Here is a 72,089-nt window from a genome sequence, read left to right as displayed (position 1 = left end):
CATGTGCTGATTGGCCATCTGTATGTCTTCTTTGGATAAATGTCTCTTTAGGTCTTCTGCCCATTTTTTTGGTTGGGTTATTTGTTTTTCCAATATTGAGTTGTATGGGCTGTTTGTATATTTTGGAAATTAAGCCTTTGTCAGCCGCATCATTTGCCAATATTTCCTCCCAGTCTGTAGGTTGTATTTTTGTTTTGTCTGTGGTGTCCTTTGCTGTGCAAAAGCTTATAAGTTTGATTAGGTCCCATTTGTTTATTTTTGCTTTTCTTTCTATTGCCTTGGAAGACTGACCTAAGGAAACATTGGCACGATTTGTGTCAGAGAATGTTTTGCCTATGATTTCTTCTAGGAATTTTATGGTGTCGTGTCTTATATTTGTCTCTAAGCCATTTTGAGTTTATTTTTGTGTATGGTGTGAGGGTGTGTTCTAATGTCATTGATTTACATGTAGCTTTCCAGCTTTCCCAATACCACTTGCCAAGGAGACTGTCTTTTCTCCATTGTATATTCTTGCCTGCTTCATTGAAGATTAATTGACCTTAGGTGTGTGGGTTTATTTCTGACCCATTAGTCCATATGTCTGTTTCTGTGCCAATACCATGCTATTTTGATTACTGTAGGCTTTTGGTATTGTCTGAAGTCTGGGAGGGTTTTTCCTCCAGCTTTGTTTTTTTGTTTCTTTGCTTTAATTTATTTATTGGCTGCGTTGGGTCTTCATTGCTGCACACGTTGCTTTATGTAGTTGCAGAGAGTGGGGGCTACTCTTCATTTCAGTGCACAGGCTTCTTATTGTGGAGGCTTCTCTTGTTGCGGAGCATGGGCTCTAGACTCGTGGGCTTCAGTAGTTGCAGCTCATAGGCTCAGTAGTTGTGGCACATGGGCTTACTTGCTCCATGGCCCATGGGATCTTCCCAGATCAGGGCTCGAACCCATGTCCCCTGCATTGGCAGGTGGATTCTTAACCACTAGGGAAGCCCTCCAGCTTTATTCTTTTTCCTCCAGCTTTATTCTTTTTCCTCAGGATTGCTTTGGCAATTCTGGGTCTTTTATGTTCCATATAAATTGTAAGATTTTTTCTTCTAGTTCTGTGAAAAATGTCACAGGTAATTTGATAGGGATCACATTAAATCTTTAGATTTCTTTGGATGGTGTGACCATTTCAACAATATTAATTCTTCCAATCCAAGAGCATTAGTTTTCTAAGGAACTTCTATACTGTTCTCCATAGTGGCTGCACCAATTTGCATTTCTTTGAATCAGCTTCAGTTTCCTTTCTCAGTGTTTTATAGTTCTCAGCATATAGGCCTTTCACCTCCGTGGTTAGGTTTATTCCTAAGTATTTTTTTTTTTTTTGGTTGCAATTTTAAAACATTGATTTTTTACTTTCCCTTTTTAATATTTCATTATTAGTGTAAAAAAATGCAACCAATTTCTATATCTTACTCTTGTTTCCTGCTACCTTGCTGAATTTTTTAAATCAGTTTTAGTAGTTTTTGTGTGGAATCCTGAGGGTTTTCTATATGTAGTATCATGTCATCTGTGTATAATGACACTTTTACTTCTTTTCTTCCAATTTGGATATATTTTATTTCTTTTTCTTGTCTGATTGCTATGGCTAGGATTGCCAATACTACATTGAATACAACTGGTGAGAGTGGGCAGTCTTATCTTGTTCCAGATTTTAGTGGGAAGGCTTTCAGCCTTACACCATTGAGTATTATGTTAGCTGTGGGTTTGGCATAAATAGCTTTTCTTATGTTGAGATATTTTCCCTTTACACCCACTTTGGTAAGAATTTTTGTCATGAATGGATGTTGAATTTTATCAAATGCTTTGTCCACATCTATTGAAATGATCGTGTGGTTTTTGTCTTTTCTTTTGTTGATGTGCTGTATCACATTGATTGATTTGTCTAAGTTGAACTATCATTGTGACCCTGGGATGAATCCAACTTGATTGTGGTGTATGATCTTTTTTATGTGTTGTTGGATTCTGATTGCTAATATTTTGTTGAGAACTTTTGCATCTATATTTATCAAAGATTTGGCTTGTAGTTTTCTTTTTTGGTATTGTCTTTGTCTGCTTTTAGTATCAGGGTGATGGTGGCTTTCTAGCATGACTTGGGGAATGTTCCCTCCTCTTCAATCTTTTGAAAGAGTTTGAGAAGGATCAGTATGGGTTCTTCTTCATATGTTTGGGAGAATTCTCCAGTAAAGCCTAGACTTTTGTTTGCAGGGAGTTTTTTGTTTATTTGTTTTTTGTTATTTTTTGTTTTTAGTTTTTTTTTTTAACATTCTATTTCACTTCTAGTCATTGGTCTGTTTAAGTTTTCAATTTCTTCTTGATTCAGTTTTGGTGGGCTGTATGTTTCTAGAAACTTGCCTGTTTCTTCTAGGTTGTCCAATTTGTGGGCATATCATTGTTCATAGTATTGTCTTACAGTTTTTTGTATTTCTGTGGTATCAGTTGTTAGTTCTCCTCTTTCATTTCTTGTTATGTTTCTTTGGGTGCTCTGTCTTTTCTTCTTGGTGAGCCTGACCAGAGGTTTGCTGATTTTGTTTACCTTTTCAAAGAACCAGCTCTTGGTGTTATTGATTTGTTCTAATTTTTTTAAGTCTCTGTTTCATTTATTTTCTCTCTGATCTTTATTATCTCCTTCTTCTGCTGACTTTAGGTTTTGTTTGTTCTTCTTTTTCTAATTCTTTTAAGTGGGAGGTTTAGGTTGTTTATTTGAGATTTTTCTTGTTTCTTGAGGAAGGCCTGTATTGCTATGAACTTCCCTCTAAGAACTTCTTTTGCTGCATCACATAGATTTTGTATGGTTGTGTTTTAATTGTCATTTGTCTCAAGGTATTTTTTAATTTCCTCTTTGATCTCAATGTTGATCCATTGGTTGGTTTGTTTGTTTGTTTTTTGTAGCATGTTGTGTAGTCTCCATGTAATAGCTTTTTTCCCTCATTTCTCTCTCTGTGTTTGATTTCTAGTTTCATGCCATTGTGGTCAGAAAAGATGCTTTAAATAAATTCTATCTCCTTAAATTTGTTGAAGTTTTTTGTGTGTCCTACTGTGTGGTCAGTCCTAGAGACAATATCTTGCACTCTTGAAAAAAATGTGTATTCTGTTTTTTTGTGGGGTGTTTTTAGATGTAATGTTCTGAAAATATCAATGAAGTCTAACTGTTCCACTATATCATTTAGGATCTCTATTGCCTTATTGATTTTCTGTCTGGGAGATCTGTTCATTGATGTGAGGTGGTAAAGTCTACTATTATTGCATTCTTGTCAATTTCTCCCTTTACATCTGTTAATATTTGTTTTCTGTATTTAGGTGCTCCTATATTAGGTGCATATATGTTAACAAGTATAATATCTTCTTCTTCTATTGATCCTTTTATCATTATATAGTGTCCTTCTTTATCTTTCTTGATTTTAAAGTCTTCTTTGTTTTTAAAGTCTATTTTGTCTAATATGAGGATTGCTACCCCCACTTTCTTGTCATTCCCATTTGCATGAAGTATCTTTTCCATCCATCACTTTTGATCTATTTGTGTCCTTTGCCCTAAAGTGGGTCTCTTATAGGCAGTATATTGTAGGCTCTTATTTTCTTATCCAATCTGCCACTCTGTGCCTTTTGATTGGACCATTTAGTCCATTGCCATTTCAGGTAATTATTGATAAATACGTATTTATTGCCATTTTAAGCCTTGTTTTCCCATTGATTTTATATTTCTTCTTTGTCCCTTTCTTTTTCTTTTTGTTTTTCCTTTTGTGGTTTGATGATTTTCTTTTCTATTATACTTATGTTCTCTTCTTTTTGGTTTTTGTGAATTTATTGCATGTTTTTGTTTTGTGGTTACCCTGTTTTTCAAGTATGTTAACCCCTTCCTATCTCTACTTGCCTTAGACTTGTAGTCCTATAGGCTAAAATGCATTCTAGAGGAAAAAAATCTACATTTTCTTACTCTCCTCCCCTATATTTTATGATTTTGACGTCCTCTTTTACATCTTTTATGTTCATCCTTTTGCTGTTCATTGTGGTTGTCATCAGTTTCACAAAAAATTTTTGATTTTTTTTTAATCTGTGTACTGGCTTATTTAAGTGATTTACTTTCCAATTGTGATTTTCTCTTTCCTATAGATTCTTACTTCTTTTCTGTTAAGAGAGGACCTTTCACTGCTTCCTTTAGGATAAGTTTAGTATTGCTGTGTTCTTTTTAGGTTTTGCTTGTCTTAGAAAATTTTTTTATCTCTCCTTATATTCTAAATGATAATCTTGCTGCTAGAGCATCCTAGGTTGCAAGTTTTTTCCTTTCAGGACTTTGAATATATCTTGCCACTCCCTTCTGGCCTTCAACATTTCTGTAGAGAAATCAGCTTATAGCCTTATGGGGGTTCCCTTGTAATTATATTTCTCTTGCTGCCTTTAGAAGCCTCCTTATGTTTAATTTTTGCCACTTAAATTATAGTATGTCTTTGGTGAAGGTCAGTTTGGGTTCATCTTGTTTGGGACCCTCTGTGCTTCTTATACTTGGTTATCTGTTTACTCCTTTAGGTTTGGGAAGTTTTCAGCCATAATTTCTTAAAATACATTTTTTGATCCCCTTTTCTCTATCTTTCCTTCTGGGATCCCTGTTATGTATAGATTGTGGTGCTTTGTATTATCCCATAGGTCTTGTATATTGCTATCTTTTTTTTCACTTGTCTTTCTGTCTGCTGTTCTGATTAGATGATTTCCAATATTCTAGCTTCCAGATCACTTATTCGCTCTTCTGCATCATCCAGTTTTCTCCTGATTACTTTTAGCTCAGTAAATGAGTTTGTCTGAGCAAATGAGCTTTCTCATTTTAATTGGCTTAAGTTCCTTTTTACAGTAATCTGCATTTCTATCAATATCCTTTCTCAATTCCTTCAATATTTTCATTATGTCCTTTTTGAACTTGGGACCTGGTAGACTAGAGATGTTTGTTTCATTGTTTGTTCTTTCAGGGGAATTCTCTCTTTCTTTTAATTGGGAGTGGTTCCTCTGCATCTTCATTTTACTTATGTTACTCCGAATCTATGAGTTTAGGAGAAACAGTTACTACTGTGGTCTTGAAGGGCTATTTTTACGAAGGAGTATTGCCTTGTCTTTCCTCAGTGTGTGTTGGCCATTATCCCCTTGATAGGGGGTAGGATTGCTGTTGTGGTGACTAGAGCCTGCACTGGATATTGTGCAGAGCCTCATCTTTTCTCTGTGGCTGTCACAGCCCTGTTAAGGGCAGGTCTGCTCCCTGGTTGTTGGAGTAGACACTCCCAGATCTATTTCTGAACCGCAGAGTGGGATAAGCAGGACTGGAACACTCCTACTGGGACAGGCCTCACTGAGTATTCCTCTGCAGGAGCTGTCCACCAGAAAGTGTGCTCTGTGGTGCCACCTGTTACCCATTGTGCAGGCTCATAAAGTACACTGTAAATGGCACTGCCCTCAGCCCTGCATCAACTGTGGGAATTCAGTCCCCCAGGCACTGTGCTCACAAAGCAACTAGCACAGATCTTCTGGAACAGAACCACTGAGGTCCGGCACAAAGACTGCCATAGTGACACACTTAGACCTGCCTTGGGAGCTACTAAGTCTATCCAGATCCCAGCCCTGCCCCTGCATGCTTGCCTGCAGTAATCCACTTAGATGTCCACAGGCACTGAGTTTACAAAGCCGCCTGTGGTACATAAATCCACAGATCGCACAGCTGCTGAGACACTCGGATTTCAGCCCTGCTTATGAAGTCATGCAGCCCCTGAGAATTGGCTAGGATTTCAGCCTTGCCTCTGTGTGTGGGCAACCTGCTGGTACTTGGGTGCTCCCAGAACTTGTAGAGGTGGGGCTGCGCCCACTGTTGCACCCCAAGAACGAGGCTGCTGTGGCGGTCCCTGCCCCTCCCTTTGAGCGCACAGCTTAACAATGGGGCTTTAATGGCAGAGCCAGGCCCCTTCCTGCTCACATCCCCACTTGTGGCTTGGACCACACTCCAGCCCCTTCAGGCTGTCTCCATGCAGCCAGCTCCAGTCCTCTCCCCAGGTCTGTCCTTTGAAGCCTGAGTTTCAGCACCTAGGCCTTGCACCCACCAGCCAACATGAGTCCTCAGGCTGGGGACTGCAGCAAGATGGTCAGGACCTTCTGTGCAGGTTTCTCGCTGTTCTGCCTGCTACAACCCAGCTGTTGCACTCTCCTCTGAGCTTCTGAAGCTCCCTTTCTGTCCCAGCTGATCTCACAGCTGGTGAAGGGGCTTCTCAGAGTGAGGGAATCTTTCCTCTTTCACAGCTCCCTCCTAGGGGTGTAGGTCCTGTCCTGATTCCTTTTTTTCCCCCCTTTCTTTCATCCTACCTGGTTATGTGGTGATCTTTCTTGCAATTTTGCTTGTATGATATCTTGCGCCAGCATTCAGCAGGTATTCTGTGAGAACGCTTCCACATGTAGATGTATTTTTGATGTATTCGTGGAGGGAGGTGACCTCTGTGTCCTTGTATTCTGCCATCTTGATCTGGCTCTTACCCATTTTATATATAGGAAAACTGAGGCTTTATATGGCTCTCTAAGTTGACTAAGATCAGAGCCGGCATCCATTCTGCAAGATCAAGTCTTAGTCTTACAGAGTATTGGTACTAAAATTAGGATTCTAAAATCATTTCTAACAATAAGAATTTGACCAATGAAGCCAACAAAATGAGACCGAGGAACGTCAAATTCCTGACTTCTAAAGTTGTTGAAAGTAATATGATGATGTAAGACGTAGAATAGGACTTGGGGAACTCACTGAATTTATTATTTAGGGGTCAAGATTCCTTAGAGAAAGTGAATGCAGCTGGTACTGAGAGAAAAATTTTCTAAAAAGATGGTATTTGGTGGATCATTTAGTACAAAGCAAATTTGAAAAATCAGAGAAGAACATCTGTAACCATAAAACCATGTCATCCAAGCCCAGTGCTACATTCTACTCAAGTTTATGGACTGTGACCATGTGATTCATTGCACATTCAAATTGAAACAAATGATGCAGTACCAAAGAGAACTCTGGATACAGCCTTTCATTTATAGAGGTAACCGTAGGTCCCAGACTACACAGGTATACATGCTAATTACAGCAGTGACAGATCCCCTCATGATATAAACTGCATGATAAATGGAATATCTGCTGATGATCATATCTTTTAATTCCAGTTGCTAGAATACATAGCCTTGTCTATTCTTCTTTTTCATATATTTGAGGAAATAGAATATGCCTCGAATTTTTGGTTAGATAAGTATGATATCCTTGGGGGAGGAGGGAGAGAGAACAATTTTATATGGTTAATTATCAAAGCTCCCACTAGCTCAAATTAAATGTAATTTTGTTAAAGATGTAAACAGCAAAAGCAAGAAGGTTGACTGGTGAGAAAGATATACTTGAACTGGGGAAGTTGGATTCTTGCCAATATCAATCTGAACTTGAGAATCAACTAAGAATAGTAACCCTCTTAGGAAGAGTCAGTATAACAAAGAAATTGCAAGACACAAAATATGTACATAATTTGCTTTACTTTCTTTTTAAAACTCACTGCATATTGACACAGAAACATGAATGCTTATTAGTATAGACTTCTAGGACAAAACGAAATAATTGTGTGTAATTGGTAAGATGGGTTATATGGTGATTAACGTTTAGTTGTGCACATTTGCAAGGATGAAGGGACACTAAGCTGAATGTCCCAACATGCACTCACATGAGGGTAAAGTTGTAATATTTAAGCTAGGATATCTAAGGTAAGGTTGTATAGAATGTGTGGATTAGCCTCTGTACAACTGAATAAACGTATGATAGCTTGAAGGAAAGGTCAGGGAGGTCTTTGAGGACATAATGTTTTAATAATAATAATATTAATAATAAAAATCATAGGCACACCACTATGAATCCTGGGTGAATAAATTGTGAATGAATGAAACATTTAGTCAATGATTGAACTAAAAGCCTACAAACAAAACTGAGAAATGCTTAAATTGTATGAACACAGGATCATTGGATGAATATTTATATAAACATGGGAAAAAGAGAGCAATCACCTCAACAGAATATATTTGGACATGTCAACAGAAGTCTCTCAAAAGCCCTAACACTGTAGAAAATGGCTTGCAGCATTTGGCCCTATCTTATCAGCTTGGAAAATCCATCTGGGCAAATCATTGTCACCATTTTTTTGTGTAAACTAAAATAATCCTCTCCTCAGCTAGATATTAGAGTCCTGGCCACAATCACAGTCACCTCATTTGAAAGACTCAACCAAGGGAATGTGTGTGTAAAGGTACAAACAGCCACTCTAACAAATGTCACTTCACCCTACCACATGTTCAAATAAATCATCCAATTTCTAAAACCCACTGTCTATATTGAATACCATGTTAGGCAACAGAAAGGAATTTATAGTATGTTTATGAAAGTTTTCAAGTAATACTAAGACAGGTGGGTTCATTACAGACAAAAACAAGGTAATAGCTAGTAAATTACCAGGAAAGACTGATTAATGACTAATAAGGAAAAAAATCTAGAGTCACAAAGGACAACAAATTAAATGTGTTATCTCAATCCTTATCCCTACACTGTCATATAATGCTTACATATAGGATAAATAGGAAAATGAGAGATAGAAAGACTTTTCTCTCAAAGTTAATATATGTCAAATCTTAATTAAGAGCTTTGTATTTTGAGGCCTTATGTTGCCCCCAAGTTTAGGAAACAGGAGAGAGTCTTGGACAAATTTTAGGAATAATAAATAATTTAAAATATGCTAAGTGCTATGAAATGTTAAAGATGTTTAGATAAGGAAAAAGAATAGCTGTCTTCTGAGAATCTTACCTCACATTTGTTTCAGAGTAGTATAAAACAAAATATATGTTTATTGATTTTAGATAGAATGGAACTCTTTGTAACTCTTTTGCAGGAGGATGATATCAAACCCTTATAACCACAATGAGCTGCCACTTCATACCCACTAAGAAGGCTGTAATAAAAAAAGATGGACAACAGTACATATTAATGAGGATGTAGGGAAATTGGAACCCTCATGCATAGATCATGGGAATGTAAAACTGTGCAATCACTTTGGAAGACAATTTGTCAGTGCCTTAAAAAGTTAAACAGAAGAGAATTGAAAACATACGTCCACACAAAACATAGGTCCACACAAAACATACAATAATATTCACAGAAGCATTATTCACGATAGCTAAAAGTAGAAAAATCCAAAAGTCCATCTATCAAAGAAGGGGTAAACAAGACATGGTATATCCATACAGTGGAATTTATTCACTAATAAAAAGGAATGATTCATGCTACAACCTGGATGAACCTTGAAAACATTATGCTAATTGAAAGAACCCAGACAGAAAAGGCCATATTTTATATAATTCCACTTATATTGAATGGTCAGAGTAGGCACCTGTAGAGGTGGAAAATAGATTAGTTGGTCTGGAGAGGGGATGGGGTTGGGGAGTGACAGATTGCTTTGGGTAGTCATTTTGTAGTCATTTTGGGTAGTCATTTTGTAGTCATTTTGTAGCCATTTTGACAATATTGATTCTTATGTGAGGAGATGCTGTAAGCTATGAAAATATCCCATCCATCATCAGTCTCATTAATTAGTTTTAGCAACCATTAATATTAATATTTTTCTAATTACGTGATTCTTTTTATATTTATTTGTTGGTGTTCTACTGTAAGAAACATCCCTTTCTCTTCTGTTTATTTGGTTATCTAGTTATTATATCAGTATGGAATCACAGTTTCTTATGTTAGTCAATGGTTTAAAATTTGTTGCAATCAATATATATTTTGATATTCCAATTGCTTTAGATATGTACATTGGAAGCCCCTTTCAGATATGTCCTCTGTTCTGATATGTTGGCATCATTTTTATTTTCTTATTTTCTGTCAAAACAAGATTTTCCAGGCACATTTTGTACTTTTCCTGACACAAACCTGGAATCTTTTCTCCAAAGACTCCTGGTTTCTTTTAAAGTGAATAATGGTATTTAGAAACCAAATCTGGGACGAAGTGTACTCATTGCCACATGAATGTCATTGCTTCTAGTATCTCTCAGTGACGGTGAAGTATATACTGAGATAAGTTTAACAAAAGACATGCACTAAAAACTACAAGACATTGCTGGGAGAAATTGAAAAGATTGGAATAAATGAATAAATATACTATGTTACTAGATTCTAGGACCCAGTGTTATTAAGATGCCAATTATGAAGCTGTCTTCTGCTTAGCATCTCAGAAGGCTGCAACCAGTTTATTGGCTGGCATCGTGGTCTTATCTAGGCTTGACTGGGGAAATATCTGCTTCTGCACTCACTCCAGTTGTTGGTGGAATTCAGTTCCTTGCAGTTATAAGACTGAGGAATTCATTTTGTTGCTGGATGTAGCTCCTTGTAGGCTGTCACCTGGAGGCTGTCCACAGCTCTTAGAAACTGCCTGCATTTCCTTGTCATGTGGGATTTCCCCACATGACACATGCACACACACACACACACACACACACACACACACACACACACACACACATTTAATTTTTAACCTCCAATTCCATTTCAACACCACAATGTACCTTCTAGGCTTCCCCTTCAACAATGAGAAACCTAGATCGCATTATATGTGCAAATGTGTTTACTCAGTTTTCTCAAGCCTAGAGTATATAGGTTCGCTGCAAGGACACAGAAGCTGCTATGTGGTATTTGAACAAAACAAAACAAAAGGCAGGAAAGATGTCATGACTTTTATAATTTGTGTTCTCTTTTTTGGAAAAGGAATTTGATTATCCATGGTTTTGTTCGTTTTTTCTAGTTGTATGAATAAAACCTTTAGCAGCAGAGGTCGGTAAAAATCATGCAGAACCTTTTAAGCCATGGTAGAGAGTTTGGGTTTTATTCAATGGGAATGCACTGGAGGGCTTTCTGTTAAGTCGTTGCATGTTTGTTTGTTGTAAGTAGTATTAATATCGTTTTCCAAGTTATTTCCTAGTAATGTTTATCACTTACTCATTCTTCAACTTACTCTACAAGATAGACATGCTTAGAGCAATCCATACCAAAAAGTGAGAAAATACATAAAATAATGGAGCAAATAAATGGGATAAAGAATTAATGGAGCTGGAGAACAAAAGGCCAGGGTGAGGCCAGTTCAAAATATGCTTAACTTTAAGTACTTTAAAGTTACAAGACGTACTGTTTTCTCTGAGTTTTCTAGAGACTAGAACAGTTTGAAATGCCTCATCCCCCATCCCTTGAGATATACTCACTCAGGTAACAGGCCTTCACAGTAACCCTCAACCCAGCATCTATGCCACGCAGAATTGAGACTCACTGATGGGAGAGTCCATGGATTGTTTTTCTTGCACAAATTTTTCGGAAGCCTTCCTGGTTGCTGATAATTTAACCCTTTGAGGTTAGGAAAGAAAATGGACATTTGGATAATGCCTGTTTAGTTAATCATGGTAGCCAACCAAGGCAAGAAATTCAAGCCAAAAATTCACTCCATCTTTAGTAGGACATAGAATTTTAAATTATAATTGACCTCTTGAGAGGAGAAATGCATGGCTTTCCACAGGGAAAAACTGAGCACTGAGGAGAAAGTCTTTATTCCATGAGCACCATAATCACTATCATAGTAACAAATTAGAAGAGAACTTTCATTTTAAAATCAGATATAATTTATCATGCATTACTTCATGCTATACTCCTTTGCTTGTTATTGGTTTGTGGCTACTTGCATACAATAATGAAGTTTCAAAGAAACTGAAGTTACAAAAGGACAATTATTTAATGCAGGAAGTATAAACCATTGCATTGGGGGACTGGAAGACATTTTTTAAAGTTCTCATATTATCTGTTGAATTATGTGTTTCTACACAGTGAGTAATATCTTACATTCTTGCCAGCAGTGTTTTGAAAGAAGTTTGTTAAAAGTATGTCAGCTAAATCACTTTTAGGATATCACTGCTAATGGTGTCGTTCACACGTTGTGAAACACACAGCTCCAATTTAATTCTGCCCAAAAAATTAGGTCATTGCAAAATACCATATGAAAACTGCAGGGAGACAGGGATGAGGATAAAGCAAAGGAAGACACCAATTCTTTTTTGTAAAGCGTAATAGGGATAGGACAAAACCGGGTAGGAAGGCTGAGCCCTTTTAAACAGATACTTTTTTCCGTGGTGTGTGTGTGTGTGTGTGTGTGTGTATGTGTGTTAATTCCAGTTCAGTACAGATGATGAATTAATTTAAAATTGGGCTAACTGGCTGTTCTGCACTGTACCTGGGTAGTTCCTGTACCTTCAAGTTCACCTAATGGTACGGAGATGCCCTTGTTTTCTGACTTCATACAGAAACCATCGTGATTATTGTATCTCAATTTACTTTTTTCTTTTTCCAGTCAAGAAAGGGGGCTTAATGCAAATTAAGCCTTTGATGCGAAGGCACATAATTTATAATCATGATTGTTATTATTAACATTAAATCGCGGGAATGGCTTTGTTGGAAGTTACCCACCAGGACCCGCAAATCTATTTCGGTGACACACGCCCCAACTCTCCTCACCGAGGCGTGGTGCTTGGCTGGGGCGCTCTGAGCCACTGCGCTGGCTGAGCTCCGAAGGAGGTGGTCCCCGCTCCTCCGGAACCCAAGCGCTGGGCTGGGAGAAAGCGAGGCGGGACAGTCATTGTTCTCCCTGGCCCGGGCTACCAGCACCTCTCACTTTCGGGAGAAACTTCCCCCGGCTGCCGCTCTCTGGGCTTGGGATGGGTCTCCACGGCGCGCCCTTCCCTGTCCTGGAGTGGGACGCTCAGCGAACACACACACCCACAGTCACCTTTGCGCGCTCGTCCGGAGCCGGCCGGCACACAGCGCACCCCAGCGGCCGCGTGGCTGCCTTCTCGTCCTGGCCACTAGGCTTCCGCAGAGCTCGCCAGTCGCCGCCGCGCGCGCCTCGGAATCTGGGGACTCGAGAGCCTGCGAGAGCCAGTCTCAGCCAGACCCCAGGGAGAGCGCGGGGCTGCGGCTCCCCCGCAGCGTTCCACCCCAGCTGGGAGCCGAGGCCCTTGGAGGAGGCTGGGAGGCCGGTCGGCCTCGAGACCGCTCCCGCCTGCGCGCCAAAGCCGGCCGGACTGGAGCGGGGCGAAGGGGGAGGGTCTCGAGGCCGAGTCCAGCTCCTCCAAGGGAGGGACCCCAGCTGGGGTGGAAAACCTGCACGGGGGAGCCGCAGAGACGCGCCGCGCTGATCATGGAGTGGGCCGGCCCCGGCTCCGCGCGGCCGCAGCAGCAGTGGGACCAGGAATCGGTCGAAGCGTGGCTGGACGATCACTGGGACTTACCTTCTCTTACTTTGTTAGGAAAGGCACCAGGTAAGAAGAGGACCCGTGGAAGACCCGGCCGGGGCATGGAGCGTAACCTGGGGCTGATCTCTGTCCCTTATTGAATTTTCCCCTTCGTTAACCATTAAACAGTCTCCACTGTCAGGCCCTTTGCCTTTGAAGTAGGGCCGTGATCCTGTTACGGTGTAGAGACCTCGACTTTAAGGCGAGTACAGCCGAAAACCCCAAGCGTCGGATTCGATCCAACTTGCACAAAGTTCAAATCCAAAAATGAACGTGCCGGACCCCCCTCTCCCTCCCTCCCTCCCCCCAACACGCTGGCAGCCCTGGTATTCCCTGGGAGCAAGACTATTTTCCTATGCCTGCGCTCACGGGCCTTCCTCTAGCCCTTCTCTAGCCTCCTGGTTCCCCTAAATCTCCTTAGCGAAACCAAAAACAGTTTTTGAGCCCTTTCCCTGCCGCTCCGGAAGCACCCTTTCCAATGCGGTCCCTGTGGCTCCGCTCCTCCCCCGTCCCCCTTCGCCCCGGCCCTGGCGGGGCGGGGAAGCCCGGGTAGGGCACGAGACCACGAAGAAGCCCCAAGGGCAGCAACATGCCGGAACCTTCCCAGAGTGAGTGCTGTCGTTTTTTTGCCCCCTTCCAGTCCCCTGGTTGTCCCGCGCTCCTCCTCTCGGCCGCTTTTGCGCGCAAGGCGGCGCCGCCGAACGGGCTCCGTGGAGGGGTTCGCGGCGCGCACACAAAGGACGGCGCGGAGGCGCGGCGGGGAGCGGACCCTGGGGGGGGCGGGGGGTGACAGGTCCCGCGGCCCGGGACAACCCCAAAGGCCAGCTCTTCCTGGTCCGGAGCCAAGCGCCAGGGCGGCTGCTGCGGAGGGCGGGGAGGAGAGAGAGACTATGCTTCGGGAGGCGGCTGCTCAGCGGGCAGTCGGGGCGCGCGTGGGAAACGCTCGCGGGAGACTTGGAGAGGAATCGCGGCTGAAGCCGAGGGGCTAGGAGGGCGAAACGCAGAGTGCCCGGCGGCCGGGTGCCCCGAAGCCGGGGGAGTTGGTGCGAAGCCCGGCCGGCCGCTGCGCGCGGCGCGGGGCTGACTCCAGACGCACCCCTTTGAAGGAGGGGCCGGGATCTCGGCGTCGCCGGCTCCCGGCAGCGGCCCTCGGGCAGCTGGCGCTGGCCGCCTCTCCGGGAGGGAGACGCGAGCGGGGCGGTGATGCTGAAGGGGCCGGCCGGGGCTGGACGCTGGGCTCCCACCCGCCGGTGCACCGCCGCGACTCGGCCGGGCGCTCCCCGCCAGGGGGCGGCGCAGCGCGGGGCGAGCGGGCGGCGGCGGGCGGCGGCGCGACGGCGGGGGCGGTAGGGGAGCCGGCTTGGAGTCGCTGGCCTCCCCTGGGCACGTCGTCGGCCCCCAGCCCCCACCCCCACGGCGCCTCCTCGAGTCCAGGGTCCGCCGACGCCGCCTCATCTGCATCTCCAACTCCCCACGTTTGCTATGTTGCCTTTTGGAGACAAAACAAGGTACTTCCTTAAGCATCCTCCCCCTCTTTCCCCACTTTCCCCGGGGGCGCGGTGGGGGCCGGGTGCAGGGTGCTTGCACCCAGGTCACACCGGCGGGGCGATGCTTCGTTGAAAATGTGCTCTGTGACATTTCTGTCTTCCTCTACCTTCCTGCAGATGTAATACTTTGAGGTCTTAGATGGGGCGCTTTTTAACTCCGTTGCTCCTAACGAATGTTCAGTGGGTGTCGAGTTGATCACTTTTGGGGGGTTTTAACAGAGGCGATGGCTTCGGGACAGATCTTATCTCCTCTGTTTAATTACTCAGCCTGCCTTTTAAAATCCTCTTCCCGCTTTCGCCTTCTATCAAAATACTAAATCTGGAGCGAGCCAGGGGATAAATCCTGAATGGAAAGTGGTTCCCTTTCGAAGGGCACTTTTCTGCGGGGTTGGGGTGAGGCACTAAGACCATCTAGGTCTGGAATTATCGATTGCTGGGAGCCAGCAGTTTTGAGAGGTCTCCTCCTCCAAGGCCATCTGTCCCCGTTTTCCTTCACTCTTGCATACTTGCACCCTTCCGCCCTTAATGAATTATAGCGCATAGTATAATGCGGAGTGGGCAGGAGAACGGGGCTGATATTTTAAAGGTGTAGAGGGGTGTTCTTTAGGCAGATTATTAAGAAAGAACAAAATTATTTATTTTAAACTCAGCGTAAATGTCCTTTTTCTTTTTTTCTCCCCTCTCCCTTTAAAGACATAAACTTGGGATTGTTTGGTGGCAGCTTTTAACTCATACATAACAACACTTCACTATGAGAGCCCGCCAAAAGTTTGAGTAACGTTTTTTTGGTTTTTTTTGTTGGTTTTTTTCCGGAAAATAAATTGAACGAGTTGTTACATTTCTTTTCACATTACTTTTTTCTCCCAAATAGCATAGGATTAAAATCCCAGTTCTCAAAATTACACTGCTTAGCGTAAAATGTAGATCATTGAGACTTTGTTAAAGGTTTTCTCTTCAGTTAGGGTTTTTATATCATAGTTGATGTGGACAATACGCTGAAACGCTTTCTGTGGTATATATATGTGTGTGTGTGTAATCTTGGGAGAAGAGTTTATGTTGAGTTCAAGTTGAAAAACGAAAGTGTAAGATAATCAAGAGTAGTGTAGGCCCTCAATTTTAGGAGTTATACATAAAGCGCTGAAAGTAGTCAGTGTGAAGAATATAATCTGTCTTGTCTGTAGCCAGAGATTTTTCACGGAACAGTACTCCAGTTTGGGCTTCTATTTGATGGCATGACCTGGAGACACAGAATGAGAGGTTGAACATTAGCAAATTATAAAAATGCCAACCTGCTGAACACAGTGTGATTCACATGGTTGTGGTAAAAGCTTATTGGAGACAATTTGTTTACAGCTATTTTTTGTTGTTGTTTTTGGTTTTTGGTTTTTAATGAAAAGCTCACATTACTTTGATTTTTCCCCTTTTGTTAGACTATGTATAAAATGAACACTGTATGTGATTTGGGAAAGCCTTGAAAGAGAATAGTTCTGTAGAGGCATTTGGTGTGTTTTAAGATTTAAAATAAATTTGCATTCACTTAGAATGGCCAGCTGTGCCTGTAAACAGGCTGGTTGGTAGAATTATTTCTACCTTATTTGATTTAATTGTTGTTTGATTCATGCATGCTTCTCTGTTCTCTCCCCAAACTGAATGGTCTGCACTCAATAGTAAGTCATTGAATAGAAGGAAGGTTCTGGCCCTCCTTAACTCTCATGTAAACACCTGTGAATTTTGGTTGACCTTGAAAGCAATTATCGCTGCTATATTTTACATTATTTCCTATAATTATCTTTCCTTAAAAGCTATAGCTTGTAGCACACAAATAGATGCTTTTTAGCAATCAAAACCTGTTTCAGTGAATTTTGAGAGTGTCAGTTGAACATTTCATAATATAATCTATTGGCATAAAAATTAATTTGAGACTAGTAACTAAAACCTATGGAAAACTTCCACCCTCGCTATTATAGAAAACTTTGCAGTCCTGCAGGTTTGGGATGCTGTGTTCATTAAGGGCTTTAATGCTTGTACATTCACAGATGGAGCCTTTTTGGTGCTAATGCCACTTTAACAGCTGTTGTTATTCTTGACAGCATATTAGAATAATTTATCTTTCATTGGTTACTAATCAGCTCTGTGATTGTGGGCGATGTTTTTGATCCTTTAGTATTGTAGGGGTAATATGATTGACTTTTATTGCTTTGTTTTGCACTAGGCAAAAGCTTGAGAATATTTGGCATATACTGGAAATAGGAGATATTAAGTGAGGACAACTTTTTATGACTACTTGGATCAAAGTCCAGAAACAGAAGTTTTACACTCCCATGTAGTTTTCTATGATAGACTTTTTATTTGACATTGCAAAGCTGTGGTGAATTAGTTGATGTTTCAGGTCCTGTGTTTGGGATTTTCTTTTTCTCTTTCTTTCTTTTTCTTTTTTCTTTCTTTCTTCCTTCCTTCCTTCCTTCCTTTCTTTCTTTCTTTCTTTCTTTCTTTCTTTCTTTCTTTCTTTTCTTTCTTTCTTTCTTTCTTTTTTCTCTTTCTCTTTTTCTTCCTTCCTTTCTCTTTCTCTTTCTTTTTTTCTTTCTTTCTTTTTCTTTCTCTTTCTTCCTTCCTTCCTTTCTTCCTTTCTCTCTTTCTCTCTCTCTTCCTCTCTATCTCTCCTTCTCTCTCTCTTTCTCTTTCTTCCTTCCTTCCTTCCTGTGTCTGTCTCTCTCTGTGTGTGTCTCTAAAAGCTATAACCTTTTATTTGCATGATATTTATCTTCAAGTCAGATGATGGGTGTAAAATAAATCTTGCTATTCGATCTTAAAAATGATTGTTTCTGTGATCATATAGGAATATAAACTTTTCACAATTTTCAAACGAGTTGCTAAGCATATTTTGTTAAGCAGTCACTAATACTGAAGATAATAAAGTCCTGTGGGCATTGACTCAGTCTGGCTTTGATATTATTTCTATTTTCATTATGGTAATTCTGGTGTAATAATGTCCTTTTATCCGTGTATTGCTTATGACCAGGGTCCTTATAGCCAGCTCTAAGACACCTTTTAGTGCCCTAAAAGTACTCATGTGGATTGAATTTGCATAGGATTGAATCTGGAAGAATCCATAGGAGCCCCTGAAATGTTTCTCATTGCTCTTCTATCACCAGTGTTCTCAGGGTTTCATATTCAGTTCCATTTTGAAAGCCCCCAATACAAGATCATGATTCCTAAAACTGTGGCAGAACTAATCAGTGGCAATTAGTCATTCAAATCTATTTGCTTAGTGTAACACTTAAATAGGCTTGTAGTACAATTCAGTAGCTTTTTTTTGTTTTTGATCTGAAGATCTATAGAGATTGCCAGTATTTTCTTAATATTGTTTTCAGTACCTAAAGATGAGCAGTTTTTAGCATTTTGATTATGTTGTGCAACCCAATTTCCTTTCTAAATAGTTCCACCTGAAGAAATGACTTGAGTCTGGTTTCTGATACGATTTCTTTTAAAATATGTGAAAATGCTTTCAAGTTGTATGGGTAAAGTTTGTACCTTCACCCTTATCTGATTACAGAGAGTATGTCTTACTAAGATGCATGCTTCCCTTCTTCTAGATTTGAAAACACGAATTAACATAAACATGCTTGAACTTCCTAATACTTTTTAATAATGCTTGGGAAAGAGTTCTTTCGTGCGAGAAAAGTCTTTAAAAAAACTGCTTGGTATTTATTAGTTTGTCCCTCAAATATTTTTCAAACTAACAATTTATTAAACCCCTAACTGTTGCGTTAAGTTAGATGTTTTCTTTGTTCTCAGGGCTAATTGTAGGATAAAAACTCTTGCTTTGGTAAGGGCTTCAGGGCAATTAAATAAATCACTGAGTTGATTGATAGTGGACGGTTGAAAAATGACTAATTTTTGAATTTAGACTGCACACTAGCTACTGACTTTGCAGGACTTCCTATGAGATTACTTTAGCTGGACAGATGTTGATTCAGTTGATCAATGTTACAGCTGATTGATGTGGCCTTGGAAATATCTGTTAAATCAGATTCTCAGTAAAAAAAAAAAAAAAAAAAAAAAAGTGCCTATGAATTACAACCTAAGAATAAAAATTGAAGAAACTCTTTCCACATGAGTCATTCGTTTGATATTTAGCTCTGTAATCTTATTTACTGACTTGGTATTCTCACTTTATTTTGAATCATATTTTTTTTCATGGTGTGAGTGCTTTAGTCATTTTCTCTAACTGGTAGGAATTTCTACTTATTGCCAACTAAATATTTAAGGCAGGTAAGGTAAACTAAGTGTTACGTTCATAAGAATCATCCTGATGAATAGTCTAAAAAGCTTTATAAAAAGCCTTCTGTATATGGATGTATACATAGATGTATATATACACATACCCCATTTTGTAGTTTGTAGTGAACATGCTTTTTAAAGTCTTAGGTGCCATTGTTAGCTTCTGTATTCTTTGAGACCTTTCCCTTATTTCTGAATTGTAAAGTAAAATTAACTTTTTGCAAATTGTCTTCTCGGAATAATTTTATTATATCTAAACTTGAGAAAGAAAAGATCCCTATCTGATCTCATATCCCTGGTAATAATTATTTTTTAAAAAGTCATTATTTCTACTTTCTGTTGAATAAGTATACTGAGGTTATAAGAAGAGAAAAAACCCTGATTTTTTAAGCTGATGAAATAATTAAAACACACAGGATCTTTGAACTGTAGAGTTAGAGGAGATCATGTCCAGTGTTCCTCAAATTTAAGTAATGTTTACCTTGTAAGAAAGACATTCTTATTGATCCCCAGTATCTTCGTTAAAAAGCTTTTGGTCACAAGTGACAGAAACTCATCTTAAACTCATACAAAATTAACTGACAATTGACATTCCTGGAGTTTGGTTTGGGTGTGAAATTCACCTGATGAAATAATCTTGTCAACATTCTTTTTGTCTGTATATCTATCTAATCAATCTTCCTTCCTTCATTCCTTCTCTCCTTCCCTCCCTCCCTCCATCCCTGCTTCCCTCCATCCCTTTGGCCCTATGCAGCTTTGGCTTTATTCTCAGGCAGGCTTTCTTTGTGCCCTGGAAAAGTTTCTCCTTGGCAAGTTTATGTGGGTCTTAAACTTCTGATGTTTGAGAAGTACCTTCTTATCCATATCAGTCATCTCAAGATTACTTGGCCTTGCTTGCATGACTTGCCTGCTCTGGACCTGTCACTGTGTCAGGAAGAATAGGGGTGTCTCACTACTTTGCTGGGGCAGGTCGCCCATAGTGTGATTCGTCAGTGGGGGAGGAGAAATTCCCCAGAGAAAGTGATGTCAGCACCTCCAGAGGTTCCAGAGATCTGCCATACCTAGTACTGACTTTCTCTTATTTTACTGTTAGTTAAATGTGGAATTCTTAAGAGTAGGTATAAGTTAATCCTAGTTATAGCAATTATACAGCTAATACCAAAAAAAGTGTATAAGTTAATTATAAATTAAATGATAAAACTCTAGCCAAATGTAAATTGACAGGCTTCATTAAATCATCCTGGTAAGGGTGACTGTGGCCCTGATTCCCCTGCGGGGGTCTGGTGAGGTCCGCTTGCCTTGGCTGCAGTTGCCTCCTGATGATTGTTTCTCCCAATGGGGCCCTCTTAACAGTCGTGCAACTTTTAGTGCCATAGCACAGTACACCAGCTTTGGGGTTTTATTTGGCTTGAAAGCATATTTGCATATTAAATCTACTTTTTTTTCTCTTTACCCCCGAACCATTGGGCTGCAGTGTGATTGTAAACAGAAATATAAACTTGACTGCTAAAATTGCAGGATAGTATTTGGTTATAAGGTGGTCATCCCAATCATTTAAAGTATATGTCTTGTACTTGTTTTTTTTTTTAGGTTTTAATTGTCATTAGTGTGAAAACGCAAAACTGAAGCATTTCCATAGAAAAACTACAGATCTTCAAAACATACTTGCTTTGGACTGTCCCGGCTTCTCGTACCTTAGATTGAGACATGCCAATCTAGTCCAGTCTTTCCCATATCTAAGCTGCAAAACAAATCGGTTTACATATTTACAGTATAGATTTTGCTTATTAGGTTTTCTTTCAGATGTAAGCAGGTTTTCCATGAAAGAACATTTTTCATATATGTGATTGTGAATGCATGGAAAATTATAAAACATGTCTCTTCCAACTCTTGGTCAAATTTGAATGTAAAAATATGAAGCAGTTGTGCATTTTATTTATATTTGGTCCCAGTAAGCGTCTCAGATGTTTTCATAGCTGGAGAACACTTGGGAACATCAAATAACTTTAGGCAGCATTTGTTTCTAAACCATGCCAGAAGCAAAGGAACTACTCACTGTAACATCAGAGTAGAGATTATTGGAGGAATCACTTGGAGGTGTCCCAGATCGCCCCTGTTTCATTTAATACCCTGTTATAGTATGTGAATCTTTTATTCATCCAAACCATTGCTTTTTTTTCTTTCCTTTTTTTTTTTTAATTGAAGTATAGTTGATTTACAGTGTTGTGTTAGTTTCAGGTTTACAGCGAAGTGATTCATCTTTTTCAGATTCTTTTTCATTGTAGTCAACCATTGCTTCTTAAAGGGGATGCTGTTTGGCATTCGGTAGTGATACTTTTTGTTGTTGTGAGAAACTGTTCAGCGTGTTGCAGGATGTTTAACATCCCTGGGCCCCAGAAACTAAATGTCAGGAGCACCCCGATGATTGTGACACACATTTCCACATGACCCCCAAAGGCTGGCACCACTACTTGGTTAGGAGCCACTGTTCTGAACCCTTTAAAATTTACTTCTATTTATGGTGGTTAAGGGCCCCAGATAAGGTAGATTTAAGCTTCAACCCCAGAACTACCGCTTTCTTAAAAGTACCTTTAGGTACTTTATTTGCTTTCTCTGCAAAATGGGAATAATAGCATTGACTTCTAGTGTTCTTAAGGAATTTAAAGGAACTAATACATATTTCCTTATCTTTTTTAGACTGATTTTCAGTAGGTTACTGTTTATTTTACTGAGAATCCTCAGTGCCTTAATTATAATTGCAAACTTTGAGAGTCACCCCCTTATTCTGATAAGTGGGAATTAGAACAACAGAACAGGGACTTAATAGACTTTGTGTCCTTCTCATTTTTTAGATGAGTTTTTATTAATGGTTGGAACAGAACCTTTTGTGGATTGTGTAAGGTACTGGAAAGGGAATTGAAATGGGAGTCCAGACCTCCTGCCTGTGTTCCCAGCTTTGTGACTGGCCCAGGTTAATAAATCTTGGCTTTAAAATGGGAGATAGGAGGGGGTGAGAAATCAAAGCAGAGAAATTCATAAATGAGTTTAACAATCTCTTTCAGCTCTAAGCATCCTTGATTCTCACCAGGAGAGCAGAATATCAACTTCTCAGATTGAATAGTTTCCTTCTTTAAGTATTTTCCAAGTATGAGTGGTGGATCTAGGTCAATTATGCAAACAACACAACTAGAACTGTGTAAAATTAGGATCCAAGAGCAGAAGAAATATCTAACATTATATTTTATGTGAGTTATTTTTACGTTTTTCCTACAGATCATTTTATCACATTTCCCTATGTTATCAACCATCCCTTTTTAGACAGGAAATTAGTGTACCCTTTGTAATTCTGGTTTTAAGTGGTTAATTCCCATCAGTGATGGAGAAAGGCACTGGAGAGAAAGAGATAGGGGTCATGTTTTAATAGTAGACTTAAAAACATGATTGTGCACTGTGTTTGTGGATCATTCAGGGCCTGTAACTGTTTCCTTTGTTTTGTTTGAGGCACCCTGCAGATCTCTGTAATGTTACTCAAGGGTAACATCCTTGAGGCCCAGATATCAGCCTACCTATAGAATTCCCCCAAGTAAGCCCCCTTGGGTGGGAACTAAAGTGGACCAATTTTAATCCCCAAATCTCCTGTAGCAGAGTGTCAAAGCATTGTTTTTATCAAGTGTTGATATTTAAAACCATTCTCCAGTTTAGAGGTATGGTTGTTATGAAATATTGCTATGGTTTTTATCATAAGTAATTAGTTGTATATTTTATCACATTTGTTGTCAGTTTTATTATATCTGTGATGTTTTGAAAAACTCATCACCGAAATTCTATAACTTATTTTTAAAAATTAAATTCTGAGTAGTAATAGAAAGACAGTGATTTTTCTCAAGAAACAAAACACAACACTGTTCAGCTCTTAATCTTTGTGCATTATTCAGGAAATTATGTCATATGTAAGTGTAGTTATTGGTCTAGGGAGTCTATGTTTTTTCAGTTCTAATTTGAGAAAATACCAACATTGAAACAATTTTTTTTTTTGCACAAGTGTTTCTATAGAGAAATTAGTGCTTTTAAACTAGGAGCTTAAAAAGAAACAAATGGGTAACATCTCATTATTCTGTAGAAACCCATGAATACATTATTTTTATTTTTACAAAATAAATTTTGAAAATATATTTCAGTTAATGTTCGATTAACTTGGGAATTTCCTGGTGGTCCAGTGTTTAGGACTCAGTGCTTTCACTGCCAATGGCCCGGGTTCGATCCTTGGTCAGGGAACTAAGATCCCACAGGCTGCATGGCGTGGCCAGAAAAAAAAAAATTCAGTTAACTTAAAAACAGTAATGACCACATATTAAACACTGTGTACTAGACTCTATGCTATTACTTTATAGGCATCATTTCCCTTAATTTTCTGAAAAAGGCTATGAGGGTTAATGCCATTATCTCTATTTTATAGAGAGTGAATAATGCACCTGAGGTCTTATCTCAGAAGCAGCTCTGGGGTTGAAGCCTCAGTCTGTCCCACCAAGAGCCCTTACCCACCAATCTCTACTGAAGTTCAATATTCAATATTAACGGAAGCAAAGCAAAGACTCATAGATTTAATGTCGTGAGGAATTTAACTCAGGAAGAGGCTAAAGTTTCTCCTAGGGCCTCTTAATGTGCAAGCACGTTACTAAATGAGGTGCCTAAAGACTTTGCCCAAGTGGGTTTCGTTTCCATATATAATTTTAGAGTATGAAAAGTGGGACCTCGCCAATGACATTTTAAAATAGAACGGCTGAAAACTTGGGTACTAGACTGTTATCATTGTATTTTTAGTATTAGAACACAAATACCCTAAGTACAGTATATTTTCAAAGAATTTTTATCCTCTGATACATTATTTTAGGCAAGAGTACGAAACACACTAAACTAGTTGCTCTACAAGTAGATTTCATCTAATTATATTTTTAACCCGTGAGAATTATGTTTACATCAGAATTTTACACTGCTTTGTAAATTTTTCTTTTCCTTACCTTTCTAGATGCCAGGAAATAGTCTATAAAACCTAGACAAAGTATTTAAATTATTTTTCCCTTTCAAGGCATCTGGAATACTGAATATGTACTTTAAGGTATTTCTGTCTTTTTAAGATGAGTGAGCACAGTAAAAGTTATTGCTTCGTGGAGCCCCTTTGTACACAGTTGCGAGTGCATGTGTGTTTGTGTGTGTGTGTGTGTCTCCCTTTTGCTAACCGTATATGAAATGGTATGTGAGAATTTGCATCCCACTATGCAGTAAGTTTTGCATATTCTATTTAATACTTCTAGATAGTAAGCATTTGGAAGAAGCTATGACTTGTTTAGATTAGTGGGAAATTTCTAGAACACAAATTATAAACTGTAGTTTTCCTCCCTGGGATAGGTAATAATATTGAGTGAAAATTAGAAATTGCAAAAGGGGGAAAGTTGTCATTCGTAACAGAGTATGTGCCATCATCTGGTGACATTCCATTTTTTCAGTGGATATTACTAATCAGTTTATAAAATTTTTGTAGAATATGAGATGAAGCATAGCTCATATCTAAAACTTAAACCTATTTAAATATCCCGTAAAAAGATATTCTTAGCTTGGTACCATTAAATTTAATCATTAACTTAATTGAATCTATCATTTTAAGAATGATACACTTTTCATCTTCTTTAAAAACATGAGCACACAGGATGTGTAGGAATGAAATACGTAGCACTTTATTTCTACCATGTGTGTAATTTTGATGAGATAACTTTGTTACAACCGTTGTAAAAAATGACAATTCACCTCCTAGGCTTTCTACCCCCCAGAATTTCTTCAATGCGTTTTTCTTATCATTCACGAATGAATTTATTCTTTCCATTTCTCTGTGTATTACCAAAGATCCCAAATGCCCGACACTGGAAATGTCAAGCTCAGCCTTTTCCTGCAGCAGCTGCTAGAACCTGGCCACCTGGCCTTTTGAGTGCATGAACTCATTTAGTTTTGTAGGGTGCTCCAGCCACAATGAACATTGTCTTGAAGGATGCAGTGCCGTTGGGGCTTTACAGAAGCCTCCTGAAATCAAAATATGTTAAACGTTATTCCTCATGACACTGATGTTTGTATTAAATCATCATTGCACGGGTGGGACTCTTGAGCTGCAAGCGTCTTCAGTAAAGTAGAATACTAAGATAGTAGACTTCTGATTGGATTCATTGTTTTAAGAGATTTGGGGTTTAAAATCCAAGTCACATTTATGATAACTCATGGCACGTTTTGATCAGCTTCCAGTGGCTGTATTTCCGGCTCTCTAATTAATTTCAATCTTTGGGGTTCTTTACTTGCTCAGGAAGGGAAAGGATCCCTTCGTGAGCCCTGAGCAGCATCTCTGGTACCTGTACGTTTGAAAGCACAGATGGTATTCACATTCATGTTACCTGAGTGAAGTAACTCCCAACATTGATTTTGGCACCCTCCAGGGTTTCTCCAGTTATTTTAAGACATATTGTAGAAGTTTAAAAACAAAACTACGTCGAATTTACCCATTTTAAAAAGGTGTATAATGCAACTCATTTATGAGGTGAGAAATTTTGTGTGTAATAAAATGTGGAAGGAAATAACTGACTGGAGAATAATAAAACAGATTTCGGTGAGAAGAGAAGGAATGACTTAGATGGGGTGTTAAACATCGGGATCTTGTCATCGATTATAAATTCTTGGCGTTAATTTTTATTGCATTTCCCTTGGCTGTGGGTTTTTTTCAAGGGTCCAGGGCCTGTTGTCCTTCATTAATCAGGGCCTGTTGTCTTTCATTAACAGCCTTGTAAAAGTTAAATCAACTCAAAGACTTCAAGAGGTCTGTTCTGCTTTCGATTGCAGGGCAGTTAGCAAGGACTTGCTGATACCTGAAAGCAGAGTCACTAAGTTATCAGTGCTTGTAGGAGAGGGTAGAATACCTTTGTGGAACGTGCATCCATTTTGTTCTTTTCGTTCAAGTGGCTAGGATGTAACTTATGTAGAGTTATGATGTAACTCTTCTTTTTAGAGGGAGAACTCAGTGGGATTCTATAATGAGTGACAATCTGCAGTATCTGCTTTGGACAAGTACTCTGGATGCTCAGGGTGCAGGTAGTCAGCCTGTTTCCAAACCCTCTGAGGCCCACTCAGCCTGTGGGCCTGTACCACCAGGAATACAACCTTTTTCTCCCTCACTTTCTCTTATTCTCTTGGCTGGACTTTAGGAGGGAGTGAACAGCCATGGCTCCTTACCCCAGCCCTACGTCTCCACTGGAATGAATCCTAAGGGTCTAGGAGATAGCAAGATCTTCAATATATGGAAGAGATTTTGAAATGCTTCCACGTGCGTTTTCTAACTTGACTCGCACACCAACCCTGTGCGGTGAGTGAAGGAGGAAGAAGTCTTTTGCCTGTTTAAAAATGAGGAAGCTGAGGGGCAAAAGGAGATGACAAGAGTTGACCAACCTAATCCTCATCACCTACTGGCCCGTTCATCATGTAAGCAGGCTTCATGACCTGTTCATATGGCTGACCGTGTGTACAATGAAGAACTTGTACTCTGGAGAAAATGAACTCCAGAGAAGTTGTGATTGGTTCAGCCTCACGTCTGTGTATTCTTATAGTTGGAACTAGAGTTCTCTCCTGATGGCCAGTTTGGTATTCTTGGCTTCATACTCTGCTGAAGAAAGTCAGCACCTTGCGCTTCATGAAGAAGTTAGAATAGGCAGTATTTCCCCTATTATACAGAGGATGAAATCGAAACTCAGAAGAAGAAAATTGTTTGCCACTGGTCACAAATCCCATTGGTAGCAAAAGCTAAGAAACAGATTGGAATTTAGGATTTATGGCTGAAAAACACAGCTTCTCGGGGTGTGGTTGTAAGTCCCAAGAGTTTTTAGCACTTAGTCAGCCTCCCTTTTATAAGTAGATTGCAGTTTGTTTTTTCTCTATTAAATATATGGTATAGTTTGGACAGTAAAATGAAAAAGCTTGATTTAAGGAAGACTTTTATGCCACAAATTATTAATCCAAGAGCTTTCAAAAGGTTCAGTTATCTTACACAGGATCCTTTGTGCTCTTTCAATGATAAAATTAGTATTAGTGATTTGATAGCCTGGAGCTCATTAGCATGCTGCATAGAACCTGCTTTTTTCTTTGTTGTCTACCTGCCAACAGTTTCACTTGGGAAAAATAGAATATCGAGTGACTAGTGTGGCCAGCTAAAATATAGGACACCCAGTAAAATTTGAATTTTAGATACTGCTGATATTAAAAAATTATTCATTGTTTACCTGAAACTGAGTTTTAACTGGATATCCAGGATTTTTATTTGCTAAATCTAGCAGCCCTGAGAATTATTCTTCTCTTGAACACATTTATTATATATTCTTTTCAGTGAATCATTTTCGGTTTGTAAAACATTTTATGCTTTCAGAGAAACATAGGCATGGGATTCAGTCAGATTTTTTTTCAGGACACTATCCTTAAGAATCTTTGTTCTCTGAATCCCTTGAGGCAGTGTTTTTACCTCAGTGGTTAAGTGTGCTGTCCTTTTATGATCTGGATGGAAAGAATTTAGTTAGAGGATGTGTATTATAGGTGATTTTATTTTCTCTATGCCTTGTGTGTTTAAATTTGATCTTTGACTCTTTCGGATGCAGCTAGACATTATGAAGTGTCTTCGTGACAAACATTGATGTTCTGGGAACTTTTAGGTTCTTGTAGGCCGTAAGACTTGGATTAGGAGACCCAGATTTGATTCCAGGTTTTGTTACCAGCTTGCAGAATGTGTTTGGTTCAGCCATTTAATTTAGCTTCATAATTTAGAAACTGGGATTGTGCATGCCTGCTTCACGAGGTTTAAATAAAATGGTGCTTTTTTTTCCCTTCCAATATCACTAATGTAAATACTTTTCAAAATCTCAGAGACTCAAGGAAGAGAAAGAAGGGAAAACAGAGATCCTATCTCAGGCCAAAGAAGTGATTTGCCCCATCAGAGCTACCAGCCAGGTTTCTTGAATCCCATCTGGTATATTACCCTCATATTTGACATGTTCATCTTTCCATCTTTTTTCATTCATATGCAGTTACATATAACTTCATATGACAGCAAATTCAGTGTGTGTGTAAATTCGCTGCTGGACACAATATAAGCTTCAGTTTGGGGAGGAGAGGTCTGGGCTTGCTCACTCCTGTATCCCTAGTGCCTGACACACTCAAGGACCTTCATGAGAATAATTTATTCTAGAAAAAAAAGGACACAAAAGTGAATCCAATTAAAACGGAAAAATATCAGTGAAAAGGCTTTGATCGGAACTTTATCTTGAAAAATGGAACCATGGGTTATAAGAGTAAATTTACCTTATTTTAGATTTAAGAAGATTTAGATTATAATGAAAACTCCAAGCTATTAAAATAAACAATTTTCTGGCAAGACTGTATCGTAAACACAAGTATCTTTACTTCTTATTTGGCATTCGCAGCAGGATCCTAAAGAGAGTCTTTTTTCCTCAAATATAGTTTTTTAAAATTAATATTTGACGTTTTTCCAGCAGCCTTTCTTAATCTAGACTGCAGTTCTTTGAATAGAATTCTCTTTTCACGTGTTTGTTATATCATGATCCTTGTTGATTTTTTTCCAGTTGTTAGCTGTTTTTTAATTGGACTTAACCCTTAATTATCAGTGGCTTTATGTAATATTAGAATAGTTCTCCAATATCACCTTGGTTTCCTTCTAGAAATTCTATATCTTACATAAGAGTGTAAAATTTCAGTCTCCAGGTGATTTGTATTTGCAGAGATTAAAGTATTAAAAAACAATCAACAGGAGATGATAGATATTAGTCTTAGGAAGGAAGGCCCACTTCATACAGCCACATAGGTCATGCACTGCAAAACCTCAAGGGATGCCTAAAGGGAGAGAGGTGGGAGAGAGGATTTAGTTTCATTTATGCTTGGTTTATAAGTGATTGTTTTGATGTTATGATAACATATGTTTTCCTACACAGGGACATATCTACAGGGACTCAGATAATCAATGATGTGGTCTTGAGAAAACCCTTCCCTCCATGACTGGTCGTTAATAAAAATTGTTGATTGAGTCACTGAATATACCAGATCTATTTTTCCTGTGTCATTTAATACTGAGTTCATCTCTCCAGGAAAATATCTAGAAGTAAAACACTTGTGACAATACAAATATAATACAAAACACCTAACAAAGAATTTTTGGAAACTGGCTTAGTTTAAGACATATATTAGGCCCTATAGGATATCCTATAGGGTAAATTAGCCATGGTCAGTTATGAGACTCACATCCAAAGGAAGATGAACATTAATAGCTAAAACACAATGTTGATTTTCTGTAACAAATATACCAGCATTCAGATTTTCAAAGGACTATTGTCCCTTTTAATGCAGTTAATTTAGGAGGCTTCATTTATTTATTCATTCACACAAATAGTTATCAAGGACTTAGTATGTGCAAGGCATTTTCTAAGTACAGACATGCAGCCGTGAACAAGACAGACAAGTATGACATTTACATCTCCTCGGAGGAGGCAGACAATAAACCAACAGATTGATAAACAAGAAAAATAGAGGATAGTAAGAATTCAGATAGCGTGGGGGGAGAACATAGTGTGTCGAGGCCACTTGAGGTGGAGTGATCAGGGAAGACCTGTCTGCGCAGGGGCTGAGGAGCTGCGATCAGCCGGGTGCAGGTGAGTAGAGTGGTCCAGACTGGGGGCAGTTAGAGTTTGATGTGATGAGGAGTATCGAGGGGCCGGCATGGGCGAGAGGGGCTATGGTAGGGGATAGAAAGAGTTTGAGTTTGAGTCTCAATTCAGTGAGAAGCCAAGTAGGGTAGTTAAGATGTTAAGGTTTTCTTTGTTCAAAGATGACTCTGGCTGCTGTGTGGAGAATGGATTGAAGGGAGGCTAGTATAATATCAGAGAGACCAGTTAAGGGGCTGTGGCCACAGTCCCAGGTGAGAGGTGGTGGGCTTGGATCAGGGAGGTAGTACAGGAGATAGAAATGAAGAGACTAGAATATAGGGTTTTGAAAGTCACGTAGACAAGACTTGGCTGCTGGATTGCACGTGTGAGTTGAAAGAAACAAATTCAGAGTAACTCCTAGATGTTTGAGTAGCTAGGGAGATCATGGTGCTACTTATTAATATGAAGAAAACTGTCAAGGAGTGAGGTTGAAGCAAGACGAAGGATGGGCCATTAGGAATTCTGATTTCACGATTTTAAGGTGTCTGTTTAGATGTTCACATGGAGTTGTCAAGTAGGTGGTTTGATTAAAAAATTTAAAAGTCGATCACCATTTCTCAATGAGAGGATAAGAAAAGTTGAGGCTGTGTTTCAGGTTTGTAGCTGAAATAGTTAAAATGCCTATTTTTTGTATACATTTGAGAATTTAAGTTACATGTACACACTTTTAAATCACATGAGACGTTAAGTTAAATGTATTCTTTTTTCTGTCTTACATTTTATGAAACAGCTTATTCAAATGCTTCCTGTGCATTTTTCACATACATGTCTGACATCGGTGTCTTTGGCACTGCTGCTGTGATTCTGGAGGTAATGCAAGCATTTCCCAAAGTATGTCCCCCTCATTTCTGTCGAAGCTTTTGAGATACAGCATTATTTTATTATCAGCGTATGTTCTCATCGCTGCAAATTTTGTCCCAAGCCTTGTCATGAATTTATAAAACATTAGGCAATTATATTTTAAAAGATTCTGTGCTGTAGGTATACACCGGGGATTTGTACAGTATACGTACTACATTGCTTTTCTAAAAATAATTTTATTTATTTATTTATTTATTTATTTATTTATTTATTTATTTATTTATTGGCTGCGTTAGGTCTTCATTGCTACGTGCGGGCTTTCTCTAGTTGCGGAAAGCAGAGGCTACTCTTCGTTGTGGTGCCATGAGCTTTTTAGTACAGTGGCTTCTCTTGTGGCAGAGCATGGGCTCTAGGTGCATGGGCTTCAGTAGTTGTGGTGCACGGGCTTAGTTGCTCCATGGCATGTGGGATCTTCCCAGACCAGAAATTGAATCCGTCTGTGTTCCCTGCACTAGTAGGCGGATTCTTTTTTTTTTTTTTTTTTTTAATTTTTTGGTAATCTTTGTGTCATTTTTTTAAATTTAAGCTCTTTTTTGGAATATAATTGCTTTACAGTGCTGTGCCAATTTTTAAGGTACACCAAAATGAATCAGCTGTATTTATACACATATCCCCACCCTCCCGTGACTCCCTCCAACCCTCCCTATCCCGGCCCTCTAAGTCATCACCCATCATCGAGTTTGTCTCCTTATGTTATGCAGGAACTTCTCATGAGCTATATATTTTACATTTGGTTGTGTATATATGTCAAAGCTACTCTCTCACTTCGTCCCAGCTTCCCCATTCCTTCCCCCTCCCCCAACCCTGTGTGCTCAAGTCCATACTCTACATCTGCATCTTTATTCTTGCCCTGTCACTGGGTTCATCAGTACCATTTTTATTTTTTAGATTCCATATGTATGAGTTAGCATACAGTATTTGTTTTTCTCTTTCTGGCTTACTTTGCTCTGCATGACCGACTCTGGGTCTATCCACCTCATTACAAATAACTCAATTTCATTCTTTTTTATGGCTGAGTAATATTCCATTGTATATATGTGCCACAACTTCTTTATTCATCTGTTGATGGGCATTTAGGTTGCTTCCACGTCCTGGCTGTTGTAAGCAGTGCTGCAATGAACATTATGGTACATGTTTCTTTTGGGATTATGGTTTGCTTCGGGTATATGCCTAGTATTGGAATTGCTGGGTCATGTGTTAGTTCCATTTTTAGTTTTTTAAGGAACCTCCAAACTGTTTTCCATAGTGGCTGTACCCCAACTTACATTCCCACCAGCAGTGCAGGAGAGTTCCCTTTTCTCCACACCCTCTCCAGCATTTATTGTTTTTAGTTGTTTTGATGATGGCCATTCTGATTGGTGTGAGGTGATACCTCATTGTGGCTTTGACTTGCATTTCTCTAATGAGTAGTGATGTTGAGCATCTTTTCATGTGTTTGTTGGCCATCTGCAGGTCTTCTTTGGAGAAATGTCTATTTAGGTCTTCTGCCCATTTGTGGATTGGGTAATTTGCTTTTTTGTTATTAAGCTGCATGAGCTGCTTGTATATTTTGGAGATTAATCCTTTGTCCGTTGCTTCATTGGCAAATATTTTCTCCCATTCTGAGGGTTGTCTTCTAGTCCTGTTTATGGTTTCTTTCGCTGTGCAATGGCGGGCGGATTCTTAACCACTGCACCACCAGGAAGCCCTACATTGCTTTTTTAAAAACTAATTATTATTATTATTATTATTACTATTTTGGCCCATGCTGCGTCACATGCAGGATCTTAGTTCCCCAATCAGGGATCAAACCTGTGCCCCCTGCACTTGAGGGCATGCAGTCTTAACCGCTGGACCATGGGGGAAGTCCCTACATCGCTTTTTAAAGAGAACTTTAAAATTTATAACTGTATCTAACACTTGGAATTATGGGGTAATCCTGATCATATCTGTGTTATCTTTTTTTTGACCCATTTCATTCTAGACTGGTGTCATTTCAGGGTAGTACAGTATTTACCAAACAATAGTTGCTGTTCAAAATAAAATAATTAAGGGAATATTCTATAAGTGAAAGACTTAGTAGAGACTCAGAAAAAAGGCTAACTCTTCTTTCTCCCTTCTGGATCTTCTTTTTTCACTTAATAAATTGTGATAACTATTCACATCAGTACCTACGACCATTTTTAAATGTCTGCCTAGTGTTCCCTTTATAAATGTGCCATGATGTGTTTTTGTTTTTTTTTTTTTTTTTGGCACACGGGCTTAGTTGCTCCGTGGCATGTGGGATTTTCCTGGAGCTGGGATCGAACCCGTGACCTCTGCATTGTCAGGCGGATTCTTAACCACTGCGCCACCTAGGAAGTCCGCCATGATGTGTTTTTGCCAGGCTTCTGTTTGTGGTATTAGGTTGCTTCTTATCTTCGCTATAACAAAAAGTACCACAGTAAATAGATACCCTGGTACTTCCTTTCCCACATGCGTAAAATCTGTGGAACAAAGGATAAATGCATTTTAAAACTTGTTAGCTATTGCCTACTTGCCCTCTGAAGAGGTGTTAACAATTTCTATTGCATTCAGAAGGATTAGAGAGTGCCTGTTTCCCTGCACTCTCCAAAATGATACACTGTCAAACTTTTTTATCCTGGCTCCTTGGTGAAGATAATCAGTAAGTCATTGTCAAGTGGAGATTGCATTGCTTTTATAGGCCAGTTCTTTTAAGTATCCTCAGTGGTAGCAAGTTTCTGTCTCTTGAAAGTGAATTTGAGTTTCAGAAAAAGTCAAGTCTAATGCATAAGATATACATTAAGTTAGCTTTTACTCTAGGTTTTTGTGGTTTTACTTGCTTGTTTTGAGAGGAAGGCTTAGTGAAAAACAAGATCTAACTTTAAGATAAAACAAATATTCTTTCTACTCAATACTCTGTAATGGCTTACATGGGAAAAGAATCAAAAACAGAGTGGATATATGTATAACTGATTCACTTTGCTGTACAGCAGAAACTCACACAACATTGTAAATCAACTGTACTCCAAAAAAAATTAATTTAAAAAACTAATATTCTTATGTGGCTCTTGAAAATTTTTAGAAGTTAGTTTCAAAAGAAGAGTTCCAAAAATGTCTAAAGTAATGGCACCATCCGTTGGCATGAGAATGCAGCTTCCCAAGAGGAATTATTTGACCTGAACAACAATCATTTGGATGTGTATGATCTGGCATATTTGTTTAAAAAAATCACCCACTGTGAAGGCTTTAGCCCAAATGGGTTTTTTTCATGGGATGGCACATTAATAACATAAATAACTTAAGTTTTCTTGGACTGAATTTTCTATATGTTATTACCTACCTTTTTTGTTTTCTCCTTTATACAAGGAGTAGATACTCTAGAAGAAGAGATCATCTTTACCATTAATTGAACAAATCTTATTAGGATGATTTTAATGGAAATCTATAATCTTTCTACCACATACCAGATCAAATGGTTTATATTTTCCATTTCCCTTTCTAAATCTAATCTATATGTAGCGATATAGATTAAAACAACTATCTACAATTAAGCATATTAGCTAGCCAATTTTATATAAATTTTTAAAAATTTTTAAATATTTAACTTCAGAAAAAGTTGTATGTTTTAAATAGCAGATAAATTTCCATATTTATATTTTCCTAAGACTCTTGTCAAATTTAGTGTCTTTTACTTTAACACAAACTGATTTGAGAGGAGCAGACTTGACAATGTGTTATAAATCAGATATCTGAAAATACACGTTATAGGAGTTAGGCTTTATTAAAATGTTCACTGAAGCAATTGTCCTCTAGAGTTTTTCAAAATAAAACTGTCTTAAATAAACCATCTTGTTTTTATTTTCTATGACAAATCAATCATTACCACATCAGTTTACCATGAGCGGCTTTTTAGAAGCTTTCGGGGGTAGCAGTATTTAAGAAGGGGTGTTCCTCAAACATTTACTGTGTCTACATGTTCTTTTCTGCAGAGAAATGGTCAATGCATGGTTTGCTGAGAGAGTTCACACCATCCCTGTGTGCAAGGAAGGCGTCAGAGGCCACACGGAAGCTTGCTCTTGCCCCTCACAGCAGAGTCCCCATGCAGAGAGCAGCGTCCCTGGAACACCAACCAGGAAAATTTCCGCCTCCGAATTTGATCTGCCTCTTAGACCCATTGTCGTCAAGGATTCTGAGGGAACTGTGAGCTTCCTCTCTGACTCAGAAAAGGAGGAACAGATGCCTCTAACCCCCCCAAGGTTTGATAATGATGAAGGGGACCAGTGCTCAAGACTCTTGGAATTAGTGAAAGATATTTCTAGTCACTTGGATGTCACAGCCTTATGTCACAAAATTTTCTTGCACATCCATGGACTCATCTCCGCTGACCGCTATTCCCTGTTCCTTGTCTGTGAGGACAGCTGCAACGACAAGTTTCTTATCAGCCGCCTCTTTGATGTTGCAGAAGGTTCAACACTGGAAGAAGTTTCAAATAACTGTATCCGCTTAGAGTGGAACAAAGGCATCGTGGGACATGTGGCTGCTCTTGGTGAGCCCTTGAACATCAAAGATGCATATGAGGTAAATAAGAAACAGAGGCGGGGTGGGAGGTGGAGCGTGGGTGGGGCCTTGGACAACTACTGTGAATTGTGGGGATATTTGAAACTGAGATGTAAAAATGTGCATACTTGTTAAAAATGGGACTGTATGGTAAGGACCTCCCCATCTTTTAAATGCCAGAGTTTCTTCACTGGGGGCTGAATCAAGGATAGAGGCCTGAGGGAAATATTGTCTTGTTTTCCTGCTTAATGATAATTTAACATAGCTCATCTCACAGTTGTATTCTTTCATCTTTTTACCTGATCACTATACATATCCCCTATCTATGTTATCTCCACGTGAACTTCTGGAGACTTTACTAAGATTCTAAAATGATAGGTCCAAAAAGTGTCAGAAAACCAAACCCATAGTCTTTTTAAATTCATTCACTCAATACATCATATTCATTCACTCAATACATCATATTCATTCATTTGAAGTCCCTTTGACACCAAAGTCTGAGTTTCTTTCTTTCCCCTCTTTCGTTTCATTAAACAAATAAATGTGTGGATAGCTCTAGAAAATGGACATTTTTGCCCTACAATATTTCAATGGAAAGATTTGATATTTCTTCCACTTTTGCTTCCATAAGAACAGATCTTTATTATGGACTTAAAGTTTACACTGTATGATTTTTCAAATTTCCCATTTAAAATGATTCTTTTATTAATTGAATTAGAGGTTTTAAACAAATCATCTTAATTGAATGACACTTAGTATGTTTATGAATTATGTTCTGGCATCATGCTAGAACAATTATGCTAGTTACTTATCATGTGTTACACTTTGAAGATTCCATAATAATACCAGCTTGAGGCTCCTCTGTGTCATTTGAGGAGTCATAGATGTTTTATTCACTCCTGTACTCCTGATGCCTAATACAGTGCCTGGAACATAGATAAGTGTTAATAAATATTGATTGGGAGAAAATTATAGTAGATGAGATAAATAAGTAGACTAGATAGCAGGTCATAATTGATCCAGGGAAAATGTGTTAGGTTCAGGGAAGCAGGAGATCACATATAATTGGGGAGATGGAGAGAGGTTTCTTTGAGGAAGCAATGATTGATATGGACCCTGGAAGATGGATAAGATTTCAGTAGATTGAGTCGTGTGCATATTGAGATCCAGTTGCAAAAAAGAAGTTCGAGGAAGAAACAGGAAGTTGGACCATGTGGTGCTTGTAAGGAAATGTGTGGGTGATAGTATAGACGTTGAGGAGCTACTGGAGATTACTGGGGTCTTAAATGCCAAGCTGAGGAGTATTTATTTGATTCAGAGCCATGAGGACTAATTAAAGATGGTTTGAAAGGGGGACTGGCATGATTCAGACTGTGCTTTAGAAAGATGAATATTATGGTGGCCATAAAATGAATTAGAGGGAAAAATACTGGAAACTGGGAGGACAGGTTAAATAGTCTGAGGGAGTAAGCACCTGAACCAGAGCACTGGCCTTTGAGACCAAAAGGAGGGACTGGATTAAAGATGAAGAAGCTGAATCTGCTAGACTTGGCAGCTAACAGGAGGTGGAAGTGAGGAGAAAAGAGGAGTTGGAGAAGACTCAGGTTTTGAAGTTGGGTGAATAAGTAATAGTAACTGGTGAGAAATCCTGAGGGCAGGTATCTGGGGGAAGATGTGATAGTTCAGATTGGCTAAATCCTGAGATAGCTTTCAGAATCCACTCTATACCAGCAGTCTTTTCAATTTTGATTCTTCACGGAGCTATCTCCATGACCTCTTTGAGCTCTGTTAAGTAATGTCACAGCATAGCAGACTCCAAGAGGGGTATTAAGGACACAGCTGAAGGATGGCTGCCAAATTTGCAGAATTCCCGTCCTGTCTTAGGTGACAGCTGGGTTTCCGCTTTTCAATGGCACTATAGTCCCAAGTACAGTAGGACCATAAATATGCTACAGCTTTGCTGAGAAAGCCTTCATCTGTTTGCATGGTCCTAAATTTCTCCAGCCCTGAGAATTTCTTCACTTATATGCACGTTATTTAATCTGTTTACCATCTTTAGAGTTTTGATGGTGTAATCTTTGTTTTGCAGTTAGTAATGATTTAATTCTTGTACTGCCATCTAAAATAGGCTCAGTGTCCTTGATCTGCAGTGACCCCAGACTGAAGCCTCTTAGTCTGTGGATTTCTCATGTTGCTGCTTCACGCTTGACACCCTTGATCTGTGTTTATAGAGGCCTTGCAGAAGTTATTCCCATCCCAGGAATTTCATTAGAAGTTGTGGGATTGATCTGGGCCATAATTTACATTGGTATTAACAGTGGAAATCAGTTGGCTAGTGGGTAATTCATCACTTAGCCCACTCATAATTTGAATAGTCAAAATACTGTCTCATAGCCGTTTATGAAAATCGTCAGAATATGAAAGTACGTTCTATGTTTTCTGAGTCCTACTTCTTTAAATACGTGTCTGTGAAAATGACACATTTCTTCAGCTTATGAGACCACAGAACACTTAAAAATTAATAATGTAGCAGTAGAAATCCAAGAAGTGGCTGTGAAACAAAGTAGTGCTCAGATTGAAGCTAAGAGTAAAAAAATAGTCTGCTAGATAGATTAATTGTAAGAAATGGTCAACTTTTGATTCGCTTTTTAAAACTTTGTAACAGAATGATATAAATGTAGGGATTCAACTATTTTATTATTAATAAAATAACACATTCATATGTTTAAAATAGAAGACAAGGTCCACAGTTTAGACCAGTGAGTTTCAATTAGACCACAAATACCAATGGTGTTCAGTCACACATCATCTCCTCCTTCATCAGCCCCATCATTCGTGCAGATTTCTTGAATGTGGCACAGGGTTTATTAATAATAAGATATTAACACATAATAATCAGAACAACTATATAAATGTGTTGGCATTATCCTCATATGTGAAAACTAGATATCATCCAATATCTAGATTGAATTGTGTATTAGTCAGTGTTCTTCAGAGAAACAGAACCAGTAGGATATCCAGAGATAAATAAGTGATTTATTGTAGGGATTAGCTCACTTGGATATGGAGGCCTAGAAGTTCCACAATCTGCCCACCATCTGCACAATCTGGGGAACCAGATAAATTGATGGTATAATCAACTGAAGGCCTAAGAATCAGGGAGGGGTCAATTGTGTAACTCTGGTTTGAGTCCAAAAGCTTTAGTTCCAAGAGCTCTGATGGACAGCAGGAGGGCAAGAGAAGATGGATGTCTTAGCTCCGAAAGCAAATTCGTCCTCCCTCTCCCTTTTTGTTCTGTTCAGGTACTCAAGGGATTGGGTGATGCCCACTGCGTTGATGAAGATCTTCTTTACTCATTCTCCTGATTCAAATGCTCATCTCTTCTGGAGACGTCCTCATAGACACACCTAGAAATTACATTTTATCAGCCACTTGGGTATCCCTTCGCCTAGTCAAGGTGACACAGAAAATTAACCATCACAAATTGCTTTGAACCCCTGGTTCCATGACCTGTGGAAGCCATAAGCCTCCCCAAGATTTCCTATGTCAAAGGATTTACATTGTCTAAACAACCCTTTTTCCTAAGTCAACTGGAATGCAAAACTTGTACTCTTCTCTTGTTTCCTGGAGACAGCCTCTCCATGGATACCATGATTTCTAGGGAGGAAACTTGGAAGGTCTTAGGGAAGGGTCACATTGCCACTCATGTGGCCTTCACCCACCCCTACTTTACTCCTCCCTTTTCAGTCCTTCTCCAGATAAACAAATCTTCACCAGCTCTCATCCTACAGGTCTCACTTGCTACTCAAGTGAATTTCTGATGAATGAAATTATTTCTAAAATGAATTTTCAGAGGAAAGAAAGAACAATAGCAACTGTTTTAATTTTGATAAGTCTTTAATTTATCAAAATTATTAATTTTGATAAATTTGATAAATTTGTCATGGCATAATTGTACTCCAGGAAACACAGTTCGGGAACTGCTCTATCTTTGTTCAATGTTCTAATAATCTTCAGGTATTCCACTTTGCGGAAGAAAACCGACATATAATTTGGCAAGTCTACTGTGTTATTTCCGTTTTCGTTTTCTTTTATCTTTTATTTTTATATTATTTCAAGCTTACAGAAAGGTTGCAAGACCAGCATCACAAACTTGTGTATACCCTTTACGCAGATTCTCCAATTGTTTATATTTTGTGCCATTTGCTTTATTATTTTCTTTTTCTATATATAATGCATGTAAGTAATATATGCATATTATTTTTTTCTGAACCATTTGGAGACTTTTTTATGAGTATATATTTTCTAACAAGAATATTCTCTTACACAATTGTGATACATTAATCAAAATCTGGAAATTTTATGATACAATACTCTTATCTGACATTCTATAGTCAAATTTGGTCAGTTGTTCCATGATGTCCTTTATAGTTGTTTTTTCCCTCTGATCAAGGCTCTAATTCAGGACTGCATATTGCATATACTTGTTCTATCTCTTTAGTCTCCATTAAATCTGGAATAGTTTCTCAGTGTTTATCTTTCTTAACATGTATTTTGGAAGAATACAGGGCAGTTATCTTGTAGAATGTTTTCCTTGAATAGATACAAGTTAGGCACTTTTGGCAGGAATACCACAGATGTTGACCTTGAGACCTTGTTTGGTTTTACAAACAACAGTCAGTTCTTCACTTCTCCTGCACCCGCTTTGAGCTACATTCCAGCTCAATTCAGACACTAGCTACCTGGAGTTAATGCAGACCCCACAGGTTAAGGACTCAGTGCCACAGTATTGTCCCCGCTTCAGATGCCAGCCATAAATAGGATCCCCACATCCATGTCTGGCTAGCTACAGATTCAGGAGTTCCCTGCTCAGATTTAATGATTTCTTAAAATGACTCAGAACTCAGAAAGCACTATAATTAACACTACAGTTTTATTATAAAGGATACAATTCAGAAATAGCCAAACAGAAGAGATGCATAGGGCAAGGAACGGGGTGGGGGACACAAAACTTCCATGCCCTCTCGAGTGGGAGGAGGGGCAGTGCATCACCATCCCAGCACACAGATGCCATCATAACCCAAATCTCTGACAAACGGGGCAAGAATATACAATGGATAAAAGACAGTCTCTTCAGTAAATGGCGCTGGGAAAACTGAACAGCCACATGTAAAAGAATGAAATTAGAACATTCTCTAACACCATACACAAAAATAAACTCAAAATGGATTAAAGACCTAAATGTAAGACCAGACACTATAAAACTCCTAGAGGAAAACAGAAAACACTATAAAACTCCTTAACATAAATCATAGCAATATCTTTCTGGATTCATTTCCTTATTCTTTATATATGTGTGCATGTGCTCAAGCCATGTTCCAAGCTCTTTACTCCTCTCTGTAGAATCTCTTATCTTTCTCTTCAAGCTGAAGAGCTTTCATTAACTCTTCTTTAGTACCCGTGTGGTGGTGACCAACTCTCTGATTTCGTTTATCTGAAAATGCCTTTATTTTGGCTGTAATCCTAAAAGATATTTTCACTGCCTAGACAATTCTTAGTTAATAGTAGTTTCCTTTCAACACTTAAAATGATCTCCCACTTTTTTCTGGTTTTAATTTTTCTTATGAGAAGTCAGCCAGCCTTCATTTTTCACCTTATGAGTTTCACAATATATGTCATTTTCACACTATGTGTGTATGTTTAAGGTTTTCACTAATGTTGGGAAATTTTTGGTCATGTGTTTAAATATTTTTTCTGCCCCATTCACTTCTCTTTGAACTCCAATTGTATATATGTTAGACCATTTGATGTTGAACTCAGAGAACACTGAGGCTCTGTTAACTTTTTTATAGATTTTTTTTTTTTGTCCTCTCAGTCCTTTTGACTAGATATTTTCTGTTGATCTGTCTTCAGGTTCACTGACCCTTCTGTTGTTTCCAGTCTGTTGTTAAATCCATCAATGAACTTTTGTATTTTTCAGTTCTAGAATTTCCATTTGGCTTTTTTAAAATACTTCTTTCTTTCTACAGAGATGTCCATCTGTTCATTATTACCATATTTTCTATTCAGTCCTTAAACACACTTATAATAGCTGCTTTAAAGTCCCTGTTTGTTAATTCCAACCTCTGAATCATCTTGAGGTCATTTTCTATTGACTGCTTTTTTTCTTTACTGTGGGTTTCAATTTCCTATTTCTTCACACATGTTGTGATTTTTTTAAAATTTTTTTATTGTAGGTTGGATATTGTGAATGTTTTGTTGTGGGGCATTTGGATTATATCAACTTCCTTTAAAACAGGACTGACCTTTGTTGTTGTAGGCAGTGGAGTTCCTGGAAGAGGCTTTCTGTCTTGTCAGGTTTGGTATTATTATTTGTTAGGATGGATCTACTTTAGTTTTAAATTTAGTCTTAGGAAATGTTGTCTGAATCTAGGGTATGGTCCTTACTTCCAAGGAGTGGCCCTTCTGTGTCTCAACTGAATGCCTGAGGTGCCTAGTAAGGTATCTCCTCTGGTGGGTGGGACCCCAGTGTCTTCAAACATTGTTATAATTGGTATCACCACTTGCTTTCAGGCTTCAACAGGTAATTTTTGCTGCTTCTCTTAGAGTCTTGCCAAATAGATGTCTGAAGTGACTAGCCACTCAGTCTTCTGCCACTCCTTTACACTCCCTACCCCCACCCACAACACTGCCTCTCTTATCAGGTACTTTGCCTTGCACATTCCAGCCACTTTAGAAGCCCTGAATTCAGTTCCATTTGGAACTATTACTCTGGATACCAATTGTCTTCTCCTCCTGGGGGAAAAGTGCCCCCAGGGAGAACCAGATTAATGCAAGTCAGTGGTGTGTATTCCCCTCTTCACTGTGTGTGTTTTAGTTATTGCATGTATGTGGTCTAATCTTATATTTTTCAGCTGGAGGGCAAGTCTGGTCTAGTTATTTTATTATGAGAGATGTGTATCTAAGCTTTGTGTTTTTTTTACACTGTCATGTTCTCATAAACAGTGAAAGAAATAATCACGATAATAGTTGTGCTCTATTTTTCTTTCGATGGGGCTTAGAAGTTCTCTATGTGTTTACAACCCCTGCAGTGGGTGCATTGTTAAAGGAGAATTCTTTGAGATGCTAAAATTCGCTTAAAGTGATTTTGAAGCATACATTCCTCCTACCTCCTTCAATAAAGAGTGAAATCCAGGGCTGCTGTTTATTTTAAACTTCCAGTATGCACAAAAAAATTCTGTGAAAGTCCTTCTAATTTCAGACTCTTGCTTTGCTTAGATAGTTGGGTTGAATCCTCTTTTTTATAAATTGGTCTTGTAATTCAGATATTCATTAACAAAATAATTGCTGAGGATGCATTACTATTCATATTTTGATTATTAGCTTGTAGAATAATTCACTATATAAATTCATAATTTTTAACTTCTTTTACTTCATCCATGTCAGTATCCTGTCTGCTCTCTTTAGATACCTAGCAATATAGTATGTTATTTAAGAACTGCTTTTTGGAAACATTCAGCCAAGGTTTTCTCTGTCTTTCAATATAACTTTGAGCACTTTTGCAGAAAAATTAAAAATGCAGTAGTGTTTATTTATAATATAAAATATTCATATTGATTTTCTACCATTTTATAACTTTTCTTCTGAAATTTTCTTTACTGCCAAAGTTTGGTCCTCTCAGGGGAAAATTGGCCTCATTTCTGACCCTAGTTGATGGAATCTAGTGTAATCATTTACTTCATTCACAGCTTTGGCTTTGCGTGACTTTAGACTAATTAAAAAAAAAACAGAAATGACCTTCAAAGATGAGGATTTTTCCAGTGTGACTATTCCATATTCTCTGAAGGGAATACCAAAAGCAGAGTTTTTAGAACAATAATGCTATTATTAGGTTGAGCATGTAAGTTCCCAAGGCAGTTGCTTTGAAGGGAACAATATGCATTCAGATGTTTATGTTCTGGTATGTTTGCTTCCATTCTAATTGTATCTCATATACTGGTCTCTGTCCATTTCCTCAAGTATATTTTTCCTCCTACCTATAAGATTTGCTTTAATCTATAGTAAGCTAAAAGTGATCACATTGGATAACTATGATATCATTTGTTAATGATATCATGATTTCCTTCATTTATTGAACAAATGTTTCTGAGTTCCTGTGCCAATATTGGGAATACAGTGATGAACCAAAAAAAGCCCCTCGTAAAGTTTACAGCCTACCTTTAATCTTCTCAATCTGGTTTCATGGAAAATAGCCTGTATCTTTCTTTCTTTAAGCCACATTTAGAAATTTTACACTTTTCAGAAGTCCTTTGTGATTATTGAATGTGCAAGGATGTATTTTGTAAAAGGGGAGAGAGATTCAAAAGATTGAGCAATTGATTATACATGAAGGCCATGCAGTTTTATTAGATACAAAAAAGGTAAGATTTTAATTCTTATGCACATCTGAGATAGAAATACAGAACAGTGAGGAAATATATAAACAGTCATTATGAGGGAAGTCAAGTCAGTATTGGAATGGTCATTTTGGAGGTGATGGGTTTTATAGGAAAAGTTTCAGACCAAAGATGCGTTTCTTTTTCAGAAGAATCAGTGAGATGGGAATAGGCAAACGGTATTACAGAGGGGGAGAGTTGCCACTTTCCCCCGAGTTTAAGTGAGGCTGTCTAAATTGGTTAATATTTTGAATTTCCTTTATTTCTTCACATTTGTTTCCATCTGTATTTTTTCATAAATACTAGCTGCTAAAAAACCCTTAAATTTATCTTTGTCCAAGATGATGTGTACCTATATGCTTTGATGCCTCTTACAATGATAAAATTGTCATTCAGAGCAACAAGGTGAGTCAAAGGTTAGTTTTCTCTAATCCTATAAACCAGAAAAATCAAATCAGTCTTTGAACAGGTCAGTCACTAAATTGAATTTCTTCTTCCTTACTAGGATCCTCGGTTCAATGCAGAAGTTGACCAAATTACAGGCTACAAGACACAAAGTATTCTTTGTATGCCAATTAAGAATCATAGGGAAGAGGTAAGCCAGTTTTCCATTTTATAAAAGGTCATTTGGAAACATTTTTCTTTTTTGAAAAAAAATTTTTCACTTTGCGCACTTATGAAATAATGCTATAGTGAAAAGTTAACTATAAAGTGCTTAAATGTTCTGCTTGATGTGTTTTATTTAGACTTGAGTAATAGGGTTGAATCCTGATACTTTACTTTGACCTAGAAATAAATTTTAGACATGTCATTTCTGTACCTCTCTTTCCAGAGGACCTTACTGACTCCTAAGATACATAATTGCTATTGTGGTTGTAATCAGTTTATTTCATATTATATTTTAAACATCTCAAAAACGCTTATTTCATAAATGGTTATCCATTGCAGTGGTCGTCAGCTGATTTTTTTGTTTGGATGCAAAATGAGGTTTTGAAAAACTGGAAATTGCAGCCAAGTCCAAGCAAAATTTATTGTGAAATTATAACAAGCCATTGAAAATAAGTTAGTTTATATTTCATCTAACTAGAAGGTTTGGATTCCGTAAGCACTGAATTCTCTCTTCATTTTACATTTATTTGAAAAAAAAAATAGTTGCTACATTATCATTTAAATGGAGCGCTTCAAATGAATGTTCTCAGTCCTGTCTGCACATTACAATCAACTGTGAAACTCTAAAACATTACCAGTTAAATCAGAATCTCTAAGAGCTGGGTCTAGATACTGATACATTTTTAAAGCTCCCCAGATAATTCTGAAGTGTAGCCAGAGTTGAAAATCATTTCTTTAAGTGAAAACAAATAGATTGGAAGAGCCCATGTTTGTGGTTCTTAATCTTGGCTACACATTAGAATCACCTGTGGAGCATTTAGAAGTTCTCATGCCCAGGTTTCACCTTAAATCAGAATCTCTGGGGTTGGGACCCAGGCACATCAGTATTTCTATTTTTTTTTAAGCTCTTTATTGGAGTATAATTGCTTTACACAGTTGTGCCAGTTTCTGCTGTACACCAAAGTGAATCAGCTGTATTTATACATACATCCCCGTATCCCCTCCCTCCCACGACTCCTTCCTGTCCTCCCTATCTCACCCCTCTAAGTCATCACCCATCATCCAGTGGATCTCCTTGTGTTATGCAGCAGCTTTCCACTAGCTAGCTATTTTACATTTGGTAGCGTACATGTCAGTGCTACTTTGTCACGTCCCAGCTTCCCCTTCACCCCCCACCCCGTGTCCTCGAATCCGTTCTCTACATCTGCATCTATATTCTTGCCCTATCACTGGGTTCATCAGTACCATTTTTTTTAGATTCCACATATATGAGTTAGCACACAGTATTTGTTTTTCTCTTTCTGGCTTACTTTTCTCTGTATGACAGACTCTAGGTCCATCCACTTCATTACAAATAACTCAATTTCATTCTTTCTTATGGCTGAGTAATATTCCATTGTATATATGTGCCACATCTTTTTTATCCATTCATCTGTTGATGGGCATTTAGGTTGCTTCCATGTCCTGGCTATTGTAAATAGTGCTGCAGTGAACATTGTGGCACATGTTTCTTTTTGGATTAGGGTTTTCTCAGGGTATATGCCCATTTCTCCAGAGAAGACATGCAGATGGCTAACAAACACATGAAAAGATGCTCAACATCACTCATCATTAGAGAAATGCAAGTCAAAGCCACAATGAGGTATCACCTCACACCAGTCAGAATGGCCATCATCAGAAGATCTAAGAACAGTAAATGCTGGAGAGGGTGCGGAGAAAAGGGATCCCTCTAACACTGTTGGTGGGAATGAATATTGGTACAGCCACTATGGAAAACAGTATGGAGGTTCCTTAAAAAACTAAAAATAGAACTACCATATGACCCAGCAATCCCACAACTCGGCATATACATCAGTATTTCTTAAAGCTCCCAGGTGGTTATCATGTGCTGCTAGGGTTGAGAACCACTGCCAAGAATACGAGAAACACTTTGCTGGTTCTACTTGATTTATATTCGGATTCTGATATCTTTCCTTTCCCTCCCCCATCCAGTCCTTTACCAAGTCCCATCGCTTTTTTTTCTGTTAGTGTTTCTCATTTCGATTTCTTTCTTTTCATTCCTGCTGCCTGTACCATCATTCAGATCTTGAAGTAATGCCTAAACTTTTAAAATATTCTTGTAAGGGGTTTTTGTACTTTAAGTCAATTTTCCTTTAATCCACCCTGCATATGCCCTTGGGAATTTTCCTGAAACACAGCTTTCTAAATCAGTGCTTCTAAAACAGTAATGTGCATATGACTTTTTTTATTTATTTATTTATTATTTTTTGGGGGGTACACCAAGTTCAATCATCTGTTTTTATACACATATCCCCATATTCCCTCCCTTCCTTGACTCCCCCCACCTCGAGTGCCCCCCACCCTCCCCGCCCCAGTCCTCTAAGGCATCTTCCATCCTGGAGTTGGACTCCCTTTGTTAGACAACAACTTCCCACTGACTGTCTATGCATATGACTTTTAAAATGCAGATTCTGAGTTCAGGCGGTCTAGGTGAGACCTGAGTGAGGTTCTTTTCTAACAAGCACCAAGTTGATGCCAGTGTCCGCAGATCACAATTTGATGAACAGGATCCTAAATCAGTCACTTCTCAGTCGTCTAAGATAAGTTCTCAGTGCCTTAGAGTTGCTATGTGGTTTCTTAAGAGGGTAGTTACAGCCACAGTTACTGAAAATCCCTGTAGCTAAAACATGCAAATGAGCTTAAATAATTGACTAGCTAATTAATTGTGAATGAATAAATAAAATTGAAAAGGCCATGCATGGACCAGTAGTGTTCTTAATCGGATCGCCAGATAAAGCAAATAAAAACCATGTCTTATGCAATATTGGGGACATAGTTATATTAAAAAATTATTTGTTGTTCATCTAAAATTAAATTTGACTGGATGTCCTATATTTTATCTGGCTGCCCTAGTTATAAACCAAGGACTATGATTGTGTGCACTTAAGAAGATGATGTTCAGCTTTTAATTTGTAAGTATGTTTTAAAACCATGGCCTGAAAAAACAACTTTGTACTGGCCGAGAGACTCAGCTTGAATCACACTCTGGTGAAATATCTCTTCCTAAGTAGCATGAATGGTGGGGATTGGGGGGAGCCATGAGCAACAAAAACCCCAGGGTGAAGCAGGTGAGACTGCCCTTCTGTAAGAGAGCGTCCTCTGGATCCGTGCACTTCTGTCTTTATGGTTACCAGTGAGGGTGATGTAAACTAAAACACCAATAACAAACCCCCCTGCTGTAGTGAGGTGTAAATTACGTACCATATAATTCACCCATTTGAAGTGTATAATTTGATGAGATTTTGACACATGCATGTGTAGTCATATAAACACCACTGTCATCAAGATACAGAACATTTCTGTCACCTCAGATGTTTCCCTGTACCGCTTGGAGTTGATCTGCTCCTCCTCCCTCAACCCCCAACCCCCACAATCACCGCTCTGTTTTCCATCACTATTGTTCTGCCTTTTCTAGAGTGTCATAGAAGCCATATACGTGGAATCATACAGGAGGTAGTCTTGTATGTCTGGCTTCCCTCACGTAGCGTAACGCTTGTGAGATTCATCCATGCTGTTGCATGTGTCCGTGGTGTGTTCCTTTTTATGGTGGTTATTCCATGGTATGGGTGTGCCACAATCTGAATATCCGTTCATCCATTGACAGACATGGAGTTGTTTCCAGGTTTTGTCTTGTTAGGAGAAAAGCCGCTGTTGATGTTTGTGTGCAAGTCTTTTTGTGAACATGTTTTCATTTCTCTTTGGTAAATATATGAGGGGAATTTCCAGGTCATGGGTGGGTATATGTTTAATTGTATGAGAAACTTGCAAGCTCCTATCCAAAGTGGCTGTACCATATACTTTCTTACCAGCAATGAATGAGAGTTGCAGTTGCTTCACATCTGAGGCAACACATGGTATTGTCAATTTAAAAACATCGTAGCCATTCAGTTTGATTACGTGAATGAATAACCCCACTCTCAGTCAAGAGCCGTCCGCTCACCTGCAGACCTGATTAAAGTGGATTCAGCTACAGGTCCCCAGATTGGGATTGTCCAGAGCTCTCCCTAAGCGTCCTGCTGGGTTCCTCAGGATCCTCAGGGCTGTCTGCCTCCACACTCCCTCATCCTCTCCTGCTGCCTCTGTTTTACCCTGTGATGACTTGATATAAGGCTGGGCTCTTCACTTGTTTCCACAAAAGTTTTTTTCACACGAAGCATTTCATGAGATTACAAAAAAAAAAAAAAAAAAACCTTCAGTAACTTCACTGGAGTCTTAGTAACTTTACTGATGGGAAGGTTTCCAAATACAGCTTTTTAAACATCTTGCTGACCCTCCCCATTCTCTGTCCTCTCCCCCTTGTTCCCTCTCCTCCCATGCTCACACTGCCCGGTTTGAAATTATTTCCTGTGAGAATTATTTCTTCAGAAAAAAGGAATGAAGAGAAACAGTCGGAAAAACAGGCATACGCTCAGCATGGCTGTTGTAGTATAAAAAGTAATCTGGCTGACTGAGAACCACGGCCCCTAAGAAGATGCAATATATGACTTCCAGAATTATCTTTAAATTTACAGCTACGTAAACAAACTCAGGGCAATGTTTGCTGTTGTGTACACACAGTAGAAAAGTACTCTTTCTCCCACGAGCGTTTGAAATCAAAATAGAGAGTCACAGTAAGGCTTTTGGGAGTAATTCTTAAGATTGCTTGCTGTGGGCGTGAATCCCATCTTCACCACTTACTTGATGAGTAGCCAGGATGGAATTGGTGAATCCCTTCGTTCTTCAGTTCCCTCATCTGCACAATGAGGGTTATAAAAGGACCCACCTCCTAGGGTTGTTGTGAAGATTAAATGCGTTTGTGCATGCAAAGGGCTTAACATATTTCCTGGCACACTGGAAGTGACTGATAAATGTCAGCTGTTACTTTTGAAAGGAGATCTAGAACTAAGCAAACTCTTAGGAGAAACAAGGAATGATAAGTTGTATGCAGAGGTCATCAGCCACATTATAACCAGTCAGCTGAGATCAAATGACAACCCAGCACCGTCCCTGACTTAACTGGTCTGTTACCCTCTAACACACTTTACGCTTAAAAGAAAAAGGCTTTTCATTGTTTTTCCTCATAAATGAGGCAAAGTGAATTTGGTTTCTTCTCTTTGTGTTAGTCCAATTGTACTCATTCCGACTAATTACCAAGGAACCTAAGATGAAATGTGGTTGTTCATAACATGTCTTGGTACCTTTTCGTGACTCTAATTTCTTAAGGTGCCACCTCTGAAGAGCTGCTTGAATGGAGCAGTTGACTATTGAATGCTAAAGTCTGAACTACAACACAGTCCAGAAAATTCAGAAAGATTTTTAAGATTCAGTAAAATCTGTAATCACTGCATCTGCCTCTCTTCTTGGGAAGTATTTCAACTAATTAAAATTTTTCGAGAGTTCTTTTCATCCGTGGTATAACCATAAGTGTAATAGCACAATGCCTTTTTAGAAGTCAGGATCATAGATATTCCTAAAACCTCTATGACAGAATTATTTTTGAATCATAAAGGATAAGCTTTTGCAATTTTCTCCTCTCTGTACTCCCTTCTAAGACAATGGAATTAATGGGCAGTGTGGTGGGGGTAGGGTGGGGACTGGAGAAGCTAGAGGAAGCTAAAATAATTTATTTTGGAAAGGTCACAGAGCTATTGGCTAGAGAAAATGAATGAAGACAAAAAGTAAAGGGGTCAAGGGAGAGAAGAGAGACCGCCCAGGCTGTATAATAGAATAGTTAGAGGAAAGACAGGGTAGGACTTTGGAAATAACTGCCTATCCTGTGGAAGCTATTCTAAGGACTTGACATATATTCTTTCATTTAATCTTCATAACAACCATAGGAGGTAGTTATTATTTTATTCCCACGTAACAGATGATGAAACGGAGACACGGGACATTTAGGGAACTTGGCCAAAGTCACAGAACTAAAAACTGGCGAAGCTCAGATTCAAGCCTAGACAAGAGGGTTTCTTAAAATTCTGCCGTGGATGACGACTGCACTCTCTTTTCTTCCCCCTCAGTGTTTTCTTGAGCCACTGCAGTCAACATGTAGATTCCTGTTGATTTGGGGGTGGGAGGTACACTGATGGGAGATGCGGCTTCACATATTGTAGAAGCAGGGCTCGAAGGGGGAGACAAGGAGAGCTGGCTGTACCCTGATGGTTCTTCAACGTCAAGTGTTGAGACCACTCTGCAGACAAACTTTTTAAAAAGAGAGAGAGGGGTAGCAGGGAGAAAGAAGGCAGGGGAGCAGGGGCGGGGGAGAGAAAGAGGGATCAGAGTCACATCCTCTGTAATGTCTTAAGAGGACTCCATCTAGTAAACAAGAAGAAATTTTTACCAGGGATGAAAGAGTTACAGGAGCATGTTTCATGTTCATCTGGGCCAGTGTGCTCTGTGATATGCACAGGAAGCATCATGAAAAAAATTTGCAGCAAGTGTGTGAATGCTTAGGGCTGCTGTTACATTTCTTTCAGGCTTAACGCTGGATTTTTCAGACCTGGGCACTTGGATCCGTTTTTTATTTTTGTCACGTGTGTTACTTATTTCTATAAGCAGACGTTTCTTTTATGTTTAGTAAAGAAGTGCAGGGAAACTCAACTCTTTCTAGCTCAGATGACCTATTTCTGAAATCCTGCCCTCTCTTGAAGTATTGCTTGTTATGACATGGTAGCGATGAGTGCTTTTTTTTCTTTTTTTAATGTGTAGGGGCTGCACCAATGAGGTAGAAGCCAGGACATTGTGAAATAATGCAAGTTCTATGAAAATTTTGTATTGATCTGAGGTAGAGATTCTATCCAATAATATCAGGCTAGGCATAACCTGTTTTCTCTTGGTTGAATGTCAACTCCAATTTTTATTAAGTAAAAATCTAATTTGGAATCAGAGCTCTTATCCTCCTTCTCTGTTTTTATCATTTTGATTTTATTTTATCATATTTGATGATATACTTATAATTCTTTGATGAAATGTAACAGTTATAATAAAAGATTTATGGTAAGTTTTTTTACAGTATAAGGGAGCATTTTTAGCTAAATATCCAGTTGTTTATATATTCTTTTAAAAGAAAACTGACAAACTTCAAAAAATATCAGCTAATTTTATGAGATTTTTATGAAATAAGTACAATACTTTGATGAATCAAAGAGATTTAATGTCTGCTGAAAATCGTAAAGTAAAGCATTAATGGAATCAAATGTGTAATTCTAGCTGCAATATACAAAAGTAAATGTTTTCTAGAATTTAAGGTACATAACTTTATCTGCTAATCCCCTCCTAAATTATCTTGCTTTGAAAGTAATTGTTGAATCACTGCACTAAGTAGAGCCCTGGTCTAGGCAGTGAGGATATGAAAAAAAATGAAGCAAGGAAGATACTTGAAACTTTTTTTTTCAATTTCAATGAGAGGGAGACCTTATATACCAAAAAGCAAATATCAATGCAAGGTAGCAAGACAGATGTTAAATAATGCCGGGATCAACTCGGCGACTCGAGGTGAGTGACGGGTGCCGCAAGTTTGAAGAACACACAGACACAGACTGAAGAGAAAGATGGGACCGGGGGACTCAAGACCTCTAGGATCAAGAGCCTCGCTGATTGATCCCACGTTGCTTTTATTGAGTTCTCGGCATAGCCTAAGGGTCTAACACTCCCAGGTTAATCCCATAAACAATCAAAGGCCTCACATGACTGGGGGCAATGATCTTTGTTTGCCTCCTGGGTCCTGATTTGAGCTGGGCATGGAGAGCAAAGCAGCCCTGGGGGCAGGAGACCTCTCTCAAAAGGATTAAGGGTCTGTGCCCCACCCGTGTTGGCCCCTCTGCGACTGTGCCTGTCTTAGGTTGTTCCTCCCTTGAGGAATCTTACCCGTCTCTGGCTAACCAGTCATCCTCCAGGGCCAAACATGGTGATATAAGGAAGGCTCTATGCACCACCCCTGTTGGCCCCTCTGCGGCTGTGCCTGTCTTAGGTTGTTCCTCCTCTGAGGAATCTTACCCGTCTTTGGCTAACCAGCCATCCCTCAGGACCAAACAGGGTGATATTAGTCTCCACGCCCTGCACCCTCAGCTCCTCCACTGCTCAAGCAGGACATTCTGAATCCCATCGCTCGGCCCACATACTTCAACATTTTCAATGTTTCAAAAAGGTTCCAGAATGTCTTCCCACAAAATAAGTTCAATATTCAACACATAAGTTCGAAGGAAAGTCTGTGGATTTCAGGAGCTGGAGGAATCACAGAGGAAGGCCGAAAACTGTGGTTTCATACAGCAGATCCCTGCTGTGTTTATCCCACAGGCTTAAGAGAGGAAGCTCGAACATGCTTTCTGTGAGAGGGTGGAGGCAGGGTGGGTGCTTGCCTATGATCTTCAGCTCGCAGTACTGACTAAGGGCTTTTCTTAAACTTGACCCGTAAGCTTGGAACAGATAAACGTTACAGCTTTATACATAATCCTACAATTCGAAGTCAGACTAGATGAAAATAGAGCTACAAGAATAAGCAGAGTTTAATTGCAGACTGTCAGTTGATCTAGATCTATTTTAGTCTTAAAGAATTGGCTACTTATGTGTTTTTTTGAAAACATAAATTGTGCATTGCATTTATTCCCCTGTGATATTTGTTTTAGAAACAAAACAAATGCTCCAAAAAGTTTCCATTGGTTCTGGACTTGATATGGTGATGGTGAAGATCTTTTCCTTTTTTTTTTTTTCCACATTACCCTTTGAATAACAAACAAGTGTATTTTACAAAGAAGAAGATGGTAACCACTTTCCTAAGGAAAAAAACATTTCTTAAGAGCATCAGATGAAAAACATAGTGCTAGTAAGTTAAATCCCTGAGGCTACACTACTGATCCAGGAGAAGAAAGAATGAATAAAAGCTTGAGACTGAAAGTTAAGTTAATGGTCGGCTATATTTACCCAAATCTTATTTTCAATGCTCAGAAAATTTGGTTCAGACTGAATGCTATGTTTTATTCAATATAAAGTTAATCTTCATTGGTACTTTTAGAATTCCAGCAGTTGTTGGAATGCCTTGCATTTTTCATTTGATAGAGCATTTGTAAGTTTAATTTTGAGAAGTTTTATATAGATACTGAATTATGGCTAGTAGAGGTCTGGAACCAGCTGCAGGTAAGCGAAAATAATTTCTTTGTATAATATCTGACCCAGAACCACATAATGAGACCTTGGGATGGATTTTGATTATTAAATAATGTTCATGCATTCTTAAAGAGTTAAGGTAGTTGTCAGTGAAATTGCTGCTCTCAATAGATATATGTATGCAAACATCTTTATTCATCTAAGAGCTAAGATTATATAGGCAAAGTGCTTTAAAAACTATGTACTCTGTATTCCTTCTTATTAAATCCTCACCTAAAAGTTCTTACTTGTTTCTCTTCTACCATAGAGTGAAAATTAATATTCTGGGTGGAATTCAAATAAAAGTATAGAGTTGGTGATCTTATAAAATTTTTGAATCATATCTTATCTCTCTCTCTCTTTTTTTTTTTTTTTTTTTTTGCATCACTTGGTAGCAGTGAAATAAAGTGAAGATGACCTGGATTTAGAACTTCCAGATGCATTTGATTATTACACATTATTTGATGATCCTGTGTATGACATTAGTGATCTCTTACAGCATAACAGATTACCCTAAGCTTAGTGATTCTGAACACGAGCCTTTCCTATCTCGGTTTCTGTGGTTCAGGAATGCCAGAGCGGCCTAGCTGGCTGGGTGGCTCTGGCCCAGGTTCCCTGCCCATGGCTGCACTCAGGATGCAGCAGGGAGGCCTGACTCACGCTGGAGCGTGCACTTCCCAGAGGGCTCGCTCGCGTGGCTGCTGGCAGGAGGCCTCAGTTCCCGGCCAAGCAGGCCTCTCTGTAGGTCACTCTGTGTCCTTGACACACGGCAGAGGGTGAGCAAGGAGGAAGCAGCAGCGCCTTGTACGTCCGAGTTGTTCACCTTCGCTTCACGGTAGCTGTTCATTAGAAGCCAGGCCTCACGTCTGGCCCAAACTCAGGGAGGGCAGTTAGGTCCCACCTCTTGAAGAGAGCAGCATCAAAGGATGTGTGGAGATACTGTGAAACCACCAAAAGTCCTAAGAGTATTTTGAGGCTTTAGTCTCTTTCCTTAAAACTGGTCAGATGATAAACGAGGAACTCTGCTTGTTAATTAAAATCTTAAACAATAAGGACCTACTGTATAGGACAAGAAACTGCATTCAATATCTTCTAATAACCTATACTGGAAAAGAATCTGAAAAAGACTATACGTGTGTGTGTGTGTGTGTGTGTGTGTGTGTAAAAACTGAGTCACTCTGCTGTACACCTGAAACATTATAAACCAACCATTCTTCAATTAAAAAGATCTTAAAAAATAGTGTTTTCTCAACCTTTCATGTTCTAAAAATAACATCAGCTACCAGAGACAGCATAGACTGGATTTAAAATAAGATGGTAAGTTGGAGTGTGTGCCCTGCCAGGTTGGCTTGAATCAAAGGGAAAAGAGCAAGTAGAATTACAAGAGGAGAACTGAGGAGGAGAAGAGGAAGATCCCTGCTGTTTGAGCTGCGACAAATGATTGGGGTATTAAAAGTCTTCTAAAATATTATGTCACAAATGCAGGTCTTCGTGAGGTCACTGTTTGTGTGTAGCTTAAGTACTTTGCTTCTTAATACCTATGGAAAATGCTCACTGGTATATCCTTATTATCTCTCTGCACCATTGTTTTTCGCCTCCCTCGTGGATCAGGATTGGAGGGAATGTGTCTAGTATTTCGGCACAGTGTTTGCTTGGGTGTAAACTGGAGGCGAGGCCATGCAGGCAAGCTGAGGCGGGATTGTGAAGAGTCGGCAAATTGCCATGCAAAAGAGGTGCTGGATTTTTTTTTTTTTTTTTTAAGCCAGGAAACATTTGCTGTCATTTAAAGATCTGTGTGGCCAGAGTGTTAAGGATGAACAGTTTTCTTTGTTTAATCTCTAACCCAGAGCCACATGATTTGACATGATAGATTTTGATTTCCATATTTGTTCATATGCAGGGAAAACCCTGGGTCTGGAAGCAGGGAAGCTGGTAAGGAGGCTTTTGCATAATCCAGACTAGGGGTGGATTTGTTACACTTCTGTTTGGGCAATTGAGGGATTGATTTGATGGAGGGTTAAGTAGAAGGAAGAATCTAGAATGCTTTCTAGGTTTTTTAGATAGATGTAATGGGGTAGAATTGTGATATTCCCTAAAGTAAAACATGCTACAGAGAGAATTGGTTTGTGGGGATCAAAACCATTAGCTCTTTTTTGGGGGGTATGTTTTGCTATCTGTTCCTTTCTCCTCTCTCCTCAAATCTCAGTGCTGCATCCCCATCCTCACTTTCAGCCAGTGGTCTTGCTTACTGAGAATTTGAAAACAGGAGCTAGGTTATTGATGGGGCCAGTTTTCTGTATAATTTGGAGGAGATCCATAATAGCAGTGGTAGAAATTTGCTGAGGATCGGAAGTAGGACCTAAGAAAAGAATTGCTTTGTATTTCCGTGAACCAAAAAAGATGCTTTGTTATGTATTACAGAATGGTTATACAAGTGTTCAGTTCAGAAATTGGTGGTAGTCATCTCAAATATTGAAAGTGGGGAGGTCCTTGAAAGATGGCAGTTTGATATTGAGTGTGACAAGACTGCAAAAGATGACAGGTAAGTAGGCATTTAAATTATTTCCACCTTAATATGCTTGTTCTAAAACTTGTTGTCTTTACTAAATGAGTTCTAATGATATTGAACAAGTTTCATATAAGGTATAGTTTTTTCTGCAATGTTTAATTTGATCTTCAGTCTCCTGTGGAAAAGAATTGTGCTTATGACTTTAGCATGTCATTAACTTCTAGTACTTTTAACATAATTGCCTTTAGTCTAAATTGGTGAATTTCAGATTGTAGTATTTATGGTGGTATATGCAAAACTACATATGATGTACTAGGTGGCCCATTTAATGAATTGTTTAAAACTACTTTTAACCATAAGGGATTATCCTAGACTCTCCCAGCTTAAGGTGCAACTCTATTGCATTGCACTTAATGCCACAGATTTCCTAAGACACTTCATAAACCCTGAAGTTTCCAGACCACGGGAATGGGAAATGCGCATCATTATATGCTGATGTCTAGCATTGTCCTAGGCATACTTACCTGTAAATTCAGAACCATTTCTCATAATGAAATGTAGTTTGCTTCTGAAGCCTTTGGTCTATTTTAGGAAATGTTTAGCTTATAAAAATAATTTGATATACAATTTAATATCTTATTTTAGACAATAGGGAATTAGACATTTAGGCATTACTAAAAATGCCAAAATGACTATATCCGTTAAACATTTTAGATACCACTGTTATTTTTATTTTTTAAGAGGTGCTGAAGCTTTCCTAACTTGAAGCACTTGGCAAATTTTCTGGTCATCTGATACAGAATGACCTGATACTAAGACCAACCCTAAAAAAATGATTAGAAGGATAAATGAAATAATAAAAATACATAGTATGTCTACTGTGGTATGGGTCCTAATGATACACTCATTTTTTAAAAACACTCCTTTTTAATGTATTACTTCTTTGATTTTGGAGTCATTAAATCAGATAAATAACCTTACAGATGTTTTCAGTAAGTCATTAAAACTTAAACTGATTTGATCTCTTTGATAGTGCACCCAGAGAAAAGTCTCAGAAAGCTATCCAAGATGAAATCCGTTCAGTGATCAGACAGATCACAGCTACAGTGACATTTCTGCCACTGTTGGAAGTTTCTTGTAAGTATTATACAACTTCACATTGACTTAAATTTGTTGGGGAAAAGACTGAGCTACTATTTTAAGAATTACCATTTTATTAAATTTTTTCTTAGTTATCAATATCATGTAATAAAACTAAGGAAGCATTATAAAGGAAAAGTTATATGCATTCTGTAAAATCTGGAAATGCTGAAAAGAAAGGAATTAAAGTATTCCACAGTACTCACCTTGAATGTTTTAATGTAATTCCTTCCTTAATTTCTTATACATTTTTATGTATTGATATATATTTAAGACTACAGCTATAATTGTGTCTTACTTGTCTACCTTCCTTACTCCTTCAAACATCACATGTGTCCTGAATACCTACTATGTGCCAGACTCTGTTCTAGGCACTAGGATACTGCAATCACAGAACCAACATGTCAGTTCTCCTGTAGGTTATATTCATGTTATCCCATGTTACTGATTATACACTTTCTACAAATATCTTTAACGGGTTTCCTCTTTAAAGAAAAGAAAAAAAACTTGAATTTTTCATAAGATAAAGTGAAAGGAGTGCAATATTTTCTGTACTACAGTAAATTTCCATTGAGGAAAAGCAATTAACTAGTTATTACAGACCAGGCTAAACTACTTTTCTAACACTATGAGTGGTTCAAAATGTGAGGGAGATAGGGCAGGCAGTTTTACTTTTGAAAAAATAATGTAGTTCAATGATTTTATCTGCAATTTAGGTTCATTTGATCTCCTGATTTATACAGACAGAGATTTGGTTGCACCTGAAAAATGGGAAGAGTCGGGACCACAGTTCATTACCAATTCTGAGGAAGTTCGTCTTCGTTCATTTACTACTAGAATTCACAAAGTAAATAGCATGGTAGCCTACAAAATTCCTGTCAACGACTGAGGATGAGATAAAGACAGTATAATGTACTTGTATTCTCAAATGTGGTTTTCCTGAAACCAAATCAACTGTAGTTGATATGTTTTATTTCATTGGCTAATTTTTAGATGGGGAAAACTTAACATTATGCTTTACTGAATCTGTGCATAATCGTTCCATTCCTTGGTACCTGTTTCACTTTCCATAGGGTTGACGTAAGTTATTGCACACTGTTCCAAAGGGAACTAGCAGATTACATCAGCATTGTAATGTCAGTTCCTTTGACGATGGTAACTGTAGATGGAAAAACTTTTGCGATACAGCTAAATGTCTTTCTAAATCAGACCTTTTGGTCAAGCACCTTGACTCAGAGTATACAGAAATATCTAAATATAAAATAGAGCAAAAGAAATATGAATATTGAGAACATGTGTTTAGATCTTGAAAGGAACTAATGATAGTCCATAAGTAATGAAATATTGATCCTGTTAGGTCCCTTTGCCATTTATTTGTATAGTTTCCATATTGAAAAGTTTTCCAATTATTTGATTTTAATTTATATAACTCGAATCTATGAAGCCATGGATAGTCCTGCTATTCAAATTCCTGTGATACTGAACTTTTCAGAATGTCTTTTTATGTTTTATAAAATCAAGCTTTAAATGACAACGATGAAATAAAGTTAAATGTGTATGTTCTAAATTTGTCTTAAAATATTCTTATATTGGTGTGGTGTTGATACAGTTAAATAGTTATAATGGATTCAGTGCAGCATATTATTTCTTGTGCCTACTATGGTTAGCCTAAGAATTCAAAGTTGAGTAAGTCTTGAGGTACTTTCACTTTAATGGACAAGCTTTTATTGTACCCCCTTCATCTCAACAGTACATTTAAAATAAATGTTCTTTTTATGAAATGATAAATGTCCTTTGGAATTAATTCAGTTTAGCAAATGTTGAGTTGTAGAACCTTTCTGTACTCTTAGCCTACTGCCAGTCTAATGTTCCATATACAGTTGACCCTTGAACAGGGCAGGGATTGGCTCACTGACCCTCCAAGCAGTTGAAAATCCCAGTATAACTTATAGCCAGCCCTCCACATCCATGGTTTACCCCATACCCATGGATTCAACCACCCACAGATTGTGTAGTACTGTAGTATTTATTACAGTACTGAAGCTTGAGATCTTATGAAGGAGAGGAAAATACACAGCAGAGGACTATGAAGTAACCAAACAGTTTACTTCATTATGTATTGTCTTTGTTGTTTCACCTGGATAATCTTCTCTCTGATCCAACAGTGTGCTTGTTAAGAATAAAGGGCAATGTCTTACATTCTTCCATCTCTTAGAGCTGCTGGACGAATAGGTGCCCGTTTTTGATGATGGGTATCATGAATGCTGTTGCAAAAGCCAGTCTCTAAAGTGTTGTTGAAGCTATCTAACAGGTTCACCCACAAGTCTTCCTAAATAAGAAAGTAGTTACTCGGAAATACTGTTGATTTAGGGATGGTCAAGAGTCAACATTTGAATTCTTGAGCTGTTCATAATCTGTTAACATTTGAAATATGCATTGAGAAGGAAAGCAGAAATAGAACTTGAGTAAAAATATGGAGAGTGTTGAAAATCATGGTCCTGTTTTTAGGAAATACGCTTGAACTTTTTTATAGAAAGCAATGACTGCCTCAGGGAACGCCGAATGTGCCCTCTGTTAGACAGTGGGAATAATGATGTGGTTCTTCCCCTCCCCGCCCCCAAAAAAGCTCACCATTGTATATTACTGATGACGCTTAAATTTCTATCATGTGTATTTTTGACAAATTAAGTGACCTTTAATATTAGTACTTTTCATTTGTGATTTATTATGTTACTTCTCCTTTAAGAGTTATGTCCAAAAATTAATGCTCCGGATTTGAAACTCTCAATAACAAGCTTCTGCCATACAATCTGTTGCCCACAGGTTACTCTATAGTATCAGGTCTGCATCAGCTAGGCTCTTGTTTTTTTGAAAACAGCAAAAATTGGTGCTGAAAAATTTAATGGAATAATATTAGCTACGTAAAGAATCAAAGGGAAGGCTGAAAACCAGAGGACTAGGGCAGCCCCAGGGATTTTCAGTGACAAATTTGTGCGATCTGTATATCTTTATGTAATAAATGGGTCACTAGTGTTACTCAGTGATCTATCCAAATGACTCAGGTTGATGGTTTAAAAAAAAGTGACAATGAAAAGCTTTATTTCCATTTTAACAAGTTGAGATGTAAGACTAAGAATTCTGGGAAATTGCATTTTAAAATACCTTGATCATTTCATCTCGGCCAACATCCTTAACATGGTTAAATTAGACTTACCACACCATTTGCATGTTAATATTTACTCTTGTGAGAATTCTGAGGAGCTAGTCATGATCTCTCTTACCTCTTATAGATTATATGTCAATTCAGAATTACACGTATTTGAGTTGAGTGGGAGCCAAGCTATAAGCTTTAGTGATTAAACGAGATTGGGAAAGCTTTGGTCTAAGGTTCCAACTGGACTTGTTCCACCCTCTTTCTATACCGTGAGGCACACCCTGGGAGGGAGGTACTTAAACCAACAGATGAAAGAATTGTGACTGACTTCCACACCGTGTTAAATATAGAGAACAAGGACGCAGATACAGAGAATGGACTGGAGAACTCGAGGTATGGGAGGGGGCGGGGGGTGAAGGGGAAACTGAGACGAAGTGAGAGAGTAACACAGACATATATATACTACCAACTGTAAAATAGTCAGTGGGAAGTTGTTGTATAACAAAGGGAATCCAACTCGAGGATGGAAGATGCCTTTGAGGACTGGGGCGGGGAGGGTGGGGGGGGCTTGGGGGGGGCGTCAAGGAAGGGAGGGAAGATGGGGATATGTGTATAAAAACGGATGATTGAACCTGGTGTACCCCCCAAAAAAATTAAAAAAAAAAAATAGAGAAGCTAAGATCCCAAGAGTCTGGTGGGCCTCTAGAGCTGCCTGGGCTCTGACTCAGTTTTGCTTACCAAGTAGGTAGAGGAATGAAACCAGGTTCCAGGGGAGCCCATCAAGTTCTGAAATAGAGCCCCAGAAGGGACTGAACCATACCTGGTCTTCAGGATCCTTCTCCCAGTACCATCAATCCGACAGAGAAGCCAAGCCTGTGGGAATTTTTACACATAGGTTTAACAATCTCATGTATCAATTGGCTTTTGTTGTAGAGCAAACAACCATACCATTAGCAACAATAAGCATTTTTTCCTCAAGTCTGCAGGTCAGCTGGGGTGTTTATCTCATTCTCAGCTAAGCCTGCAGGTCATGTGTCTTGTTCTACCACTGAAGGGGCAGTGACTAGCCAGAATTCTCGAAGCTTAGGTTCAGAACTTGCACACTGACACTTCTCCACATTCCACTGGCCAAGGCACGTCTTATGGATAAGCCAAACGTCAGTGGGGAAGGGAAGTGTACTCCTCCCAAGGAGATGGGGGGAGAGGTATGACAATCCCATGACAGGATCTAATAGACCAGGGGTTGGCGAACTTTTTCTGTAAAGGGTCAGATACTAGTTTAGGCTTTGCAGCCATATGGTCTCTTGCACCTACTCGAGGGATTCAGTTGTAACTTGAAAGCAGCCTTAGATAACAGGTAAATGAATGAGCATGGCTGTGGTCCAATAACAAAAACCAGATGGTGGGCTATATTTGGTCCATGGGTTGTAGTTTGCTGACGCTGTAATAGATCTGTTTGCTGTTTTGTTTACAAATATTCAAACCCCTCCCTGGTTCAGAGCAATTGATTCTATGATATTCAAGGCTCACAGTTAAAACAACATCATTTGTTTTTTCCATCCATGGTACCTCAAATGGGACAGCTCTCTGTCTTATCTCAATCCTGTATTCTGTGAAACACAACTGGCTATTTCTTTAAGGTACTCCTCAGGACACCCCACAGTGAATTATGATCTGAAAACTTGGGAAGGGAGGTTCTTTAGCACATGATGCATACAGAGATTCCAAATAGCATAAAGACATAGACATTACCTTCTGTTACCATTTAATTGCTTCATCTGTGAAATTTACCTTAATTTTATCTGTGAAAGATCAGAATAGCTACAATGCTATATTGTAATACCTGTATTTTCCACCAGGTGTCACTAATGTTGGGATCCTTAAAGTGAATTTCCTCTGACTCTAAAGACTACAATATTCAGCTTTTCTTACTGGAAGTTAACACTGGTATTTCTGTCTACAAAAATGTAAAGATACCGGGGGGAGGGGGGAACACAGCATCTGTCTTTTGCTAGGCACTTCACATGAACTATTTCATTTAATTCTCATGCTTTGGTGCACAAACAGAATTGCAGAGTCAGTGTGCATGCAAACGGCACCATGTTTTTTAAAGTTTAGATGGTCTCTTTTGACCACAGCCAAGGAAGCTCATTTGACTCCACAACAAGCACATCAAAAGCAATTCTTCTTCCGCCTTTTCTTAATGGTTCTTACCTTCTACATCCTTTGAGCAATTGAGTGTCCTGAACAAATTACTTTTTCTTTACTGGGCTTTAAGTTTCATTGGTGAGTTTGTATTTATGCTTTCCTCAGATGACTTTGACCAATGAATGGAAAGAACCAAAACACAGAGGACTTTATCCTATACCTTATCTATACTGTTTACAGAATAAATCAAGTATGAATTTTCAAGCATCTGTGAAACAGTTTTCCAACTAATCAGAAGAATTGTTCATTTAACCATCTCAGTTACTCCTTGGGGAATTAATTTTTTTGCTTAACTTGTAAATAATAGTTTCTCATTCTTTTTCTATTCAGTGTATGAAATTGTAAAGTTATTTTGTTCAATGTAACCATGATAAAGGTTTGTGTTGGAATAACTGTGAAATAGAACCTGTCTGCTAAACTTCAAATTTTATGAGTTATATTTTCTAAAAACAGATCTTCAGTGATCTTTCCGTTCTTGAATGTGGCTTTGAAAGCCAGCAGTATTAACCTACGCTTATTAAAAAAAAAAAAAATCTAGCTGGGAAAGCTACTTAATCTCCATTAGAGTTGACAATCCTGTTCCAATCTGGCAAAAACACTGTAGCCCTAGCAACAAAACTATTAGAAGAGGCCTAGAGAGAAAAATGTCAGAGTTGACCCTCTGATTTCACAAGTCAGTTTATGTTACCACTTCACCTATTTTTGTCCTCCTGCCATTTGATCTATTTTTATACTAGAGAAACATAATATAGTTTCATTTATTTGTGTAAAGTCCGTTTTCATCCACGTTTATCTGCATCATTTTGCTATGCAAGCCTGTTTGCACCAAGGAACTTGCATGAGATCAAAATCTTTATTATCTTGGAATTTTATCTGTGCTGGAAAAGGCCGCTGAGCATAAGGAGGCAAACCATACTCTTTCTATGCAAGGGAAAGATCTCAAAACGTCTTTAAAAACTATCTACATATGGACATATTGAGTGGATGCCTAGACATGGATATGATTTCTATTTGAATGGCAGTCTCACTAAGTGCAGAAGTTAGTGGTTTTAAAGATTGAGTCAGTGATATCCAAAATACTTCATTTCTAAAATACAGTTCTTGGATCACTGTACTCAATCATAATAGTCAATACAGCTCTGTAGAAAACAGTTCAAAGCTTCCAGATCTAAGAAAAGAAATTTATAGGTAATGAGCATCTACTGTGTGCCAAATACCAATTCGGTGCTTTACACCTGTTCAGCCTAGTTCCTTCTAGGTGGGGAAGTGGGAGACTTGGGCTACAGCCTGTGGTCTTAGTACTGCTCCCTGAACGCCAAGGGCAGAATTAGAAAACGCTGTACCTGAGCTCCTGCAAGTCTTAGAAACTGAGTTCTTCTTTGTTGCCTGGGAAGGTGCGAGAGAGAAGGTGTAGAGAGGGGCCCCAAATATTTATCCAGTACCACTTTCCATCATCAGGATTAGAACAGAAACCTGAAGAGTGAAGCAACACGCATCCCTCCCCTTCTCTGCCAGGTTTCTCATCTTGTAGCATATTACAGTGTGTGTCCCACTGGCATTATGTCAGTTGATTTCAGGTAGCAGGGTGATGGTGACAGGCATTTTTTTTTAATTTTAGTAATTATGCATTTTAATCTGTATTCAGAAAAATATATATTTTAACATATCGTGAGCTAAAGAATTTTAAAGTACACATATTTTTTAAAATGTATCAGTATTAGCATGGGTGATGCACAAATAAATAAAAATCCCAAAGCAGCGCGTATATGAAGGAAGGCTGGGAAAGGATGTCATAAGGCATTGTTCTTAAGCGAGTTAGAAGTCAGCCGGGGCTGCCGTCCTCTCAGCAGGGCAGGCAGCTGCTCACAGTGCTGCTGTGCTCTCACCATCGTACACTCTGCTCCTTTCTACACAACGTTCCCCTCTGGAACTGCTGATGGGCATTTCACCTTTTGCCCACAAAAGACTCTAGCAACATGAGTCAGCCAGGATTCCATGCGGCACCCTAAGCTCAAAATTCACTCCCTATTCTATTCTTATCAGTAATTATCTCCTGTCATGTTGTCCAGAATAGATCCACCAGATTTTATGAAATGAATACAAAGACTGGATCAACAACATAAACATGTCCCAAATTTGAACAATAGGAAACTCTTATTATTCAACGTCCTCAAAACGAAATCCCCTTGCAAATAAAAGCCCACAGAAATGAAAGTCCAAATGCCTTCATTCCCAATTTTATACGACTGGCTCCGTCTCAGCCAGAGGGTCTTACTTACTTGTCTGGGTTCCCACATCTGCAGCTGTGTCCCAAGCTGTCTTTCATAGGTATGTAGCTTCTTCAGCCTCTTTAAATTCAAATCTCTGGTTAGTTTTACTCTCCAAGGGGTCAGTAGCCACAAAGGAAACTGCAGCTCCACTGCAGAAGTTATCACAAACAAAATTATGATCCCCAAATTAAATGAATGGTGGAATGTCCTTCAATGTTGCTATTCTCAGCCAAAGAGCATGGCAGGTCACTTAGTGGTAGCTGTGTGGGAGACAGTGAGAACCTGAGAACACCTGGTTTCAGTCCCATGGCAGGCCAGCCAGCTGCACCAGTGTTGAGTCCACAGCCTGGGCATCTGTGTGTACTGACCAGAAACTGCCCAACAGTTGTATTTCTACGTGTATAATATATGTATTTCTGTGTTTCTTCTTGTTTTGTTTTGTTTGGGAGATGCTTGTGGGGATTCCCCCCGTATGTGTTGCCTACTTTCTCTCAGAGAGTGACATGCGAGACATTATTGCCTTCTTATTTAGATATTCTGGTTTCTTCATTTCCTCCTGTCTATTGTCTCATGCAAGACTGTGGTCTAGAGAAAACCTCTACTCCCAGATCCTTCCAAGTGTGTTCTCTGTAGGGGTGAAGTACACTATTCTCCATGAAAACGTGAGGAATGGAGTAGAGACCATCACCCTACTTCCTTCGCACTATGTTTTAACTTAATAATGTACACTGTTTTATTTACTCTGATACTAGTCATTGTCGTCACTTTTCCATAAACGTTTCCTTCCTACCTAGGCAGGCTGAGTTGGACCCAGGTGGGCAGTAGGTAACTAGAGTCAAAATTAAAAAAAAAAAAAAATTAAAACACTAGGATCAGGACTTCCCTGGTGGTCCAGTGGGTACGACTCTGCACTCCCAATGCAGGGGGCTGGGGTTCAGTGCCTGACGGGGGAACTTGGTCCCACTTGCGTGCTGCAGCTAAGACGTCTGCATGCCATAACTACGTTCGCATGCTGCACCTATGACCTGGAGCAGCCCAAATAAGTATTAAAGAACAAAAAACAGAAACAAACAAAAAAACACCAGGATCACAAGAGAGGCCAGTGAGTCAGGATTACTCTTGTGCACTGTTGGTAGGAATGTAAACTGGTTCAGCCACTGTGGAAAACAGTATGGAAACGCCTCAAAAATTTACTAGAACTTCTAAATGACCCAGCAGTTCTACTTCTGGGTATTTACCTGAAGAAAACAAAAACACTAATTTGAAAAGATATATGCACCCCTATGTTTACAGCAGCATTATTACAACAGCCAAGATATGGAAACAACCCAAACGTCCAAGGATGGGTGAATGGATAAAGAAGATGCAATGTATATAGACACAACAGAATACCGTGTAGCCATAAAAGAAGGAAATCTTGCCATTTGCGACAACATGGATGGACCTTGAGGGCATTATGCTAAGTGAAACAAGCCAGAAGAAGAAAGACAAATACCATATAATTTCTCTTTTATGTGCAATATAAAAACCAAAACAAACAAAACAAAAGCAAACTCACAGATTCAGAGAACAGATTGGTGTTTACCAGAAGGAAGAGGGTTGGAGGAAGGGTGAAGTGAGTGAAGGAGAGCAATTGTATGGTGATGGATGGTAGCTAGACGTACAGTGCTGATTATTTTGTAGTGTATACAAATATTGATTTATAATGTTGCATACCTGAAATTTGTATAAATGTTATATACCAATTTTACCTTGATTGAAAAAACAAAAAAAAGAAGAAAAAGTAACAGGAGGATACCAAAGTTTAGCAAAACTTTAAGGAGATTCTAGATATCACAGATGTAAGTAGTCAAAAGTTAGTATTCCAAAAGGTTGGGCCACTGAAAAGACAGAGCACAAGCACAGACAAACAAAAAATACTTAAACCTAAACTTCAGGGTAGAAACTTTTCTGTTCTTACGCATTCCTGTCTCAGTAGGATCTGACCATCAGTGTAAGGAGAGAGACTGCAGCTGTGGAGGAAAATGGTGCCAAGAGCTGCAGCTGCAGAATTTTTTTTGTTTGTTTTTTTTGTGTGTGTGTTTTTTCACTTTTTACTTTAACCTGTAAAATTAATACATGCACAAGTTAAAAAAAATAAAACAGTACAGAGTGGTACTAAAAAATGTAAGTTCTCTACCTGACCTCATTCTCCCACGGCCCATTTCTAACCCAGCTTCCTACTTTTTTAATTAATTTTTATTGGAGTATAGTTGCTTTACAATGTTGTGTTAGTTTCTGCTGTAGAGCCAAGTGAATCAGCTATATGTATACACATATCCCCTCTTTTTTGGATTTCCTTTCCACTTAGGTCACCACAGAGCACTGAGTAGAGTTCCCTATACTATACAGTAGGTTTTCATTAGTTATCTATTTTATACTTAGTAGTGTATATATGTCAATCCCAAAGTCCCAATTCATCCCACCACCCCTTACTCCCTATTTTTAAACATCTTTTATTCTGTTGCTGGTTATTACCATACCTCTGAAACTTATGCTAATTCCTCCACTTCTCATTCATCAACTTTAGATAGTATCTATTGAAAGACGATAAACTTAGTTCATATTTCCTTATCCATTACTAAGTTTTTCCAGTTATAGTGCTTTGGTTCTTCTGGTGGTTATCTATAATTTTAAAGAATATGCTTAAACCCCATATTTCGTTACATCAATTTTAGATAGTATATCTGATTCATTACTAGATAACGTGAGAAAAATCTGTCTGATATTACCTGCCACATCTCTCTGCTGCCTTAAAAGTCAGACTTCCATTTTTATACATTATCAATGTTATTAATATTAGATTCTCTTTTATAGCTACTATTGTCTTCCAAGTTTTGTTTATATGTTGATTCTACAAACTGAAATAGCATTTACATTATTCCGATTATTAAATTACTCCTTATTGAAAGACTGAATAGCTCTACCTATTGAGGAAAAAAAGGTAATCTATATCATTAAAATGGAAAGATGAATGTTCCAAGTGTCAAGCTCAAATGGGATTCCTTAAACCCAATCTTCAAGACTTCCTACTAAATTATTCATTTAGCCAAGGATACCTTTAATTTCCAAGAAATCTTTCTTCTTTGATTATTCTCATTTCCCAGCCACCTATTCTTTGGCTTCATGACTCTGAAGATGTTAGGGTTTGGGGTTTTTTTTTTTTTTAATCAATTTTTTCTTCAGTTCTCTTAATTAACTGTTTTCTTCAGGAGTCAACTGTTATATCGGTTCCACTTGGACCCTATCATTTTTGCTGCTGGTTTCTACTACACTTTCTGGGGTTTTTTTCTCATACACATGCATGATGAAAAAGACTGATCAATACTGTTAGCATGATTTTCAACTCTGCTATCAGACCTGTCCCTTGAGTGAAAAGATGGATGGTAGGGTCTATGTACATATAAGATGGTACAGTCAGCCCTATGCATCCATAAGTTCCACGGATTCAACCAACTTAAGGTCCAAAATATTCCAAAAAAATTCCAGAAATTTCCAGAAAGCGATACTTAAATTTGCTGCACACTGGCAACTGTGTACCTAGAATTTACATTGTACTAGCTATTATAAGTACTCTGTAGATGATGTAAAGCATACAGAAGGATGTGCATAGGTTATATGCAAATACTATGCCATTTTACATAACAGACTCAAACATCCGTGGATTGTAGTATCCACAAGGAATCCTGGAACTAATCCCCCACAGATACTGAGGGATGACTGTATTCTTTAAGGATACATTGAGATATTTTGTTAATCATGTATTTTTTTTGAAATTTGAAATATATTTTAAAGTATTTTTTTGAAATTTGCCTTTTAAAAATAATGCATGAAAATATCACTTATTTTATTTACTTAGTTTTTTTGTGTGTGCCAGGATTCACTCACTCTATTAGGAATCTGGCTTGGACCAAGGGCCTGGGGGTTAAACATAATTCCCAGGTATGGTCAGCAGGGGGCAGAAAAGGGTAGTGGAACAAGTACTCACTGCCAAGGCCTGGGCATCCCTCTCTTTCCCCTTTCTGCGGAGGTAAAAATCAATTAGTAGGTAGTAGACGGTCCAGAGTGCCAGAATCAGGAGAGAAATTACTCACAGAGACAGTGACCCAGAATGGCGAGTAGGCTGAGGAGGCAGGGGAAAGGTTTAGCCACCATTCACAGCCTGGTCTGTGTCACAGAGACGTGGACAACCAGACATCAGGAGGTGAATCATCAGAGCACTTTCACAGTCCTGACTGCTACTCCCAGCCTGCCTGAAGCCCAAGGTCTGGCTCCTTAAAGTAACAGGAGTCGACGATCCACCTTGGGAGCTGATATAAACTTCCTGTCTGAGAGCTAGTCCGTGCTGCCAGCCAAGGGTTCCACAACCAGCCACTTTAAGGAGGACAGAGTAGGGTATGGGCACCAAATGCAAATGCTGACAGTTAATGAAAACACTTAGATACATTCCAATTAAATAATTTGGGAGCCAACCTAAACCTGATGTGGCTTAAATATATTTTCTTCCCTCCTCCAGAGGGGAAACATTGTTCAGTTGTGCAAACATTTTGACTTTGAAATGAGACAAACGTGACTCTAAACTGTTTGGTATATGGTTCTCAGTTACTTAACCTTTCTGAGCCTCAGTTTCTCCATCTCTAAAACTAGAAATAATGATTCTCACCTCACAAATCTGCTGCAAAGAAATGAGATGATGTACATAAACTGCATGGCAAAGAGCTTGGCAACTTGTAGTCAGTCAGTCAACATTGGTAGCTGTTCTAGCTCCCTGTCTTTGTCTTGGAAGAATATCCACCATGCTGCTTGCTATCTTTGAATACAAAGTTTCAGTCTCCTAAAAGTATGACTAACATTAACTGAGGGATTACTGTGTTAGGTACCACAGTAAGTTTTCTGAAGTATAATCTCACTTAATTTTCATGATGTACTTTTATCATCATCTCTATTTTACAAATAAGGACATTGCACACCGATTTTCCTAGTCTTTCCACATGGTAAAGAACAAGGAAGGATTCAAAACTAGGTAACTGGATTCCAGAACTCATGCTCTTGACAATACCCAATCTGTTTTCCAATACAGACATTTAATCAAAGAGTTAAAAATCTAAAGGAAAAAACAGAATAGTCTCGTCTTTGCAACGTGTTTAAATGTTGGTACTATTGTCATAGGATCACCTCTTCTATTTGATACTTAGGGCAAAAGTTCAGTGTTCAATGAAATAAATGAAAACGCGCCTTGTCGCAGACACAGAGAATGGACATGTGGACACGGAGGGAGATGGAGAGGGTGGGACAAATTGGGAGATTATGATTGACATATATACACTACCATGTGTAAAATAGATAGCTGGTGGGAACCTGCTGTATAGCACAGGGAGCTCAGCTCGGTGCTCTGTAATGACCTAGATGGGTGGGATTGGGGGTGGGGGTGTAGGGAGATCCAAGAGGGAGGGGATATATGTATACATATATCTGATCCACTTCATTGTACAGCAGAAACTAATACAACATTGTAAGGCAACTATACCCCAATAAAAAAATTAAATAAAGTTAAAAAAAAAAAGAAAACACACGTCACTGTTTTTCCATTTAGAATTCTTTCATAAAATTAAAAGAACTAACAATGGTATTTTGGAAGAAATTCAGCTTTAGCTATTACATTTACAGATTACTATTACATGACTAAGGAACCCTTCCTTGATCTTTCTGAGAAGTGTTCTCTCTTTTGCTTCACTAGAAAGGGAAGATGGTGTAAGAATACTTCTTCCTCAACTGATGCCTAAAAAAACAATCACAGTCCTGGTCCTATGTAAGGATCACGCAAAACACTTTTTATAAATACAGGTTTTCTGGATCTGGTAACTCAACATTTCTGGGAGAGGACAGCCTAAAAAGCTCCTCGACGAATATCAGAACTGATTACCAGTGACTAGATTCTAGAAGGGGAGACGTCTTCCTGGCCCCTAACCTCTCCAAAAGGGAGAGGCAGAGAATGGAGACAATTTGGGAACTGGGGAAGGTGCAGAGATATGTCTGCCTACATTTCTTGCCTTAAATAGATTCTGCCAAATGCTTGATGAGAGGCCAGAAAGTGTTGCCCAATGAGCCTCCACGGTTCTAATCACAGTCAAGCATGTCCAGACCAGCACTGTCCCTTTAAAAGTGCTGAATAGTCTCTGGAGGCCACTGTCTATATGCCGCTTCTATGCTAGTTCATTTTAAGAGTGAAGACCTTAACAAAGTCACAAAGGACTAAAAGGACCTGTGCTTCTGGCCTCCACCCACCTTTCCTGACTTACTTCACCTTCCTGTACCTTCTGTTAGTGTCTCCAATCTACCAAACTCTTTCACGTCTCTGAAATTTCATATATTCAGATTCTATCCCTTCAGCAAGAAATATGAAACATCCTCTCCCAACACACATTTTTCTCTTCTCTTCTCTTCTTCTCCCTCTTTCCCTCTCTCTCTTTCCGCTCCTTCCCTCCAAACCCCTTTACCTCTCTCCTTTCCTCTCCACCCTCCTAATTAATTCCAAATTATCTTTTTAAAAAATCTATTATTTATTTTGGCTATGCCGGGTCTTAGTTATGGCATGTGGGATCTTTAGTTGTGGCATGTGGAGTCTTAGTTGTGGTATGCATGTGGGATATAGTTCCCTGACCAGGGATCGAACCTGGGCCCTCTTCATTGGGAGCACAGAGTCTTACCCACTGGACCACCAGGGAAGTCCCCCAAATTATCTTGTAAAGCTCATTTCACAGGAGCTGTTCAAAGAAGCCTTCCTTGCCTGCCCTCTCCACAAAGTCAGGTGTCTGGTCCGTCTTGTAATTGCTCATCTCACTCTTTAATTTTTCTTTGTAGTACCTACCAGAGTCTGACATAAGAGTTATTGGTGAGATTCTGTTTAATTTCTGTCTCCCCCATTTAAATCTAGGTTTTGTGAGAGAGCTGGGCCAGAGTCCCTTTTGCTCCCTGCTGCCCAGACCTAACCAAGTGCCTTTCCTTCAGTACGGGTTCAAATACTCTCTGTTAAATGAATGAAGTAAAAGGAAGAGAGACTTTTAGATTCTCTCTTTTTTTCCTTCATCCAGGGCAGAAAGCTATATCATTGATTTACTCAATAAAATGTTTTGAATTCCTCCAATGTGCC

The 72,089-nt window shown here is 38.8% G+C and overlaps 2 protein-coding genes across 2 annotated transcripts; both read left to right on the top strand.

Annotated features, from left to right (window-relative positions):
• The first annotated feature begins 34,834 nt into the window (after positions 1-34,834).
• Positions 34,835-55,321, top strand: LOC130835245 (cGMP-specific 3',5'-cyclic phosphodiesterase-like). Its single transcript, XM_057706682.1, has 3 exons — positions 34,835-35,419; positions 44,339-44,428; positions 55,231-55,321. Exons 1-3 carry the CDS (start codon positions 34,835-34,837, stop codon positions 55,249-55,251), a joined length of 696 nt encoding a protein of 231 aa, XP_057562665.1. The 3' UTR covers positions 55,252-55,321.
• A 694-nt stretch (positions 55,322-56,015) lies between these two features.
• On the top strand, positions 56,016-58,237 carry LOC130835246 (mitotic spindle assembly checkpoint protein MAD2A-like; the record flags this gene model as incomplete). The annotated part of the gene is made up of 3 exons (XM_057706683.1): positions 56,016-56,161; positions 57,162-57,265; positions 57,985-58,237. Coding segments are annotated over 3 exons (423 nt in total), but the record flags the coding sequence as incomplete, so codon positions are not given.
• Positions 58,238-72,089: the final 13,852 nt, after the last annotated feature.

The sequence above is a fragment of the Hippopotamus amphibius genome, chromosome 13 (assembly GCF_030028045.1).
Source record: "Hippopotamus amphibius kiboko isolate mHipAmp2 chromosome 13, mHipAmp2.hap2, whole genome shotgun sequence".
Classification (NCBI taxonomy): Eukaryota; Metazoa; Chordata; class Mammalia; order Artiodactyla; family Hippopotamidae; genus Hippopotamus; species Hippopotamus amphibius.
This window is presented reverse-complemented; position numbering and strand designations above follow the sequence as displayed.

Bases quoted from the DNA above. Each gene is read 5' to 3' on its own strand.
- LOC130835245 (XM_057706682.1), top strand. From the start codon at position 34,835: ATGGTCAATGCATGGTTTGCTGAGAGAGTTCACACCATCCCTGTGTGC. The intron at 35,420-44,338 runs GTAAATAAGAAA...CTTCCTTACTAG, and splicing joins ACATCAAAGATGCATATGAG to GATCCTCGGTTCAATGCAGA. The intron at 44,429-55,230 runs GTAAGCCAGTTT...CTCGTGGATCAG, and splicing joins TTAAGAATCATAGGGAAGAG to GATTGGAGGGAATGTGTCTA.